The sequence below is a fragment of the Haliotis rubra genome, unplaced genomic scaffold, assembly GCF_003918875.1.
Source record: "Haliotis rubra isolate DU_JTF1 unplaced genomic scaffold, ASM391887v1 Scf1090, whole genome shotgun sequence".
Classification (NCBI taxonomy): Eukaryota; Metazoa; Mollusca; class Gastropoda; order Lepetellida; family Haliotidae; genus Haliotis; species Haliotis rubra.
The window spans coordinates 187,626-259,714 of NW_025764993.1; the positions used below are offsets into that span (position 1 = coordinate 187,626).

The following is a 72,089-nucleotide window of genomic DNA, read 5'->3' on the forward strand; positions in this document are numbered from 1 at the left end:
CCTTTAGTTCTTTTACTTCCACAGTCGACATGTTTTACAGTCTAAAAATGTATTATTGATGTATAACCTGTTTTAGTCATGATATGACTGAAATACTGCCGATGTAACTATAAATATAAACTCCCAAATGTTTCAGTGTTTCGAGCAAAAAGCGCTAGTTTTCCCAATACTAATACACTCTTCTTAATTCAGTAAGACTGCATACGGTACAATCTGATATTCAGGTATTAGTTCCACAGTTGCACTTGTCACATACATATGGAATCCGAGAAGGGACATTGTTATGGAATCCGAGAAGGGACATTGTTATGGAATCCGAGAAGGGACATTGTTATGGAATCCGAGAAGGGACATTGTCGCTATGTCGCCCTCTCAAAAACAAGTAAAGTGAGGCAAAATAAACCAAAACGCGACAACCTGACATTTCGCCCATTTCTCGCATTGTCGTGTGTCGATGCGACAACGCGACAATGTCCCTTCCAGGATTCCATACATACACCATTCGTTACAAGTGTAGAACCGACTATGGAAAGGTAAAAGTGACAAAGGAACATGTATCTGGTGCTGAAACTCATTAAGAATGACTTACCTGCTGCGAGGCTGAGACTGGCAATCCAAAATACAACACTGGCCAACGTCGCCATTGTGTTACACTGGTGCAGAGACCAGGAAATAGATCACGTTCCTAGTCCTCTTTACGGTGAATCGCCACTGTTTTTAGTAAATACTACTTGACAAAGAGACTGTCACTGAAGTTCCTGTTTTTTTGTTTAAGTTTCCATGTTTGTATATTTGTGTCCATCAGATGAAGAAACAGATTGTCCTCGGAAATATATATACCATGTGCTGGATCAACGGGACAGTTTGTGATATATTTGAGACTTTTTTCTAAAAATTACTAAAACTTTTTTTTGCTGGGGGCACCCTCCCCAACTAACAAGCAATTGATCAAACAATTATTACTCTTTCATGTTTTTTAAAATTCCAAGTGATTCCTTTGTATAACTTCTCGGTTGCCGTTTTTTCTCAAAATGTAATCACTAGGGCCCATTGTACCTGGTATCCGGTTCTGTGATTTCGGAACAAGTTAAATCCAACATGCCATTGCTAGTGATAAGCCTTAATACAGGTATCGCAGAAAGGTCTCGGACATTCCCCATGGGTTCCGGATAATCCTCGCACGACGCTTCCCCACCGTACAATTTCCCAGACAAAATTTGATATTTTATGATCGATCAAGGAAAAAGTTGTTTTTAGAAACCATCATGTAATATTATGCTGTTTTCACGCTTCACACCGAGGGGTGACAAACGGCTGATGGAACAGTGCCTGACCAGCTGGAGTCATCTCACCTGGCTGTGCTGAGTTGCACCTGAATGAATGCTGGTGCTATTCCACCAGCCGCTGTGAAGCAGTCACCCCTCACTGTGAAGAGTGAAAATAGCACAATATTACATGATGGTTTCTTAAACAATCTCTTTCGATATCGATCATGAAACATCAGATTTCATATCCTGTTGGGTACAGAGGTTTCAGGACCATGTGTCTTATTTGCTTTGTGCATTTATCCCTATTTCGAGATATTCAATCGTTCATCGTTCTCATTTGAACCCGAACGGACTATAAATCCAGAATCATCTTACTGAGCGAGGTACATAAAAGGAGTTAACCCACTCACATTACACGTCAAGCAACAGAAGACCAGCACTGTATGTGATGGTCATACCCTGGGTAATCACTGATAGGTCCGTTGGGTAAAGTTGGATTACTGTTACTGAGAGATGAATGTGATGATCATTCTCTATACTGTTATCATCCCTGCTCTTGTATTATAGTATCAACTTAGTTTATTTTAGAACACAAAAGTTAGATACATTATCATTTCTTTGTTGCTTTTTGGTACCCGTGAAGGTCCCGGGTTAGAATATTGGCCTTCAGTAACCCATGCTTGTCGTAAGAGGCGACTAACGGGATCGGGTGGTCAGGCTTGCTCACTTGGTTGACGCATGTCATCGTATCCCAGTTGCATAGACCGATGCGCATGCTGTTGATCACTGGATTGTCTAGTACAGACTCGATTATTAACAGACCGCCGCCATATAGCTGGAATACTGCTCCGGCGTTAAACAACATTAACATGTTCAACTCAATAAACCCGTGAAGATCCGGGGTAGAATAGGTCTTCAGCAACCCATGCTTGCCACAAAAGGTGACTATGCTTGTCGTAAGAGGCGACTAACGGCATCGGGTGGTCAGTCTCACTGACTTGGTTGACACATGTCATCGGTTCCCAATTGCGCAGATCGATGCTCATGCTGTTGATCACTGGATTGTCTAGTCCAGACTTGATTATTTACAGACCGCAGCCATATAGCTGGAATATTGCTCAGTGTGGCGAAAACTAAACTCACTCACTCGTTGTTTTTGGGATGTCACACGTAGTTTTTGCACGGTATGATTCCCTTTTTCTTTTCTTTTTTTCAGCTATCAATAAATACGTTTCATGATGTATCTCGCTGCCAGTTTAATGAGATTCACTATGTTATTTCCTGCACGCTCTCACAGGTAACGTCATCCGTGAAGATCCGAGTTAGAATTGGTTTGAGCAGACCATGCTTGTCGTAAGAGGCGACTAACCTAAACGGGAGGACCCGTGTTATCGTATACCAGTTGCGTAGATCGATGCTTATGTTGTTGATCATTGGATTGTCTGGTCTAGACTCAGTTATACACTGCAGTCATTATAGCTTGAATATTGCTGAATGCGGCGTTAAGCAACAAACCAACTAACCAGCCTTTGTGATTAATATTTTCAAAATAGACCAACACTGTATGTAGTCTGTAGTCCTAGTATGTACATTGTACTATGTGTACTTTCATTCATGGTCCTTGTATACTTGGCTGCTGGTAAATGAGCTTTAATGCATGTTGATATGTACAGTTTATTGGTTTCTAAACGAGGATTAAATCAATTGGTAATAAAGTTTAGTAAGTATTAAAACAATTTGGTACCTTTCACAAATAAGACCAATAAATATAGTTAAACTTTTACATTTTAAACCTGACTGGATAGATCCGTCATTGTCATAGAAGCTGAAAGAGTTAACTGGTTCAAATATGTCTGAAAATGTCACAATCCACTACCATCCACGTTCATTTTGCACAAGATACAAGTCACCGGTTTCCTTCGTCCGGACATGAATATATACAGACTTCCGTGATATAACCATGCTGGCTGTAGCGTAAACAACTCGCTCATCAGCTACGGCATAATATTACTTTGTGTATGAAACTGTATATGGTGTACATCATTGCCTCTTTAGAGGGTTCTTAACACCATCAATGACATGAAATGAAAGTTCAAAGTGAAATTATTATTTATTTAGAAATATTTAATTACTCAGTATATTTCTTTTTTCGTTAACACTAAATGGATCATTCTGCTGAACGGCTGAGCTGGTGATGCAATATAAGCTGACAACACATTCCATGTGTTACAGACCTAACCGAACATGATAAAACATTTGACAAGTTATATCTAAAGTACCCTCCCCTTAGCATTTGGCGTGTTGAAACAAGAAATTAGCGATGAAGTGAACATTCTTGGTGGGTCAGGATGACTTAAATTACCCCAATCCACGACATGCGTGCGCGCATGCACACACATACACGCACGCACGCACAGTTTCACTACTGCCATATTTGACGAGAAGTCGACCAGGAGGAGTGAGTTTAGTTTTATGCCGCACTCAGCAATATTCCAGCGGCGGCCGTCTGTAAATAATCGAATCTGGACCAGACAATCCAGTGATCAACACACTGAGCATCTATCTACGCAAACGTGTCAACCATGTCAGCAAGCCTGACCACACGATCCCGTTAGTCGCCTCTTACGACAAGTATGGGTTACTGAAGATCAATTCTAACCCGGATCTTCGACCAGGAACAAGTGCAACATGGCTTTTGATACACAAGCTTGTGGTAGACAATGAAACTAAGCACACAATCAGCATCTGTCCGCCGTGGGTTTGCTGCAGGAAGGAACCCAGCTTGGCATACATCATTGTTCGTCAAAACTCAATACAATCTCGTTTCCAACAGCAGGATCAACCCTTGATCACTTGATCAAAGCAACCACAGCTGGTATCGTATACTTCACGATCGAACAGAGGTTTTAAGTGTGTTTCATCGTTGGGGCAGTGGGTTAAAGCTTTCGCTCGGTACGCCGAAGACTCGGATTCGATACCCCACTTGGGTACAATGCATGAAGCCCATTTCTGGTGACCCCGTCGTGATATTACTGCAATATTGCTAAACGTGGCCTAAAACTAAATTCAATTAATCAAAATCCCAGTGTTTCATTGTAAGCCTCCAACATGAGCGTTAACATTTCCTTGTTTACTTTCATCACTGTTGTGATCGAACGTTGGTATATATAAGAAACATCAAAATGTTACTCTAACGCAGTTTAATGAGTGTACGCTGGGTTGGTTATATATTTGTCGTACTTTATATCACCCCCGCGACGTCGTTGAATGAAGAAAACTATGACGCCACCGAGGATGCCGCCCAGAACCAACATTGCGATTGCTACTCCAACAAGTGTACCTTGGAAAGTGGAAAAAAACACGATAATTATTTTCTATTGTGGGGTGCAATAACAGAGTGGACAAGTATACACTACTGGAATAAAGTAACTGTGAATTGTTTTATGTTATGGCATTTTGTTAATGTAAAAAGATAATATCATGATTTCAAGTGTTTTCCTGCTTAACCGTTGACAGGATAATATCATATGCTGTATGATTAGACTCCAGGCACCGTGACACGCCTTTGAAGAGATGTGGTGTCAAATCTCATTTTCAAATTCAGCATCGTGTGTGCCCACCATTGACGTGTGTGTCCACCATTGACGTACGTGTCTACCATTGACGTGCGTGTCCACCAATGACGTGCGTGTCTACCATTGACGTGTGTGTCTACCATTGACGTGTGTCCACCAATGACGTGCGTGTCCACCAATGTCGTGTGTGTCTACCATTGACGTGCGTGTCCACCATTGACGTGCGTGTCTACCATTGACGTGTGTGTCCACCATTGACATGCGTTTCCACCATTGACGTGCGTGTCTACCATTGACGTGCGTGTCCACCAATGACGTGCGTGTCTACCATTGTCGTGTGTCCACCATTGACGTGCGTGTCCACCATTGTCGTTTGTCCACCATTGACGTGCGTGTCTACCATTGACGTGTGTGTCCACCATTGACGTGCGTGTCCACCATTTACGTACGTGTCCACCATTGACTTGCGTGTCCACCAATGACGTGCGTGTCTACCATTGACGTGCGTGTCCACCAATGACGTCCGTGTCCACCATTGACGTGTGTGTCCACCATTGACGTGCGTGTCTACCATTGACGTGTGTGTCCACCATTGACGTGCGTGTCCACCATTGACGTGCGTGTCCACCATTGACGTGCGTGTCCACCAATGACGTGTGTGTCTACCATTGTCGTGTGTCCACCATTGACGTGCGTGTCCACCATTGACGTGCGTGTCTACCATTGACGTGTGTGTCCACCATTGACGTGCGTGTCTACCATTGTCGTGTGTCCACAAATGACGTGCGTGTCCACCAATGTCGTGTATGTCCACAATTGACGTGCGTGTCCACCATTGACGTGTGTCCACCATTGACGTGCGAGTCCACCAATGACGTGCGTGTCCACCATTGACGTGCGCGTCTACCATTGACGTGCGTGTCCACCATTGACGTGCGTGTCTACCATTGTCGTGTGTGTCCACCATTGACGTGCGTGTCTACCATTGACGTGCGTGTCCACCATTGACGTGCGTGTCTACCATTGACGTGTGTGTCCACCATTGACGTGCGTGTCTACCATTGACGTGTGTGTCCACCAATGACGTGCGTGTCCACCAATGTCGTGTGTGTCCACCATTGACGTGCGTGTCCACCATTGATGTGTGTGTCTACCATTGTCGTGTGTCTCCACCATTGACGTGCGTGTCCACCATTGCAGGTTTGACAGATACGATGCATAGACGACACTAAGCGATTGAAGTAAGCTTTGGGAATGTTGTTCTGTTTCTGAACCAAGTTGAACGCTTGTCCCAATTCAGCTAATGTCCACGGCTGATTCTGGGCTGACGTAATCGGAGAAATAGCTGGCCAGGGGAGTACCGGAATGTCCTGCTGTTTCAGGAAATCTGTCACAAGACGAGCGACATGTGGACGGGCATTATCTTGCTAAAGCGAGAAGATACGTCTCTGTCCTTGAATGAACGGCTGCACATGAGGCTCGGTGATCTCATCCCTGTATCGCAGACCTGTCAGATTACATTGGCACATGGCAAGATCTGTCTGACCATGAGATGTGATTGTGTCCCATACCATGACGTAACTGCCACCAAACTATCGACGCTGAACAACGCAAAGGGCTCTGTCAATGGAACCCTGTGAGCAGATCTCCAAAACTACAAGTGCTTGCTCATCCATCACCCAGGGTGCAGATCTCCATAACGGTGGCTACTTTCCCTGGACCCTATCACTGCTTCATCTACCATAACGATGTTACCTTCCCTGAGATCTATCACTGCTTCATCTACCCTAACAACGTTACCTTCCCTGAAATCTATCACTGCTTCATCTTGCCTAACTACGTTTTACCTTCCCTGTTCTCTATCACTGCTTCATTTCACTGAACGACGTAACCTTCCCTGAACTATGTCGCTGCTTCATCTCGCCTAACAACGTTACCTTCCCTGAGATCTATCAATGCTTCATCTTGCCCAACGACACCCCTCTCTTTCAGCTCTATCGTTATTCCATGTCATCGAAAATTGCTTCATACTGTTCAAATGCACCCCACTGTCAGAAATCTATCACTTATTGCCCGAGAAAGAGCCCAAATAATTGGCTAGGTACTTATTCATTTCAGATATTGCGATTACAAGATACCTGTTGCTGGGGAAGATTTTGACGGTGACGTTTCCCCACACTGCGTCGCCGACGACGACGGTGATGTTTTGTGTCCTCCTAAAATAGATGCATTTTGATGAGATATATTACACTGTTTATTATATAGGTACTATTTTTCCTGTACCACGATTGGTTAAAATACCGTCACATGATTGACTACATAACACGATATTGACTTAAGTTTTCTGATAAATTACGATATTGACTTGGGTTACAAAAAATAGACAAGGAATCTCGTAAGAAGGGGATTCCTCCGCTTTTCAGCCAATCAGATCACTCAGATAGATGGCACAGTGTGTGCATTAAACGTTTATGTTAAAACCCGTTTCTCTTTCATTATATAATAAAACAATTATAGACTCTTGTAGAGGTCGATGTCGGTTTTTATTGACCTGAGAAAAACAATATCGACCTCGCAAGCTCAGTCGATATTGTTTTACTCAGGTCAATAAAAACCGATATCGACCTCTACAAGAGTCTATAATTGTATAATATTAACTGTCATAAGGTAAACATATAATCCTGCAATATGATACTTCAGTGCAATGAATCATGATCATCATACTCATCAGCGATATTTGAACGTTCAAAGCAATGTAATATTATTTATCACACCTTTCTATAATGTTGTGTTAATTTCGTGCAAATATGTAATGATGTTATCTTATCATCATGCCAGCTGATCAATACCGAATTATTCAACGAATGTGTCATGGAAAACATCTATGGAGAAACGTGCATTTCAAATTGTGTCTACCGTTGTCTGTGACAATTCGTCCTGGTGTATGTGTCTTACAAATAACCATTATGTACTAGTTATTCAATTATAGATCTTGCAAAGTTTTGTAATTACATTTAGAAATTATAAGGAGACCCTGAATATTGTTGCACGGTGCTCCAACAGTGTACAGGAACTCTGTAGGGGAGATAACTGAGCTCGTTTTCCGTTGCGATATTGTGGTACAATTTAGTGGGGAAAGGGAGTATAGCAGTCCAAAGCAACGCGTTGATGAAGAAACAAGCAACGAATGGAAACCGATATTATACATATTTATAATTATTATGCAAGCATATTTTTCTGGCTACCTGATTGGTCTAGTGGCGGTCACGTGACCGTCGACAGAAAAGCATATTGACTCCAACCAAGGTCCGACCAAAAGTCATATTGACCTGAGTTACTATGACGTCAAGCTATGACGACAATCACGTCAAGCTATGACGTCATTCTTTTGTTTACATGTCACAGTATTGTTGACATAACGTTATTGATTTGTAGTGAAAATAAAATTACTTTTCTAGACTAAGTGGACACGTTTTGGATTTTAGAAGCTTTTTTCGGTAATTAAAAAATAAAACAATTATAGACTGGTTGAATTCGGTCAATACCAGTTTTTATGGACCCGCCAAAAGCTTCGTCCTCGGTCAATACTGCTTTTCGCGGGTCCATAACACCAGGTATTGACCTCATCACCAGTCTATAATTATATAATATTGTTTTAATATTGTCGGTGTTGATTACACTAATATAGGCAATAAGATTTATTGTACATTAAATTTGCTTGCTTTTTTTAATGAAGACATGAGAGTAAGCTGTAGTGTCAGCAGTAGTGATGTTTCGCATTAGGGTATTTTTTATTATATTGTAACATAATCAACATTCAGGTGTTCCAGAGAAGAACTGACTCACCTGTAAACGTTTTTGTGGAGGAGGGTGATGCAGCCAACAACGTAGAGCGCTTGCCTTCACAAGCACATGGAGTAGTTTCCTCCGCCTTGACAGTAGCTGATGTGGATGCAGCTGACGTCGTGGGACTGTTGCAGACACAAGCACAAGGAGTAGGTTTCTGCACCTTGATAGTAGTTGATGTGGATGTAGCTGTTGTCGATCCAGTCGTGGTTGTCGGTGTCGCTGATGATGAGTGAGATTCTGTGTGTGCAGTTACTTTCGCTGGCCCTTCTGTTATTGCTTGAGTTGTACTGGGGCTGGTAGCTTTTTGAGACAATGATGTTGTTAGTGAGAATTGCAAATACTCTTCGGTGATGTTGCTTTTCATAGTGATATAATGAACTACTGAGCTATTGATACAGCAAACTGACATGATAAAGCAATGACAGAAATAACTAATATGATCATAATAATCTATGTATATAGCGCCGAGTTCCAGCTAGGCTGCTCACGGGCGCTTTGTTTTTCCCTCGATCATTGGATGTCTCAACGGCACTTCGTATTATCAATCTCAACTCCCTGGGGGATCATACAACTCTTGCAGCCACTAGTCGCACCGAGTTAGTGTGGCTTTCCCATCCTTACGAGAAATGATCCCGAAGTTACCTACACAAAGTGTTTATATTTTAAAGCCATTTATCTGAGTAGGTTAATTACTGTATCTTTTAGAGTTTCATTAAGTTACCTCCACAAGATTCAGTTAAATAGCTAATCCATAATTAGCTGGGGTTAATCCATTCTATAAGATAGGGGAGTAAGGTGTATTTTCTTTGCTAATTTCTTACTCCACTGTCTCACAACTGGGAGTCTCACAACTGGGAGTTCTCATAAATGGGAGTAGACCTTACGAGATACCCGTTCACAGCTGGATCGACTGGGACACCTAGTTGCAATACATTGTACAAGTTCACTGCACGTTGCTGTACCCGCAACTAGGTGTGGCCACCATCTGGTCATATACAAACGGATTCGTGGGTTCTTTCAAGTGCACATGGTAGTGTACTGCACATGGGATTGTGACAACACTGAAAGAGTCTGCACACAAGGTTGACTTCAAGGTCACCCGGTCACAGATGGGCTCGATCCCGGCACCTCCAACCTCACTGGATTACTAGCCTGGCGCCTTAGCCTGCTCGCCCACAACGCCCCAGAGATGTAATTAATTACTAGCAATACGAACAAATGTCACCTGACACTGTGATATAACGAACTACTCACTGTACCCATGTGGGGAATCGAAGGTCCGGGTTCGATTCCCCGCATTAGTACAATGAGTAAAGCCCATTTCTGCTGTCCCCCGTCGTGATATTCCTGGAATATTACTAAAAGCAGCGTAAAACTTAACTCACCAACTCACTTATTACTTTCATAACGTAAATATGTGTACTATGTGTTTGCTATCAAACCTACTATATGTACTAGGCGTCATAATGAAGGGTCATATGATATATAGCACATGTAAAGGAACATTTCTCAGAAATAATACAACTAAGAGTGTCATCATAATGTTTAATGTTTTGACAATCGTGACACATCGTGACATACAGACAAAATGTTCAAACAGCACCAGCAAACATCAGTTGTATAGACTGGTCGACGTGCATATTCCACGGACCAATTGGCCTGAAATCTCTACCACAATTATAGCACTCTGAGTCACATTAAAGCGGACATCAACCTGCCGCTGAGTTTGACCTGATTTCAAAAGGCTTATAGCCTTACCCCTTTCAGCAAGTGTAAAAAATGTATCATGTTAAGCTGCGATTTCAAACCGGTACCTGAACAGTAAACGACGGTGAAAAAGCATCAACGCATGTGTATTGTCCTCCACCTTCCATGTATAGAGCGACTTGTACGTACAAATCATTGACATTAAGTGACAGGTGGATTTCCATACTGACAATCTGAATGAAAAATGTGCCATTTGCAACAGAATGTGTCGGACTTTAAAGAACGTAATAATGACACTTCAACGACCTGATGTGTTTTTCCATATTGTTAATAAAGTTTGGAAAACATTCTCTAGTATATTTTTCAAACAAAAACGAAGATTTTACACCTTTAAGAAATAGAGGATATTATATGAGTGCCCATGTCATGCTATGTTTACGATACGAGTGCCCAAATGTTGGTAGTTACCGAGTGAGAGCGGCGGATATATCGATATTTAGGCACGAGTGTTGTAAACATGGTATGATATGGGCACGAATATTAGATTCTGTTTATTACTGAAGTCGTCAAATAGAGGTAAATAAACCCAAATCTACTTTCAAACATAGGCTGGCTACCCGCCGTCACCGCATGTAGAACGCAACGTCCCAGAAGAAACGTGACGTCATAGCATTGTCCATGACGTCACGTCACCCTGACAAAGTGATATTTTGCCCTAGGGCATTGTATGAAAAATATGAACCCCGATATTTTCGCCCTCGTAGGTAATAAATAGTGTTACCAATACCTTGACCCTTCATTAATGACGCCGAGTATATATAACCCTTAAAATAACATTCACCCTAGAACACATCGTTTTATTGGATAATAACATTCATTCTAAAACACATTGAAGTTTTATTTTATAATTCAGGAGCCAGTCACCTTTGTTCGATGACCCTAAGGTTGGATTTCTAAGAACTTCAGTCGTTATTGTAGAAGCGGTAAAAGTTTTTTTTCTGGAACACAAACATCGTGATTAGTATTTTGTATAAAAAAACGTGTATGTACAAGCACAGTGGACGTTTTGTAACCATCAGAGGCGAGACTAGTGGAGGGGTCAGTCTTTCGAAACCAGTGGGGGTTAAAGTGTTGTAAGGTGAACATGAATGTTAGTACGGAAGTTCAAATCCATCAGCATGGCTTGGTGAGTTGAGATTAGGTGAAATTGGGTTTAACGTCGTACTTGAGAATATTTCGCTCATATGACGACGTGCATGCGTGTGTATGTGTATGTGCGGCTGCGTGTACTAGCCCAGACTTAAGCTGCTTTTATAGTGCTAGCTCACTGAGATGCCATGCCGCAGTGAAGCATGAATGCCCCACTCAGACACATTATACTGACTCCAAGCCGACCAGTCCTTGTTGTACCCAGTAATGCCGAGCGTCAGGCAGTGACCAACAAGTTCCATATTTTAACGTCTTTTTGGTATGACTCGGTCGGGGATCGAACCCGCGACCTTCCGTTCTCCGGACGGACGCTCTCACCACTACACCACGGAGGCGGTCTGCATGGCTTGGTTAGGACAGGTCATGAAAACATAGGTAAGATACACATATATATTCCAGTGGACAAAATCATCAGTATATATATATCTCAAAACGAACAGAAATTACAAAGATGTTTAATCCATAAAAATATCTTGGACACCAGTATTCTTATTCCAATGTTGTACAATTCGATTCGAGCTCCGGCCTTATGAAGAGGCAATAATATTTCTGCTTGACTTTCACAGTTTCAACATTAACGTTTGCAACGGCAAACGAGTTGTTGCGTTGAAGTTATTCAAGAAAGAAGTATTTAAGGAAAGAAAAGTGTCTTCAAATATGTATATACATACCGATTGTGAAAGTGTTACTTTAAATCCGTTCGTTAAGACATAGTTTTTCAATGAAATGTAGGCATCTTTAAGTCCAATTTCGTGGTCTACTGGTCCGGACAGCACACCTTGAATAAAAAAAAGGGAGTGAGTGGAGGTTAAACTGCAACAGAATCATTGCGGTATGTACAGAGGCGACTTCTGGACCAGGCTTACCACTTGCTGCACATGCGCAGCGTCATTTTACACACTTCATCGTCTGATCTAGTGCTATTGGAATCTATTTCACCAGACTCCACGCATTGCCAGTTTCTTTCGGCTTTATATGTGAATGCTAATTTTAGACGTAGTGGTGTCATGCGTTTTTTTAACAATAAAATGAAGCCGTTTGTGACGAATTCAAGTCAAGAGAGTCTTATTCCTTCACTGACTTGAGGAGAGCCCTGACATTGGCTGCCATTGACGCATTTTATTTAGAACAGACATGTCTGTGACACACACTGCAAATGATCATTCTTCACCATTCGCCTCGATGCTCATGCTGTTTGTCACTGGATTGTCTGGTCCAGATTCGATTATTAACAGACCGCCTGTAATGTTCGGCGTTAAACGGCGTTACGGCATATGGCGTTAAACAAGAATCAAAAACACCACTTGCCCGTTTATGGAACCTATAAAAGACTCGTCCCTACCATCGTTGAAATATACTTACATATTTCTTGTATCTAAAAATATACTTACGATACTGTGAATTGTATTCAATGATATTGTTATCAAAATAAGTCCGTTTTTAAATATCATTTGCAATATTTCTGATAGATTGTGGAAATATACGTGAATCTTATGCCTGGCAGCTGAAAGCCAGTTTGGGCTAAGACGGTATCCAGTCGGGACAAAATGTCCTTGGGAAAGGCACGAGTCACTAATCGGCTTTTCCCGGAAATTCACGAATCGCTCATCAATAACTCGTGATAATTCCACTTATACGGTGTGAGCTGAAGGCTCACTGGTCCCACATTCTGGCTAGAACAGGAACCTAGGCCTGATGGTTGTGGTTTGATTTGAGGAAAATAGAGAGCAGGTTACAGCCAGACATTTCACGAAACGACATAAGGGTTGTTGCAATCGTTAATGGGTGAGGTAAATGAAACATACTTAGCCTGGCCGTTTTGTTGGAAATATGCCCTGTCTTCCCAGGTGTAAATTGATGCAGAAAAAATGTTCACTTCAATTAGTTTATAATTTCATGCACTAAAGATATTTGTTGTCAAAAGGTTATATTTTTATGTTGTAAAGTACAAAGTTCTAAAACAGTGTAGTAATTTTCATTGTAAAATTTAGTTCAGATTAGGTTCAGAAAGTCTAGCTTGGCTATAACTGTTATTAGTTTTCCAAAAAGTATTATCATGATTGTCATAACAGATTACTTCCCCTTATTGTGAGTGTTGCCCCTCATCAGAGCACATGGCTTGTCACTGCCTCCATGTTGGAGACATTTAGCTGTTGTAGTTGGCATGAACACAAATGCATAATAAGGTAATATTATTTGAAGGTTTTGTTAATTGTACATTTTATTCATTTATCTTGTAACAGTTAATTTGAAGTAATTTACTTAGATTTGTCACGTAGTTTGACTGTTAGGAATAACTGACTGTTAGGAATAATTTACTTAGCAAGTCTGTATTTCTGCTTTGTAGTTTTCTGAACCTCACCAAGCCAAAGAAAGAAGTCAAAGTGAAACTGAACGTATACCAGAATAAATTATTGGTGCGAGTAAAGAATTTTTGTGTCTTGCATCCACATCAGTTCAGAATTTTTTTCTACCATTGCCATATGATGTTGGAGCTGAAGAACGTTGACCATCAGAACTTTAATGCCAAATAATGTCAGTAGATAGACTAGTCAAATTTCTCAGAAATGTGGATTTTAAGGATGCATGAGGCATTTTTGAGTAAAAGCAAGCAAACAACATTTTCTGGGGTAGTTTTTCGTGCTGAATACGAATCTGTTGTTTGCTAAGCTCAAAAATGCCTAATTAGGTCACAAATTAGGTTCAAAGGTCAATGAGTGCAAAATTCAAATTTTTAAAAAAGTGTTTTATTTATCATTCTCCATCCATACAATGAACTCAGTTTACAATATATTGATTAATAATGTTACCACAGGATTTCAAAATGTTGGATTTCATGGAAATGCTGAAGGAAAAATTTCGTATTTTTTGCAAATATCTCCCTTATGGAGCGACTTTTAGTTTTTGCGTGAAGAGCTACTTCTTACAAGCATTTTTGCTCAAAATGCAAAGCAAGGCTGAATCTTTTCCTTTTGTTGACAGAATTATATTCCAGGCAAACTGTTTAGGTCACAAAAATCGCATATTAAGCGCATAATTACTTCAAAGGTTAATGAGTGTGACAGGATGCGATAGGCATTTTTACATGTATGCCACACGAATGCTTTTATACTGCTTCACATGCATGTCAAATGAAACTGCTTTCATTCATGCAGTGAGTTTGATTAATGATTTTAGCAACATAATTACCCACAGAACAGTTCAGGAAATCACAGGAACAGGTGGGAACCCTATCTGATAATGGCATTGATGGCACACCCCTCTATGCTGGTTCAAGTCTTATCTGTCGTCCCGTCACCAGCAAGTACTGATAGAGGATCATTACTCTAATCCAGCTCATCTATTTTGTGGTGTCCCACAAGGATCGGTCTTAGGTCCGGTCTTGTTCAGTCTTTACATCAAAGATCTTGGGAAAATCATGGAAGCCCACCATGTTGATCGCCATCACTTTTCTGATGATTCCTAAAATGTACAAAGTCTTCCTACTCACTATGGATCAAGCAACACCCGCCTTGAATGACCTACAACAGTGCTGTGAGGAAACCAAGAGCTGGATGTTTGACTACATGCTGAAATTGAACAGTTCAAAGACAGAGTGCATTCTACTGGGTCCTGCAAAACGTTGCTCCCAGTGCTCATTGAATGCTCTTGATTTTGATGGAGAAAGTATTCACAGAAAGTAAGAGATCTTGGTGTCATCCTTGACTCCGACCTCTCTTTGGATGATCACATACCACATCTCTCTAGGATCTGTTTTGCAGCTCTACGCAATATCAGTTCCATTAGGCAATACCTGACTATAGATTCGGCAAAAACTCTCACCTTATGCCATGTAATGGCCTGCCTGGACTGTTGTAACTCTCTCCTAGCCGGTGCAAACAAATCACAAATCCAGAGACTTCAACGAATCCAAAATGCTGCGGCAAATGTCGCGACTAGATCGAAGAAGTTTGACCACATCTCTCCCATTCTTCAATCTCTTCATTGGCTTCCAATCGAGAACCGGATCCGCTTTAAACTCCTCTGCCTCTCCTACCGCTTCCTGTCTGGATGCGTTCCTGCTTATCTCTCCAATCTTCTTATGTCAGCTAGATCCAGCTAGATCCCTTCGTTCTCAGGATAAAAACCTTCTGCTTGTTCCTAGAGCAAACAGTGTTCGCTACGGCAGCAGATCATTCGCCTACGCAGCTTCAACAGCCTGGAATGATCTTCCCCTCTCTCTCCAGAACACCAGTGACTTCTCTAGCTTCCGATCAAAACTGAAAACTCAACTTTTCCTGATGTCTTTCCAACTTTGCTGAACTCTGAGCATACTTCAGTATGGATATATGCACATTAGAAATGCCCTATTATTACTATTATTATTATAATGTGTCAAATACTGAGTATGAAGATGAAGGCGAAAGTGGAACATAAATGCATACAAGCCATGTGCTATGACTGAAGGATCGAGGGTGTACTAAAAGACTTTGCTATCACATATTTGGTTTTAGGAATCTTTGTGCCGGAGGATTTTGTTAGTTGATGCACTGCTGGACACAAATGCAAAATATGTACACAAGGCCTTTGTACGTATTGTAGACGTGAATGATTTAATAGCAGCCGAAGCATGCTATCATATTGACTGTCTAAGTAAATTTCTGTAAATATCATGTCACATGTTGTACGTGAGTCAAGAAGCAGAGTAGGCCAGCGTACATGCTTCTGAACATCTTACTTGGTGGCCAAAGTCATGTTTATAATGAGTTTGAAGAAGGTGAAATAGGCGCATCTGATGTTGAACGGGTTAAGAACACAAGGGTTAGAAGTACAGGGCACTTCGCACCAAGGTACCAAGTCCATCTTGTTTGATGTTTTCACAAAAAGTGTGTCCTGCCCCCAAGAAAAAAGAAAAAAAAAGCTCCCAAAGACCAAGTTCCTTGAAAACACTCCCCCAGTTTGTGGATCTAGTGCTTGGAGAACCCGGGTATAACTGATGATGTGCCAAGCATTCTCTATGGTACAGCTCAACTTCTTGACTGTGCATGTTGATTGGTGAAGGGTCATAACAATACCAACATGTTTAGGTGGTGCTTCCTTGTCCCCGCAAACGCTGTAGACCATGTCTTGCCCCATACTACGAACACCTGTATTCTTAATCCGTTCAACATCAGATACACGCCTATTTCACGTTCTTCAGAAGGAGGTACACTGGCCAACTCTACTTCTTCACTCACGTCACAACATTTGAATCCCGGATCTGACATATCACTGCAGAGTCTCAGAGCAACGTGCTCCAGTGACATGAACAACAAATTCATAAGTGACCCCAATGCACTTTTATAAAGGTCCCTTGAAGTCCCCTGTCTACTGAAATATGATGATGGGATGATAGAGTCTGACTCATTGGCTAATTCTTTGTACCTCATGAACACAGCAGACAATTCAAATATGTGTTCATTCTCTGCACGGTGACATAACTCCTGACACAACCAAGCCATGGCCATATCAGCTCATTTGCTGTCAGTTTCTGCCCTTTTGGCATCCCACAGAAATTAACTTAGATGTGATAGCATGATTCGGCTGCTATTAAATCATTCACGTCTATAATACGTTCAAAGACCTTGTGTGCATATTTTGCATTTGTGCACACTTTAGAATGTATTATTATGGTAGAAACATGGCTCGTCTTCTGCTTGCTTTCAGAGCTGTGACAGAAAATACACAACGTCAAGTTCACTGTTGAAGTACCCCTGCGTAAAAAGCGGTATCCTTCATCTGAAACACCAGTCTGTTCATTTCCTTGTGAAGCACTGGACTGATCCTTGGCAAGCCTTACATTTATTTTTCCTTAATGTGTGTATGCTGAATAACAGAGTTTGTGCGATTTTAGATTAGGGTTGCCGTCAAGAGACTCTTCAAAGAGGAACGAAAGCCTGTCTACAGATGACCGAACTTTGCAATGTTTCAATTTGTGCCTGAACTGGGTGGCCTCAAAAATGGATTAGATGCCCAGTTCTGTCTGGTTGTAGAGGGTATTTTTAGACTGACTGGTTTCCTGACATATGATACAAAGTTCAAATGATAAACCTTGGCCTGTGAATAGAAACAAACTTACACCAGTGCTACGTATATACCGCCACTGATGACCTCTCCTGGTACACACACACTGCACCTTTTGAATAAAAAAAGTACCAGTGCAGTGCGTCAACTAACAAAATCCTCCGGCACAAAGATTCCTAAAACCAAACATGTGATAGCAAAGTCTTTTAGTACAGCCTCGATCCTTCAGTCATAGCACATAACATGGATTGTATGCATTTATGTTCCACTTTCGCCTTCATCTTCATACTATGTATTTGACACATTATCGGATAGGGTTCCCACCTGTTCCTGTGATTTCCTGAACTGTTCTGTGGGTAATTATGTTGCTAAAATCATTAATCAAACTCACTGCATGAATGAAAGCAGTTTCATTTGACATGCATGTGAAGCAGTATAAACGCATTCGTGTAGCATACATGTAAAAATGCCTATCGCATCCTGTCACACTCATTAACCTTTGAAGTAATTATGCGCTTAATATGCGATTTTTGTGACCTAAACAGTTTGCCTGGAATATAATTCTGTCAACAAAAGGAAAAGATTCAGCCTTGCTTTGCATTTTGAGCAAAAATGCTTGTAAAAAGTAGCTCTTCACGCAAATACTAAAAGTCGCTCCATAAGGGAGATATTTGCAAAAATACGAAATTTTTCCTTCAGTATTTCCATGAAATCCAACATTTTGAAATCCTGTGGTAACATTATTAATCAATATATTGTAAACTGAGTTCATTGTATGGATGGAGAATGATAAATAAAACACTTTTTAAAAAAATTGAATTTTGCACTCATTGACCTTTGAACCTAATTTGTGACCTAATTAGGCATTTTTGAGCTTAGCAAACAACAGATTCGTATTCAGCACGAAAAACTACCCCAGAAAATGTTGTTTGCTTGCTTTTACTCAAAAATGCCTCATGCATTCACATTTCTGAGAAATTTGACTAGTCTAGGTAGTTGAAGGTTGGATTTCAAATGAGAGACTATTGTTAGATAAGTGTGATAATCTGTCAAATAGGGGGTCCAAAGCTTCGGGAAAAACTACAAGTTCCACGAGATCGGCTCTAGCTAAGGAAAATGCAAAATTGGCTGAACTTCTTGCAGAAAAAGACATGTTGGAGGAAACACGTAAAATGAAGGAGCTTCAGTTGAACATACAAATAGCTAAGACTAGGGCAAGAGATGCTGTTATAGACTTGGAGCTACAGGGTGATTCTAACCTCAATGTCCCCAGTCAGGGTGTAGGTGCTGTTACACACGAAGTTAAACATGAAGAACCTCAGACAGAATACAAGCCTCAAGGTCTGAACCCAAATGCAAGTTATTTCACTCCTTCAACAAAAGTTCACCCACCTTTGACTATGAATACTATGGATTCATCTGTTCAGCAAACACTGCAGCCTACCCAGAATGATGTGTTACTGCAAACCCACAGACAGATGACAACTGCCATGTTTCTTCCACAAACTGAAGTACACAAGTTTAGGGGTGACCCAACAGCATACAGCTCATTCATGATGTCATTTGATGCTAGGATAGTTCCTCACACCACAAGCAGTATAGACAGGCTGTACTACCTGGACCAGCAGCTGGAGGGGGAACCAAAGGAGTTGATAGCTGGATGTTTGTACATGGCACCAGTGGAGGGATACATGAAGGCTCGGGAGTTGCTGGCTAGAGAATACGGGGATCCATACAAGGTTTCTGCAAGATAGTCTGAAGTTGAAACAGTTCTCATTCTTTCTCACCAAATATTCACATGCTATGAACAATATATCTCATATGACCGTCCTGAACCATGCACCCAACTTGCAGGCTGTAGTACAGAAGTTGCCTCAATACCTCCAGAACAAGTGGCGAGATCACATTACCAAGTGTAGGATCCAGAACAACAGGATGATTGGATTTAAAGATCTCGTGGAGTTCATAGACTTTGCAACCAAATCAGCGAATGAGCCCATTTTCAGTAAAGAAGCGATGAGTAAAAGTGAAAGTAATCGTGGACAAACTCCTAGCAGAGGATTTAGGAAGGACAAGCTGATTGCTAGCAAACCAAGGTCTAGCACTTTTGCAACAAATGTCGGACAGAACTACACTGATCACAAGAAGAAAGTATCTGTTGGAAATCACATGACATCGATGACTGTGAAGCCTTCAAGCAAAAGACACTGAACGAGAAACGTACTTACTTGAGAGAGAAGCACATGTCTTATGGATGCTACGGATACAACCACGCTGTCAAAGGATGTCTAAGAAAGAGAATATGTAGGAAGTGTGGAAAACGTCATCCAACAGCACTACATGACGATAACAGTCAACATTTAACAGACACCAAGTATCAAACAGAAGGCAACGGCATCCAAAAGGATTTAACAGAAACAGTGTCATCTTCTTGTAACAGTACCAAGTCTGACTCGGTGGAAACTGTGCTACAGTCGATTCTACCTGTCGTCATACGCCAGCAAGGTAACAGTAAAGCGGTGAAGACTTATGCACTCTTAGACAATGGGAGTACTGGCTGCGTCATCACAGATACCCTCAAAGATCAACTTGGCGCATCAACAACTATGACAACTCTGAAACTACAGACTATGCATGGTGTAGATATGGTAGAAACCTCAGCTGTAACTAGCCTCACTGTAACTGACAATCAGGACAATCATCCAGTCTATCTTCCTCGGACATTTGTAAAGGAAATACCAGTTAATCATAACCAGATTCCTGATCCAAAGTTTCTCGAGCGATTCTCTGATCTTGAAGATATGGCAAGTAAATTACCTGAATTTTACCCGGACCTTGAAGTTGGTCTCCTAATTGGAAGTAACTGTCCTTCAGCCTTACAGCCTAAAAATATGATTCCATCAGATGGGGATGGTCCATTCGCAGTGTCGTATAAGCATGGCTGGACGATTAACGGGCCTCTGCATGTGAAGTTTAATAGTGAGAGAAACACTCTTGTCTGCAACAGAGTCATTTTTTGCGAAAAGAGTTCTGTGAAGGAATGTCTAGCTCCGAGTACTAACGTAAGGATCTTCGAACGAGACTTCAGTGAGCAGGATCTCGGCAAAGTACCAGGGGAGAAGGGCTATTCAAGAGAAGATAAGAGATTTATGGAGACAGCAGAGGAACAGGTGACATATGTCAATCGTCACTATGAGCTTCCATTACCATTCAGAGACGATACATTATGTGCAAACAACAGGACTCAAGCAGAGAGCAGAGCGAAATGGCAAAGAAAAGAAAATGCTCCAGAATGAACAGTACTACACAAGGATTATGTAGGTTTTGTTGATAATCTCCTTGAAAAGGGCGCTACGTACAAGCTACCTGAAAATCAACTGTCAGCTGAATCACAGAGAATTTGGTATCTTCGCACCATGGAATCTATCACCCAAAAAGCCAACAAAGATCCGTGTGGTTTTGACTGCAGCGCCAAGTATGAAGGAACATCATTGAGCGACAGGCTTCTGCAAGGTCCAGACCTCACAAACTCTTTGATAGGTGTTTTGACAAGATTCAGAGCTGAACGGATAGCATTCATGGCAGAACATAGAGTCCATGTTTTACCAGGTGAAGGTGCCAGTGACTCACCATGACAGCCTAAGATTTTTGTGGTGGCCCAACGGTGATCTCAACGCTGACTTACAGGAATATAGAATGGGTGTACATATCTTCGGAGCAGTCTCCTCTCCCAGCATATCCAAATTTGCATTGAAAGCCACAGCCAACAGAGCAGAAGAAAGGTTTGGCAGTCTCGTAGCTGATGCAATCAGAAAGAACTTTTACGTTGATGACTGTTTAAAATCTGTAGAAGATGCCAAGACAGCTATAAAGCTAATCTATGACGTGAGAGCCGCATGCGCAGATGGGGGTTTCAAATTAACCAAGTTCACTTCAACAGTGAGAAGAAGAGATACCCAGTATTTGTTGCTAATCGTATGAGAATGATAAGGGACTACTCTGAGCAAAAAGATTGGAAGTATGTAGAATCTGATGAGAACCCAGCGGATGTAGCATCCAGAGGAGCTAGCACAGCACAACTACTGGCACAATCAGACTGGTTTGAAGGAACCACAATTCCTCTGGAGATCTGAATCAGAATGGAATCTGAAGCAACCCGGACTTGCAGAATCTGTTGTAGAGGAAACAGTTGCAACTACGTGTGTATCACCAACCAAGATGCAATGTGAAGGGCTTGACACTTTGATTAAACATTATTCAAGTTGGTATCGTCTTAAGCAGGGCGTAGTCATATATCTCCAACTCATCAACAACATCCAAGCTCGTATCAGGAAATGGAAAGGTAAAGTTGAATCGGGGGTATATAACAACAAACCGCTTTTCACAGTTGAGAACCTTGAATGTGCAGAGAATATCATCATGAAGTTTGTGCAGTCCAAGAGTTTCGAAGAGGAAATCCATGTACTTACAGCAGTTGAACAAGGCCATGTATCAAAGCACAGCTCGGTCTACAAGCTGGATCCATTCATCAACAATGGAATTCTAAAAGTAGGTGGCAGACTCAGCCAGTCTCAGATCCCAGATGAAATGAAGCACCAGATTCTTCTACCCAGCAAACATCATGTCACAAGCCTGATCATACAAGACATACACAAGAAGCTTGGCCATGTGGGACGAAATCATGTACTTTCGAAGCTACGAGAAAAGTATTGGGTCATCAGAGAGAAGGCAACCGTGAGAAACATACTGTCCCATTGTGTGACCTGTCGAAGACTGAGATGCCTCCATGTGAACAGAAGATGTCTGACTTACCATTCAGCAGAGTGAATCCAGCACCACCATTTACATACTCAGGTGTAGGTTTCTTTGGCCCGGCATACCATCAAAGAAGGAAGGAAACAGATGAAACGCTATGGAGCACTGTTAACATGTTTAGCGGGTAGAGCCATACACATTGAAACTGCCAACTCTTTGGACACAGACTCATTCATACATGCCTTGCGTCGCTTTATAGCACGACATGGACCTGTCAAAGAAATATGGTGTGACAATGGCACCATTGGAGCTGCCCGAGAATCGAAAAAAGCACTAGCAGAACTTGAGCAAAACAGCATCCACTCTCACCTACTGCAAGCCAACATCGACTGGAAGTTTAACCCACCATCAGCCAGTCACATGGGTGGGGTATGGGAACTCATGAAAGGTTCTGTACGAAAGATTCTATCTCCCATGCTGTATGAGTTTGGAGACCGTTTGGATGACGAAGCATACCGTACCCTGCTATGCGAAGTAGAAGCCATCGTCAACTCCCGTCAACTCACCACAGTTTCCAGTGATGCCACTGACCTGAACCCCCTAACGCCAAACCATTTGCTCATGATAAAATCCAATGTTTTCATCGCTCAACAAGGTAATTTTCAACGTGACGATGTCTACATGCGTCGGAGATGGAGAAGGATTCAGTATCTCGCAAATGTATTTTGGACAAGGTGGAGGAAAGAATACCTGTATTCCCTACAAGAGAGACAAAAATGGAGTACATCAAAATGCAACATTGAAATAGATGACATTGTACTCATCAAGGATGAAAATGCACACAGATCATGCTGGCCCATGGGACGAGTGATCAAAGTTGAGCCTAACAAACAGGGCTATGTGAGAAGTGTGATACTGAAAACTCAAAGTACAGCACTGCGCAGACCTGTACACAAACTAGTTCTATTACTTCCAATGACGAGTGTAAGATGTGCTGATGTATGAAATTTTGTGAAAATTGACATTGTGTATGAATTTATGGCCAAAGTTATGGGCTGTATGTTATTCCAGATTGTTTCTGCATTGTGAGAAGTTTGTTAAACAATGTTGTTTAAAGGCCGAGTGTGTTGATGCAGAAAAAATGTTCACTTCAATTAGTTTATAATTTCATGCACTAAAGATATTTGTTGTCAAAAGGTTATATTTTTATGTTGCAAAGTACAAAGTTCTAAAATAGTGTAGTAATTTTCAGTGTAAAATTTAGTTCAGATTAGGTTCAGAAAGTCTAGCTTGGCTATAACTGTTATTAGTTTTCCAAAAAGTATTATCATGATTGTCATAACAGATTACTTCCCCTTATTGTGAGTGTTGCTCCTCATCAGAGCACATGGCTTGTCACTGCCACCATGTTAAAGACATTCAGCTGTTGTAGTTGGCATGAACACAAATGTGAGTAGCATTGTTTGCTATTGTAATATATTTCAAGGCATAATAAGGTAATATTATTTGAAGGTTTTGTTAATTGTACATTTTATTCATTTATCTTGTAACTGTTAATTTGAAGTAATTTACTTAGACTTGTCATGTAGTTTGACTGTTAGGAATAATTGACTGTTAGGAATAATTTACTTAGCAAGTCTGTATTTCTGCTTTGTAGTTTTCTGAACCTCACCAAGCCAAAGAAAGAAGTCAAAGTGAAACTGAACGTATACCAGAATAACTTATTGGTGCGAGTAAAGAATTTTTGTGTCTTGCATCCACAATGATCATCATCGTCGTCTTGCGCCGGAGAATTTCTTTTTAATCATTTTATTATCATGAAAGTAAATATTCACTGAAACATTTTTTGCAACCATGTATGTATCGTTTTTATGACATCAATGACAAATTAAAAGTATCGAAGGTTGATACAGTTCCTGCCACGCTAGACCAGGGATCCGGATATCACATGTTACTATGTCTAATCAATTTAATTGTAATAGCCCATTTGCTCGACCGTAAACAGTTATAACGAACCAACGGGCTAGTTTTAGTTCATTTTATCCGTTCGATATATGCATTTCGAATTTTGACCATGACGAAATATTCCGTTCGTTATATCCGTCAGTTCGGTAAAATCATGTGGGTTATAACAATAGTTTACCGTATGCGGCGTCTTAACATTATATTCATATATGATCTAGGGCAGGTAACTCTCGTTCGCCTTATCACCTGTAACTCACGTGTAGGAACGGTGGTGTTCAATATGTCTGCCGTCAAATGTTCATGGCCAGTGGTCAGTCACATGCTTTCAGCAAGACAGCAATTTTGCAACACTTACAAATTCATTATACATAACAGTCACTACTGTTTATCTAATTTGTGAAACTTATCCCTACAAAAAGACGATCTAACATACGTGAATAGTGGTCGCAGGTGCCGCTTGTTGACAAATGGGTTCCATCAGGGGTATACTGCTGACTCTGCGCACACGTCTGCGCACTCGGGCAAATGTCGAAGCTGTTGCAGGTTCCTGTCGCCTGGTCGCACGCACTTGCACACGTGAAAGCATTAGTCACGCCTGAGATCGTCATATCATCTTTATACTGGGCAACGAGGTTGGGCCAACGTCGGAATTTAGCTTAAAAAGAAATAACAGCAGACTGATTTATTGACGTAAAATTCAACTTGACCTTTCTTTCCAGGTAAAGCTGGTTAAAATAAATAAATTTTATTTTGTAAACACACACACACACACGAACGCACGCGCACGCACGCACCATTCCCCACCCGTTATTGATTCCTGTTCCTAAGTTCCAATCGAAACGTAATGCAAGTTACATCATTTCAAGAGAAAATACGAGCATATAAATGCATGCAAAATAAAAAAATTATGTTCTCATATCTCCAAGTTCGATATATCGTTTCAGACCTATCAAACTTGTACTTGTAAGAAAGCGCGACGGCCCAAATGATTGCTAGGCAATGCAGTGTCACTGCATATCATTTTCAGTCTGTAAATATCATTTACCTTCTCGTCTTAGATGCTTGATTGGCATTTTAGAAGATGCTATTTGATGAACATGGAGAATTTTCTGGGTTTCATTTTCTTTTTTATTGTTCGGTACAACGTTTCAGGGCTTGTTCTGGCCCCATCATCAGGTAGAACTAAAGTACAGAACTGAATCTCTTTAGTTCTACCTGATGATGGGGCCAGAACAAGCCCTGAAACGTTGTACCGAACAATAAAAAAGAAAATGAAACCGAGAAAATTCTCTATGTTTACCTTCTTGTCGTTTCATATGACTGACTGACTGAATGAGTTTAGTTTTTCACCGCTTTTAACAGTATTCCAGCAATATCACGGCGGGGGACACCAGAAATGGGCTTCACACATTGTGCCCATGCAGGTCAACGAACCCGGGTCTTCGGCGTGACGAGCCAACGCTTTAACCATTAGGCTACCCCACCGCCCCCCGTTTCATATGAAGCAAGGTAAAAGGATTTAAAGTCGCGTTCAAAAGTATCACATTTAAATAGCTACAAGCATACGTGTGTGTTGGGTGCGTGTACCAGATCCATATTTCATCGGGTTCATACAGTGTTTGTTTTACACCGCTTTTAGCAATATTCCAGCAACATCACGGCGGGGGACACCACAAATGGGCTTCACACATTTTGCCCATGTCGGGATTCGAGCCCGTGTCTTCGGCCTGACGAGCCAACACTTCAACCACTAGACTACCCCACCGCCCCTCCATTAATTGAAGTAACTCCAATTTAATGTTGTTAGTTGGTAACGCCGCACATGGCAATATTTCAGCTATGTGGCGGCGATCTGTAAATAGTCGTGTAAATAGACAATACAGTGATCAACAGCATGAACATCCATCTCTGCAATTGGGATACGATGACATGTGTCAACCAAGACAGAGAGCATGACCACCCGTTCCCGTTAGTCGCCTCAGACAAGCAGGAGTTTGTTGAACACTAATTCTATCCCGGATCTTCACGGGTTAACAATTTGAATTCAGCCAGGCGAACAATCAATACGAGATGATTTAGAAATCGCCTATATGTCCACCGTTTACATATTATAGAGTATGGGTCAATAAACCAACCAATAGACGGCGCCTTGTCCAAGAGAGTTCCCAGGAAGTACGTGTTTTCTTCATCCCAATAAATTGAGGTTCTTTGTATCCGAATAGGACTCAAAGTTGTCAGTTTCGAAATTTGCATAACAATCTGCTCTTGCAACTCAAGTCTGTGATCTGTAAGGAAGTCACTTGCGTCTCCTGCGAAGACATCATAATTCTATATCAATATCCTGTTTAGAAACGTCATATTTGTCGTAAAATGAATATTCAAACGATACTTTTCTTCAAGCCCAAAAAACCCGACAAAGACGCTTTTCGTAGAGGTCTAACATGTCTTTCTGTGTACAGAGGTTGACCTGATTTCAGGGGATCTTGTAAACCGAATCCTGACTAAATGAGCTGTTAAGTTACAAAACACTCTTACGTGTATATCATTCTGAATATCAATATATATACAAACGAAATGGAATATATCTGTATTTTTAGTTAAAACAATTCGTTCTTTATGACATTATTTATTTGCTTGTGATGTACCTCTTTCCCTCTAGACATAACTGCAGAAACAGTACCTGGGAAAGTTATCTGGAAATTAGTCCTTTGATCATCTGTAAAGCAGGGTGTGATTATGAAGGCGTTGAGCACATTGGGGTGGTCCTGATTGAAATCGTAGAAGTCGTATATGTAATTTAACCCACTCTGAAAAGAAAACGTGTTATCCATCTGTAGGGTTATTGTAGTACGTTCCTGCAACGTCAGGCTCGCTGACTTGGTTGACACTTTTCATAGTATCCCAATTGGGTAGATCGATGTTCATGCTATTGGTCACTGGATTGTCTGTTCCAGACTCGATTATTTATGGACCGCCGCCATAAAGCTGGAATATTGCTGAGTGCGGCGTTAAACAACAAACAAACGAGAAACTACAGTATGTCAAACAGACACTGAAACAAATATATAAAAAAAATCCCATGCAAGGAAATGTGTGCCAAGTCTAGATCACTAAAGTTTCTGAACATTTAGTCTCCTGATTATAATCTAGAACCACTTTTTTCGGCAAAATATGTTTATTTCAGAGACTAGCTGTTATTCTACTCCTAAAACAACAACTACAACTACAACTGTTACTACTACTACTACAACTACTTCTACTACAACTACTGCTACTACTACTACTACTACTACTACTACTACTACTTCTACTACTACTACTAGTTCTACTACTATTGTTGGGAAAACCTCACCAAAAGATACCTCTTTCCAGCCCTACTCTTGACCCTGACAAAAATAAAATCCTTCTCACCAAAGGGTCGTTTATTTCCAGCCTAACCGGTGTATCTGGACTGTCATTTCCTATGTCATTTGCACTTGTCCAGTAATCCTAGAAACAAACAGCAAATACAATTATAACCATTATAATATTCGAAGGCAACGTATAAAATCAGAGTGAGTGAGTGAGTCTAGTTTTACGCCGCACTCAACAATATTCAAGCTATGTGGCGGCGGTCTGTAAATAATCGAGTCTGGACCAGACAATCCAGTTATCAACAGCATGAGCATCGATCTGCGCAATTGGGAACCGATGACATGTGTCAACCAAGTCAGCGAGCCTGACCACCCGATCCCGTTAGTCGCCTTTTACGACAAGCATAGTCGCCTTTTATGACAAGAATGGGTTGCTGAAGACCTGTTCTACCCCGGATCTTCACGGGTCGTATAAAATGAGAGACATATGGTGAGTGGCATACGCAGTCACCTTGAATGAATGAGTAAGAAAGGTTTTAGGCAGGTTTTAGTACTATTCACGCAATACCAAGGAGGGGACTCCAGAAATGGGCTTTACACTTTGTACCCCATGCTGGGAATCGAACCGGGGCCTTACGAGCAACCGATTTAAACACTAGGCTACCCCAACCGCCTCAAAGGTTACTAATACTACACGTTTTTATTGTTTTGTAATGAAAACTGAAAAGTCGTGTAATAAATGCATTATCAAATAGTAGTCACTTTCACAATTTAATTTTATCTACCAGTTGAAAAAAATTGGAAGAAAGGTTAAAATAGATATCTACCAATAAGTAACTATGCTAGACATCTATATAGTTAGGGACGGTAGGGGAGCCTAGTGGTTAAAGCGTTCGCTCGTCACGCAGAAAACCCGGGTTCGGTTCCCCAAATAGATACAATGTGTGAAGCCCATTTCACCTTGATATTCCTTCAATATAGCTCACTCTTATCAGTGAAATGCAGTAAATGAGATTTCTTGGTCACAACTTTTCAAACATAATAATGTTACATATGAATTTCGTGACCCAGTTTGGAAGCAAGTTAGTTTATATTAGATTACGCAGCTAGATATTACAAACTATTGCAGAATAAGGTCATATAGAAATAATTAAATATAACCACAGTTAATCAAAATCAGTAAGGTGTTGTTTGCTATTTGAGTAAATGTATGTAAATGTAGTCCACCTACGCTCATAAAGTACACTTCAAAGGAGACATTAGATCCCACTCTCTCTCTGGAAAGTCTGTCCTGATGGCGGTGTAGACGTCACAGTTGATGCCCCGGACGGTCCTCTATGAACGAAGATTAGTAGTGAATTGCTCACTGATAATAGTTTGCGCGTTTCCGAATAGCATACCGAGCTTTGTTATCTCCATGCAGAGGATGCTGGTTTACCATTTCAGTGGAGTGAGCACGTTTAGTTTTATGCCGCTTTCAGCAATATTCCAACAATATCACGGCGGGGGACCCCATCATGTCAGTGGGACGGCAGCTGGGTAATAGTGCTGATACACGTCAGATGGCATTGTTCAGAATTCCATCCATCACAGGGTTCTTGGGGAAGTATGAGATTCCTCGCTACCTGTGTCTCTAAACTATACTATAACAGATTCATATGTTGGTACAATGTATCACAAACACATATGTTGTTGATTAAAGGTTTTGTATTAGGCATTATTTCTTGTGATGTCATCGCTCGCTCTCTTTTCATTATTTCTTGTGATATCAGCCCTCTCTCTTGTCATTATTTCTAGTGATATCAGCCCTCTCTCTCTTGTCATTATTTCCTGTGATATCATCGCTCGCTCTCTTGTCATTATTTCTAGTGATATCATCGCTCGTTCTCTTGTCATTATTTCTAGTGATATCATCGCTCGTTCTCTTGTCATTTCTAGTGATATCATCGCTCTCTCTTGTCATTATTTCTAGTGATATCATCGCTCTCTCTCTTTTCATTATTTCTAGTGATATCGCTCGTTCTCTTGTCATTATTTCTATTGATACCAGTCCTCCCTCTCTTTTCATTATTTCTTATGATATCATCGCTCGTTCTTATAGCATTATGCTTTGTTATATCGGTCACATGTTAAAAACTCGGAAATGGCGTTACCACCGATGGAGTGCTTGAATCAGAAAATTCATATATATATATATAGGACAATGACTACACATCGCATAAATCAGCTCTTGAAATAGGATTTGGAAATCATCAATGAAATAAAAATCATTCGTGACATGACATGTATACCTGTACATATATCCACCCAGAGGGATCCACATTGTACAACAAACCAGGCCTAGATTTTCGAACTCTCTTAGAGCTAAGATAGTCGTAAGTTAATGTTAATGTATGGCACTTACGACAATCTTAGCGCTAAGAAAGCTTCGAAATTCTGGACCCTGGTCTATATTGCCAAAATGGTATAAGTCATTTCCAGGATAGTTTATTAGATATTTTATCAAGTATGTCAGAGGTACATATTTTGAGCGGAGATATTGATGCACGTACAGGTACAGAGCCCGATTTCACCGAGGATGATATCCTCAAACATACAGAAGGGTTTTCATCTGACAAAATTGTAAATGCGCATGGCAAGGGCTTGTTAGACCTGTGCTCAGTTATCAAAATTCATATAATGAATGGACGATGTGGATCCGACTCCGAAATAGGCGACACTACGTTTATTGACCATAACGGAACAACTGTAGCAGATTATATATTAAGCTCAATATCAATTTTTGATAGTGTGCTTTACTTTGCAATCCCTTCCCGCACAGAATCCGACCATCTTCCTTTTTCCATGAAGTCACGTGCGCTTCACACGTATCATACAACAACCTAGAAACAGTCGTATAGATTTGTTTGGCATAATGATAAACTTGAGCTCTTTAGACAAAATATGTTCTCAGAAAGTATTCAAGAGTTACTATTTTCAGTCAGCAGATTTCGTGTTTACAAACATTGAGAGGAGCACAGATCTTATTGTACAAGCACTGTGCACAGCTGCCTCAGATATAAAAAAAACAAACTGGTAAGAGAGGAAACAGAGCTCAAACTTGGCATGATGCAGAGTGTGATAAACTGAACAAAGAAAGATGCAAATATTTATATAGGTTTCGTAAATCTAAGGATGTTCGAGCTTTAGATGATTACCATTGCATTAGAAATACGTATAATGCAGTTTGTAAACAAAAACGAAGTGACTATTTGAAACTGAAACAACAACAATTAGAACATAGTGTTAACAATTCTAAACAGTTTTGTGTTTCGCTGAAAAAATTGAATGTGAAAGCAAGACAAACAAATGACATTGAGATCAATGAATGGTATTCTTATTTTAAAGAATTGCTTTCTACATCTGAAATTAATGATGCCATGAATAACTATACAGCCAGCCAGGACGATAAAAGTAATTGTCAAAGATGTGATATTAATAATTCAATGACAAATTATATATACTGAGTCAAAAAAGAAACTTCACATTCTTTCTTCTGGGAACTATAAAAGAACAAGAGATGGTAAGATGGTTACATTGTTATTATTTCATTGCTGAGATCTGTGTGATGTACTCGATACTCTGACAGTGCCATAATCAGTTCCATTAGGCTACACCGCCTTTCCAAAACTTGGGTATACAGAATGTCAAGTCACAAGAATAAAAATGCGAAATTTCTCAGTTAAATATCGTGTATGGCCGCCTCACGTATTCACCACTGCCAAACACTGCCTCCTCATCGACTGCCTGATGCTTGTGAACACGTGGTTGGGGATTCTGCGCCATTGCTCTTGCAAGGCAGCGCCAAGTTCCTGCAAATTCTGAGGTTGGTTCCTAAGACCGTGAAGCCTTCTCCCAAGTGCATCCCAAACGTGCTCTATTGGATTAAGGTCAGGGGACATCGATGGCCAGTCCATGACGTTGTTTCCAGCGTTTTGAAGGAAATTTCTTGTCAACATCGCGGTATGCAGCCGAGCACTATCATGGAACTGTAGACCTGGGCCATGAGCCGCCATGAAAGGAACGAGTTCAGGGGTGAGCACCTGGTCGAGGAGGTTTCCACGGATGACCAGAAGTCGGGAACGGATGTTCCCCACAGAAAGCACCCCACACCATGCAACTTCCGCCCCCGAATCTGTCGACTTCCTGTACACAACATTTGGCATACCATTCACGACGTCGTCTCCAGACTCTATGCCTGCCGTCCTGCGAATCTGTGGATAAACCTGGATTCATCACTAAAGACGACTCGATTTCAGTCTCTCTGGGTCCATCAGAGGTGACGTTGGGCCCACAGCAGACGTTGACGTTGTTGAAAAGGCGTCAATATTGGCCCACGGTATGGACGTCGAGAAAGGAGATTGGCAGCCCACAACCGATTTCGAATGGTCTGTGAGGACAGTCGACCTCTAAACATCTCAGCCCTGGTTCGTGTAGCCGGCAGAAATCTGTCACGTAGGCGACGTAGGACGATTTGACGGTCTTCTGCTCGTGACGTCACACGTGGACGACCCGACCTTGGGCGATCAGAAGTGGTGCCAGTTTGTTGTAGACGACCTCGCAAGTCATACACAGTACGACGGCTGCATCCCGTTGCTCTTGCGACGTCAATAACTGATCTTCCCGCTTGCAACATGCCAACGGCACCTTCACGTTGCACATTCGACAATCGTGGCATTTCAAGTACCGTTAGAACTGTAGTTTAAAAGTGTTTTTTCAATTTTTGAGGCCAATGCAAACACGTGCATATGAAGAAAACTTCGATGCGAAGATCACGTGATCGACTGCACGTGCAAAACCTGATTTGGCACTAATTTGCACGACGAATGGATGGGTTTGAGTGGGTTTTGATAACGTTTTTCTAGAGTCGAAAGATAGATATCCCATTTCGGATACATAGATGTATCATCAGAGAAAAATTATTCATTATTTTTCAAATTACATTTTGTGAAGTTTCTTTTTTGACTCAGTATACTTGACGCTCCAATAAATCGAGAAGAAATCTTAAATAGTATTAGACAATTGAAACTGAACAAATCATCAGGAATATATGATACTATCTCCGAATTTTTCTTACACTCATCAGATATTCTACTCCCATATCTCTAATTACTGTTTAATGTTGATCTTGAAGATGTTTTTCCACATTAATGGTCGATTGGTATCATTGTACCTATTCATAAACATGGTGATAAAAATCAAACTGAAAACTATAGAGGGATTACTCTAGTGTCTTTATAAAAATATTCACTGCCACTATAAATAAACGTCTTGTATTCTGGGCAGAATCCTTTGATAAGATAAGCGAATCCCAAGCTGGTTTTTAGAAAAGGATATACTACTACTGACAACATATTTGTTTTACATTCACTTATACAGAAATACTTAAATAAGAAAGGTACCAAGTCCTATGCTCTCTTTGTAGACTTTGCAAAGGTTTTCAAATAGGTTCAAAGAGAAAAGTTATGGAATCTTCTAGATAATAATTCCTTAAGCAGTAAATTGAGTAATCGTTTAAGAAGTATTATGATAACGTAAAGATGTGTGTCAGAAACAATACGAAAATACCTGAAACCTTTGAGAGCCAAATAGGAGTAAGACAAGGTTGTATCTTGAGTCCATTTTTATTTTCTTTCTTTATCAATGAACAAGCAATACAGATTCATGAAAACTGTTTATATGGTATTCAGCTACATCCAGATATTCTTCTATTATTTGTTGATGATATCATACTTTTCTCTGGCACTATTCGCGGATTACAAGCAGAAATAAATGAATTAGAAACATACTGTCATAAATGGAAACTAACCGTAAATAGAGATACAACTAAAATATTTGTGTTCAAGGATGGAGGTAAACTTGCTGCAAAAGAGAAATGGTATTATCATGCTGAAATGATAGAAACAACTACGTCTTACAAACACTTTTACAAACCAACTATCGTTGTGCTTACATGTCAGAAATGCATCGATGCAAGCAAAGAAAATACTAATTGGTATTATTAGATATATTTATATTTTAGGTGACTTGTCACACAAATCATTTTTTAGAATATTTGATGCTAAGATTAGTCCCATACTTCTATATGGTCCTGAGGTTTGGGGGCTACAAACATTTGATACACTAGAAAAAGTACATTTATATGCAATAAAAAGATTCCTTGGTGTGAAAGTTACTACCTCAAACATAACGGTCTATGGTGAATGTTGAAGGTTTCCATTATTTGTTCATAATAAACACGCTATAATATGTGAAATGTGTGACTTGAATCTAATTGAAGATGAATATCATATCATCATAGCCTACCACTATTTAAGAAATAAATATATTAAGAAATATTACTTTGTACATCATAATATATATAAATCTATATTTCTATTAACTTACTCTAGCAAGGAACACCTGGAAAAGTTTTCAATGTTCCTATAACATGCCTTTCAGGAGAAATGTACTCTCTACTGCCTAATAACAATATAGTCAGTATACATGTGCTATTGGCCTGTGACCTCTTAAGTGCAAAACGAAGACTTCAAATGACATGACGTTATTCGTTTACATTTCAATTCAACTCAATCTTAAATAACGTAATTTTCTTACACGTCATTTCTACTCTGATGTACAGGGACCTGTGTGCACCTACCTGTCCTGAATAGGCATAGGATGAATCAAGATAAAAAAGCTGTTCTGGATTCCTGAGATGGATCGGGACCGACGAAGTGTTGCGCGAGGTGCTGTTCTCTATGGGCACAATGCTGCAGTTGAAGAGCGACCAGTCCACGACGTAGGCCACACCTAGTGAAGATGAGACACTTTACATTCGTGAATCCAGAGTAGGGACAGTATCTGGAGAGGAAAGGTGTGTGTGTGTGTGTGTGTGTGTGTGTGTGTGTGTGTGTGTCTATGTCTGTGTCTGTTATCTAGAAAGGAGAGGCCTATACAGAGAGGAAGCGGGACTTATCCAGAGAGGAGAAAGGAGGCAGAACGTATCCAGAGAGGATAGAGGAGGAGGGACGTATCCAGAGAGGAGAGACCTACCCAGAGTGCATCCAAAAAGAAGGAGAGACGTATCCAGAGAGGAGGAGAGACGTATCCATGGAGGGACGTATCCAGAGAGGAGAGACCTACCCAGAGTGCATCCAAAAAGGAAGAGAGACGTATCCAGAGAGGAGGAGAGACGTATCAAAAGAGGAGGAGAGACGTATCCATGAAGGGACGTATCCAGAGAGGAGATACGTATCCAGAAAGGAGGAGAGACGTATCCATGGAGGGACGTATCCAGAGAGGAGGAGAGACGTTTTCAGAGAAGAGCAGAGAGCGGGAGAGACGTATCTAAAGAGGAGTAGGGGCGTACCCAGACAGGAGGAAAGAGGATAAATGCTTTACATCACCCATCGTTATTTAGCCTTCTCTGTGTTGCAATCCCATATGAATACATGTATATGGGTGTACCCAGCTATTAAAGTTATCCCCCGCAGAAAACCCAATGACTTCGTCATAAGGGTTGGCTACCGATATAGATCACAGAGATGGATAATGGTTAACTACATATCGATTGATTATCGATAAGTATCGGAGACATAACTTTGAGCAAAAATGCCAAAACTGTCTAAAAGAAATGAATATAATATTTCACATCGCAGGTGAGTGGTGACTTTATTGCATGGATTATTGACAAAACAACGCCCTAAGCCGAACTAAGATGCAGACTATGAATAGAGTCCTTAATGTGTATACTGTAAGAAAGTTACAACGTCTTTCTATCACAAACGTTTATGTACGATATTATTGATACAAACATTTTCAAATCGATAATCATTGATAATCTTTCCTATCGACAGTAATTTCCGATCATTGATATTTTTTAGTCAGCCCTAATCGTCATTCATGCATATGGTCCAGAATATTGCTTTCTCGTCTCCTGCTATCGCCATATCTTCTCGCTTTATCACTTTCTCGTCTCGCGTTATCGCTTTCTCGTCTCGCGTTACCGCTTTCTCGTCTCGTGATATCCCTTTCTCGTCTCGCGTTATCGCTTTCTCTCCGTCTAATTTGAAGGCGTAGAAAGCGATGGACCTTATCAGCCACCATACATTACCTACCTACCCACCCACATGTATTTCAAAGCCCCCTAAAGCTTGTCTTACCAGTATTGTAGTCATGGATTTCCATGTTGGCATCGGGGCTGTAGTAAGGGAACACTATACCGGGACGGGAGTCGAACCTGACCAGCTGGTAGTTGTAGTCGTAATACACCTAAGGCAAACTACGGAATGAAGTACGGAATGAAGCATTTCTTTACCTACTTGTTGTTACAACATATTAACACAAACATTACATGGGTCCCTAGTTTTAGCATTAACTTTTGTCATCCTTAGATTGAAAATTTGGAGAAACTGAGAAGAGAAACTGTATTTTTTATGGCCTAACTTGCGTTCCAAGCAGTGACAGAACAGTATAATTTCCTATGAACAATGTAAGAACATTTTCACAACTACCAATATGCCCACTATGTTAACATACGCTTATAATATGTACTGCCTTTTGAAATGAAGAACATTCGCCATCAGAGTGAACCAGGAAATCACGTGTTGAGAATATATGTGGCTTACACGTATTGTTCAAAACTGCCTTTGATCACCCGGCAGAAAATGGGTAGCCGGTGGGTACCCATAAGTCATATGACTATTAACCTTCTAGCGCCTCACAGGCAGCTAGGGTTTTCCCAGGTAATAATGTCCATCATGGTGTGGAATTCAGGGCCCCGTTCCTCAAAGCGATCGTAGCGCTAAGGTGATCGTAACTCCCATACTTTAACATAGACTTACGACTGTCGTAGCGCTTCGATCGCTTTGAGGAACGGGGCCCAGCGCTATAAACGTTACCATATTATAATTGCATAAATGGTGTTAAAATACTTGCGTCTACTTGCTTGACCGTACTATCCATGACGTTTGTTATCTCCTCCCTATATTGATACTGAGCCTGTAATTGGGGCATCTGGCGGGTCCCTTTACGTCCTCTGCACGCAACTCCATTGGGTGTCTACAACACAGAAGTACAGTAGTCTCACACCCATCGCTATATCTCACCCATCATGGATTGTCAAGGCAGTTCCATTCCTCCATATCACGTTCCATGCGATAGTCAGAGGATATTTCGGTGCTGAGTTCTAACCAAGAGTAATTCGTTGTAGTTCCGTATTTGATGACAACATCTCTGAACCCTTTCAGCAAAATATATTTGGAATATCGAATTGGATTTAGAAGGAAGCTATGGTAGCGAATTGAATTTGGCGGGGTATCTAAGGTAACAGAATAGATAATCGGAGATGCATCTCAGACTAGATCATATCCATTTAATAGCATTTTAATATCAGAAGTCAGTGTGTCGAAGGAACACAAAATCACGGAGGTGTGTGTGTGGGATATTACATGGGGATATGTGGACATGACACTCATCGGTTGTTCAGTCGAGGTCGGAGGGAGCAAATACACGACTTTAAAATGGTCATCGGTATTGAAAATGTTTATGAAACTCGGATGTGACGAACTATATATCTTTAATATTGACGGATGGCAGATAAAACATTTGGGCCTCTCGGACCTTTGTCGTGACTGGCCAAATCTTCCATCGAAAGCTGTGCCCATTTTAATTTTCAAATTGTAAGCTTTCAAGCGAAATACTTACTTCTAACTTAGTCTGGTCTTGAATCTCGCTCCTGTAACCAGTATAGTCATAGATGTGATGGAAGCTCGAATCTGGCCCGGGGCCCAGCTGGTTCTGGTAGCCGATGATTTCAGCCCTGACTGGGATCTGGGGAGAATTATCCGCTGTTGTCCAGTTCTGAACTGGAATCAATCATCATAAAAAGGTTAATGACATCATGTCAAAGAGATGTTTGGTTGGTACCTCGAGTAATTTGATTGAAGGAATCCAAAGTCTTTGTCTCCAAGTTCGATGTGATGATCAGATGCATATTAGTGAGGCAGTAAGTAAATATAGATGTTGAATGTCTTCTTTGCACGGAACACCAGCAACGTTGCTGACCGAGCTGGGATGAGGTGAAATCGGGTTCACCGTCTAGCAAGTTTATTGTACTTCTTTGGCGACGTGTATGGATATTATAATAACTCCGAATTGACGAGTCCATGCTCCATTCCTCTAATTACAGGGTTCGATCAAGCATCCTCCTTTGGTAAAACGCGGTTGGGAATATAACCCCGACCTTCTCATGAAAATACAGGGCATTGATTGGGTTTATTGTTAGCGGCCATGCATGCCATACCTATCTAAACTTTAGATGACATGCCTGATTTGCACTTGTTCATACATTACCCCTCAACGATACCCGTATTTGTTAAAAATCTGAAATGAAAAAAAATGAAACACATGTACTTACCAGTGAAGTAGTAGTCGAGGGTGAAGCTGACATCGAGGAAGCCCCAGGACATGCAAGACTGCCAGTGGTCACACAGAATACCCCGGACAGTAGACCGATTCATATATCTCTGAAAGAGTGAGTTAGTAAATTGAACTGACTTTACCAATTTGGTATAGTGCCAATAGAAGGATGATAGGAAGTTATACATTTTCATTATCCTGACACAACAAAGGGAGTAAACTCTGCGCAACAACTTTTGTCGACCTCCTGGAGAACCCCCGTTACATTCAATGCTGCTCAGGTTTGTGTGGGGCCTTTTACATCGAGGGAGTATAATTAGTTTGTTTGTTTCAAGCTATGGCGGCAGTCTGTGAATAATCGAGTCTGGACCAGGCAATCCAGTGATCAACATCATGAGCACCGATCAACGCAACTGGGATACGATGACACATGTCAATCAGGTCAACGAGCCTGACAACACGATCCGGTTAGTCGCCTTTTACGACCAGCCTGGGTTGTAGAACACCAGTTCTAAGCCGGATCGTCACAGGTGGATACATGCCCGCTTACTCTTCTAAACAATATTTTAGTACAATCACGTTCATCATGAAATACACTGTAAAGTTATAACGAAATTTAATCATATGAGTCTAAAAAGCAGGAACACATTTATCTAAATGGTTATATTTTTGGTGAATTAAAGTCCACATTCGTGACTGTCTATTAAGGGAAATTAATAATAAAAGAAATCAAAGGACGGCGTTGCAATAGAACAATACTTCGGTACCGAGAAAAATGAATTGATCATATCGTTCATTTTCCGATAGGTCTTGAAAAAACATTAAACAGGACTGACTGCCAAGAACGTCTCTTTTCAAACTTAAAATTACTCAGTACGTGTGATGCGTGTCAAAGTCATGGGATTCTATGCATGTAATGGCTAGACACCAGGGAAAGTTTCAGACATGAGAGCAATAAACGTTCATACCGACCTCTCCGCACCTCTGTGCGAACCGGAGGACAGATCCGGTCGAATAACTATGAGGCATGGCCGACTTTCCAAATCGACCCCCTAAAATGATGTCATCCAGATCCATCGACTGGTTGTACACCGTGCACTCGTCATCTGTCACGGTTAATGTAGCGGAGTGATTTAGGCGTCATTTTGTATATAACTATTAATCTACTCTTCCTCTCCCAAAGGTAATACACGTTTAAAGACAGACAGACAGACAGACAGATTCGAAACGTCATTATGACGTTGACCATGACGGTGCCTGCGATACTGACACCAACAGAGTAAAACGTGACTCACTTATGATATGGTAGCTCTCCTTTGTGTTGGCGTTTAGGATAATGGTCTCTACGTTGTCCCCCTGCCTGATCGTCATTGAAGAAACACCTTCCGAAGTGGAGACGTATTCATCTGCGTCTACTGTCTGGAACTTGTCAATAATGGCTGCTTCAATATGTACTTGGTATTCACGGGGCATCACTTTGGGAAGCCTTGGATCTGGAGTGAGTGAGTGATATCTGTTTGAATCCGCCTAGAAAACCATTCCATTTATATCACTCCGTGGGTGTTAAATTGAGGAGGACAGGTCAAAGTTAATTGTGTCGGATATTTACCAGTTGGTGAAACACACGGGTGTAGTGTTGACAGAAGAAACATACTGGCCGGGACCTTAGCTGCATCTCAGTGTACCTCAGCACCCTCTCACTATTAATAGCCGGAGGTTTTAAATGAAATATTCCCGTGCTTCAAATACTCAATAAGACTCGGAAATTGGCCAGCACATGATGCTTATCGACATTGTAATCACAAAAGGTCCACACACGTTTTTTTGTCTGCACTCATTGACATCGAGTACGGGTACAGCAGTGAGATGTCATCAGCCGGCTGTTTCGGCTGTCTCCCATGGTAGCATCTTGACCTACTCATTTGTGACGTCATTCGGACTCTACGTCACAATATGATTTAATGGCGTCAAAACAGCTGACGACGTAGCAATACAATGGTGTGAGCGATGTTTGTATGTATCAATACGCAGCGAATTTCCGGGAATCGAATACCATTTGATCACGTTTTTCAACCTATGAGATTATAGAACACGGTGACTTTTGGTTTACAATTGTCACTAACTGTTAAGTTTGAAGGTGTTCGGAAGTGTGAGGGGAGTCTGGTCACTTTGAAGGGTAGTTATACCGTGAATGAGTGAATTACGTTTTACACCGCACTCAGCAATATTCCAGCTATAGGGCGGCGGTCTGTAAATGATCGAGTCTTGACCAGACACTCCAGTGATCAACAACATGAGCATCGATCTGCGCCATTGGGATATAATGACATGTCTCAACCAAGCCAGCAAACCTGACCACCCGATCCCGCTAGTGGCCTCATACGACAAGCATGGGTTACTGAAGATCAATTCAAACCCGGACATTCACGGGTAGTTTTACCGTGTTACTTTCACGTGAGGCTCACGTGAACACCTCATATCAACACTATTTGTTCGCCATACAGTCGAAATAATAAAACAGAACTTTAACGTAGATTTCATACGGATATTGAAATGCTTTTTGTCCGTTTTCATGTTAATTCTGAACCTTCTGACCGACTTACCCACTAGCTGACTCACAGACTCACAGACTCACCATTTGGTCCCACGGTGGCTTGTGGGTCTGTTGTGCAGATAGGGTATGGGTACTGCACTCCCAGCGCCTGGGCAAGAAACGGCAGCAGTATTGGGCAGATCACAGCCTGCAACAAAGGAGCAAACCAGTCCACGAAAATGTTCTAAGAAAAGCGCGACCATAGTAGCGGGGTAAACACTAAACATGAATTCTATCAACATCGGTTAGGTATTCACATGTGACATGTAATAAGACACAATAGATACTCATAATGTATAACGTAAACACGGTATGCAATATGCATTATATAAGAAGCAATGTGTATTATATGAACATAGATATGCAATATATATGGAGATGAAGCAATGTTAGTCATTGTTTTGTATTTGGATTACATTATTGTTGTGATTCAGAAGATGCCGTGATGTGCAAATTCTAATTTATATTGGGAGTCAAAACTGGTCTCAAAGTTTGTAGAGTATCCAGAATATTTCAGCGTGGTCTGACCTAGTGGGTTAAAGACTGACTGAGTTTGGTTTTACGCCGCTTTTAGCAATATTTCAGCAATATCACGGCAGGGGACACCAGAAATGGGCTTCATGGATTTGAACCCGGGCCTTCGGCGTGACGAGCCAACGCTTTAACCTCTAAACTACCCCACCGCCCCCTAGTGGGTTAAAGAACGTTCCAGAAACAGAAACCTCAGGCAGCTTACAGAGATGCTCTTGCTTCGGGGAATGTCTGTGGTAGCCAGGGGAATGTTATTCTCACTCTTTATTGATGGAAATACTGTTATATATTACAAGGTCGTTGTATTTGTACTGTCATTGGTGCATGTCGCCTGTAATCGTTGCTCTGCCATTGTAATTCCTTTGGAGTGTTTTGCTTTGGCTCGGAAACTGAGTTTAACTTAAATACAATTGATTGAACAACAGTATGTTCTTTGTGGATTTCACTCCAGCTTCTCTTTTCACTATATTTCAGTGTATCCTATTATTTCAACGTGAAAATAGACACGCAACAATGTTGTATCAAATAAGTAACCAACAAACAGTATCAACAAAGGTTAGGTGTGGTGAAATTGGGTTTAATGTCGTGCTTGAGAATATTTCGCTCATATGAGGGCGTGCATGCGTGTGTATGTGTATGTGCGGTTGCTTGTACTAGCCCACACTGAAGCTGGCCCACTGAGATACCATGCCGCAGTGAAGCATGAATACCCCACTCAGGCACATTATACCGACTCCGAGCCGACCAGTCCTTCTTGTACCATTAATGCCGAGCGCCAGGCAGGGACCAACAAGTATCAAAAAAGGTATGCAATATGTATTTATCACATCGGTAAGGGTAAGCAACGTGTATGACATGAAGAGGTTATCCAATATGAAGGATATCGATATTCAAGTATATATTAACAGAGATATGCAATATATAATGTATTATGCAAATGTTTGCAATTTATGCTGATAACGATAAAATACATCAGATCACACAATATCTCTTTTGCAATATGTCATTGCTATACATAATGAATGCAAAGCTTTGATAGCAAGGGACACATTTGGTTATCCCTTTATGTGTTTTCTATCAACATAGGTATGCCATATGTATTCAATATATGTCATATTGTAACTGGTATGCGACATGTTATTTCAACGAATGTTTACAATCTATTTTGTATCAACATGCTTGTGTCATATGTAATATGTCAACATAGATATTATATATGTATTATATCAACATAGGTAAGCAATGTTTATTACATCAACATAGGTATGCAATATGTATTATATCAATATAGTTATGCAATATGTATTATACCAACCCAGGTATGCAAAATGTATCATATCAACCTAGGTATGCAACATGTATTGTACCAACATAGGTACGCAATATGTGGTGGTGGTGGTGGAATTGGGTTTAACGTCGTGCTTGAGAATATTTCGCTCATCTGACGACGTGCATGCGTGTGTATGTGTATGTGCGGCTGCTTGTACTAGCCCAGACTTAAGCTGGTTTTATAGTGCTAGCCCACTGAGATACCATGCCGCAGTGAAGCATGAATGCCCTACTCAGACACACTATACTGACTCTGAGCCGACCAGTCCTTGACGTACCAATTAATGCTGAGCGCCAGACAGGGACTAACAAGTACCATATCTTAACGTCTTTTGGTATGACGGGGTCGGGGATCGAACCCCGCGACCTTCCGCACTCCGGGCGGACGCTGTAACCACCACACCACGGAGGCGGCCGACGCAATATGTATCATATCAACCTAGGTATGCAATAAATATTATATCAACATAGATATGCAATGTGTATAAGATCAACAATGGCGTCAATTTATGCTGAAAATACCCTGAATGTATATTTGGATTCACTCATAATATCTCTTTTGTAATATTTGATTATTATACTTCATAAACACAAGACCTTAATAGCAAGAAACACAATTCGTTATTTTTTTTATGTACGCCTCACAATCGGGACTTGTAGAAAACGGGCAACATAACTATATTATAAGGAATCGAAATGAACGGAACCTTTCATTCCAATGACAATAAGAGTAAAGTGTCCTACATTAAACTTTCTCCGGAAGTCATGTTATGGTATGGTTAACATATATGAGTCATAATATCGTTACGACAAGCGTCAATACCTGCATGTAGACGTTTTAGTTGTGTTTAATGTTCTGTGCATACCATCCGCACCATATGTGTAGCTTTTTACGTCATGTTAACATTAGCAGGATAAACATACAATATGGCATTTTAATTGTATGTTTGGAGAAACTTACCTTCATAATGAGAGTGGAGGGGAGGTTCTCAGTCCATGGATGATGGGACAATGTCCACCTGATTAGCGATGTCGTGTCCTATTATAACAAGCATTTTTTGGCAGTGAACACTCGCGGTGATAACACCACACACATACCACATTGTCTATCAGCCTTGAGGTTGTCAGATCACGCTATACACTGTTGCCTTCAGGGATTGCATGAGTAGGTGGATAGTGAATGAGCGGGGAATTATTAAGTGAATAGCTGGATTTCTGTTAGAATGTCTGAGGGACTAGGTGGCTGGGTAGAAGATGGTTGATTGAGTGAAAGAGTGGTTGAGGATTGACTGGCTGATTGAATGATTTACGTGGCACTGTGTACTTGCAACTGGTAGTGATTGGGTCGGTGAATGGTTGGATGGTGAACCAACAAACGAGAAAATGAAAAAAACAAAACAATAGTCACGTTTTCACGTCGATGGTTTTCATTATTCCTGATTAAGTATGAAACGCTGATCATAACCAAAACATCATACCCACTCTGTGAGGTTTTTGCAGAATGTTTGTCCTAAAAATAAACAAATTGTTTAACAATCTATCATTAAAATATTGACACAGTTCACTGTTTGTTACGAGGGAGGAGTGCAGAGAAAGGGACAGCCAGGTGTTCGAGAATGGATGGAGACGGCACAGCACAGGTTAATGAATAAATAACTTTGTCTATGAACGTGCTTCTCGAACACCTGGCTGTCCAATCCCGTTAGTCGCCTCTTACGACAAGCATAGTCGCCATTTATGGCAAGCACATGGGTGGCTGAAGACCTATTCTATCCCGGATCTTCACGGGTCTTGGCCATTGGTCTCCTAGGTCTGGACGATACATTTTTTCACCGATGACCACGTGCTTCCTCACTTTTCGACTAATAAAACCGTTTGGTTAATGTTAAAGCTAGCACCGATGTTGCAACAGAAGTTCCGTGCGTCGTACATGCCAGTATATCTTGCTGTTATGTAGTTTCTGAAAGCATACGTCTTGCCATGTTATCACAAGTTACTTTGTCTTTTTGTTTAAACTTTAGAAACCTGTATTGCAAACAGAATGTCGTTTTGCTATTTTGTGTAATCTGTACACATAGAAAGTTAGAAACAAGTTTTTATTAAAAGTAATTTTTCATGATCCGCGACAATGTTTCTATCCGTAGTTTCTATCTTAGTCTAAATCCGTACTAAGTTATACCCTGAAGTGCCGTGCATCCTCGCAGAAAGTGAACATATAGCTCTTGAGATATTGAGTGAGGCGCGTGTATTACATGCAATCCAATATGATAGGGTATGATCGCCTGTTTGGACCAGCTATTTAAGACTTGCCATTGGATTCATGTACTGTTTAACCATGTGTATATATTCAACAGCCAGAGATACTGACGTAGGACTTAGTATCTCCTACGTAGGACTTAATACCTCCTACGTAGGAGTTCATATCTCCTACGTAGGAGTTAGTATCTCCTCAGTGGGTATCTCCTACGTAGGACTTAGTATCTCCTACGTAGGACTTAATATATCCTACGTAGGACTTAATATATCCTACGTAGGACTTAATATCTCCTACGTAGGACTTAGTATCTCCTACGTAGGACTTACTATCTCCTACGTAGGACTTACTATCTCCTACGTAGGACTTAATATATCCTACGTAGGACTTACTATCTCCTACGTAGGACTTACTATCTCCTACGTAGGACTTAATATCTCCTACGTAGGACTTAATATCTCCTACGTAGGACTTAGTATCTCCTACGTAGGACTTAATATATCCTACGTAGGACTTAGTATCTCCTCCGTAGGACATAGTATCTCCTACGTAGGACCTAATATCTCCTGTGTAGGACTTAGTATCTCCTACGTAGGATTTACTATCTCCTACGTAGTAGTTAGTATCTCCTAAGTGGGTATCTCATACGTAGGACTTAGTATCTCCTACGTAGCACTTAATATCTCCTACGTAGGACTTAGTATCTCCTTCGTAGGACATGGTATCTCCTACGTAGGACCTAATACGCAGGACTTACTATCTCCTACGTAGGACTTAGTATCTCCTACGTAGGACTTAATATCTCCTACGTAGGACTTAGTATCTCCTACGTAGGACTTAATATCTCCTACGTAGGACTTAGTATCTCCTACGTAGGACTTACTATCTCCTACGTAGGACTTACTATCTCCTACGTAGGACTTAGTATTTCCTTCGTAGGACTTAGTATCTCCTACGTAGGACTTAATATATCCTACGTAGGACTTACTATCTCCTACGTAGGACTTACTATCTCCTACGTAGGACTTAATATCTCCTACGTAGGACTTAATATCTCCTACGTAGGACTTAGTATCTCCTACGTAGGACTTAGTATTTCCTTCATAGGACATAGTATCTCCTACGTAGGACTTGGTATCTCTTACGTGTTCCTACGTAGGACTTAGTATCTCCTACGTAGGAGTTAATATCTCCTACGTAGGAGTTAGTGGGTATCTCCTACGTAGGACTTAGTATCTCCTACGTAGGACTTAATATATCCTACGTAGGACTTAATATATCCTACGTAGGACTTAATATCTCCTACGTAGGACTTAGTATCTCCTACGTAGGACTTACTATCTCCTACGTAGGACTTACTATCTCCTACGTAGGACTTAAAATAACCTACGTAGGACTTACTATCTCCTACGTAGGACTTACTATCTCCTACGTAGGACTTAATATCTCCTACGTAGGACTTAATATCTCCTACGTGGGACTTAGTATCTCCTACGTAGGACTTAATATCTCCTACGTAGGACTTAGTATCTCCTCCGTAGGACATAGTATCTCCTACGTAGGACCTAATATCTCCTGTGTAGGACTTAGTATCTCCTACGTAGGATTTACTATCTCCTACGTAGTAGTTAGTATCTCCTAAGTGGGTATCTCATACGTAGGACTTAGTATCTCCTACGTAGGACTTAATATCTCCTACGTAGGACTTAGTATCTCCTTCGTAGGACATGGTATCTCCTACGTAGGACCTAATACGCAGGACTTACTATCTCCTACGTAGGACTTAGTATCTCCTACGTAGGACTTAATATCTCCTACGTAGGACTTAGTATCTCCTACGTAGGACTTACTATCTCCTACGTAGGACTTACTATCTCCTACGTAGGACTTAGTATTTCCTTCGTAGGACTTAGTATCTCCTACGTAGGACTTAATATATCCTACGTAGGACTTACTATCTCCTACGTAGGACTTACTATCTCCTACGTAGGACTTAATATCTCCTACGTAGGACTTAATATCTCCTACGTAGGACTTAGTATCTCCTACGTAGGACTTAGTATTTCCTTCATAGGACATAGTATCTCCTACGTAGGACTTGGTATCTCTTACGTGTTCCTACGTAGGACTTAGTATCTCCTACGGAGGACTTAATATCTCCTACGTAGGAGTTAATATCTCCTACGTAGGAGTTAGTATCTCCTAAGTGGGTATCTCCTACGTAGGAGAGTCCTACGTAGGTGATAGTGACCCCCCAAAATGTTTTCACCGTGGCCCTACTACGCTTCCGTATAAAACACTAATGCATAAAGCTTTTTGGCGACACGTGCTGTGGACGACATCTTTCGGAACGGTGTAAATATCAAGTTATCTATTAGTCGGACAGCGATATCAAACCATGCTGCGGATAACGATTACAAGCCATGGAAGTGCTGAGATTTTACCCAAATAGTAACACATTTCAACATAAGATAAAGATCCAGATCCCACTCATGTTAATATCGGGAAAAAACAACAACAAAAACAAAACTCACAAAAACGTCAACAAATGAAAAAACATACGCACAAACACACACAAAAAACAAGACATAAACAATTCCGATTTCTATAAAACATTCTTATTTTTTGGAAGATCTACTAGTCGAGGTTGGCCTTTTTCCTAACCTTATTCTATCTCTACTATATTTCCATACACGTAACCTGCAGGCCCACATCGTACTGTCGCTATTAAGAACGGCACGAGGTCGTGTCATATAACAGATTTTAATAATCTTAACACAAGTGTCAGTGAAAGCTGGAGATCTCGACTCGACAGTGTATGTCTAATTACTGCATCTGTAACACCTATCAGTTCATTCGGCACGACCGTGTGCTGTATCTCAATGGTTGTTATCTTGTATGTATGTCTCGTCCGCCATCACGTAGACAACGACAGTCAGCATGCAGCTACTTCAGGTACACTTGTGTTCATACCATTTTCTTTTAAACTTGAATCGCTGTTATCACACGTAGACGCTTTGGTTAGTGTTGTGTATGCCTTTATTTAAATCCAATCTCGTTATTCATGAATCCACGTGATAGAAGGTATGCATGGCTTTTGTCTTGAATGTATCGCTTATGGTGGTGTTGACGTGAGATATCCATGGCAGAGATCAGATCCGGATCAGTAGTTTTTCCCGTCCGCCTGTCACCCCCTACTTGTCCGTCACCATTCTACCCTCATGTCTGTCATCCTGTCACTTGTTCGTCACCATTCTACCTATGTCTGTCATCATTTCACTTGTCCGTCACCATTCTACCCTAACGTCTGTCATCATTTCACTTGTCCGTCACCATTCTACCTGTCGCAGGCTAATATCTGTCACTAACACTGCACCATACTTTCCAGCACTCTCACTGATGTTGGTGTAAACAGCCCACCTTACTTGTGGTCTGACTGGAACATCCTGGGCTTTGGCACATGCAGTCCCTGCAAATGTTGCAGAGGCAGGTCACATGACTGCTCTCTATAAAAACTACATGTGTCAGAGGCCCAGCACACACCATGTCAGGCAGCAACTTAATGTTGTTGTGACCCACAGGTATGTTGTGAATTTGGAATGTTATGAATTTGGAATGATTGTTTAAATTAATTATGCAAAAGGTATTTATTTCTCAGGTATGAAGTATATTCAACATGATATTAAACAATGTTATGGGGAAATTGCCAGTGATAAAACTAATTGTTTAAAATACAATTAATTCCATAGAATATATTTTGAGTATTTAATAATTGATAAACATTTATATTACCTGTGCAATGAGACACACCATGTCAGGCAGCAACTTAACATGTTGTTGTGACCCACAGGTTTTGTGCCTACAATAAATCTCATCAGCCAGAATGGACTTTACAGTTCCTGCGACAAAATGGCGCCCAACGTGGGGCTGATGTGTTATGAAGACGACCTGTGGATGATGTCATGAGACTCCATGTGGCCACGATACAGCAGCTGCAGCAGGTGTAACGTCGCTGGAATATCCCAGGCACCGTGTATCCTCTTGTGTTCACAAGACCTTCAATAAGGTGATGGGGCCCGTATCACATGTGAGGTTATGACATTGCCGGCATCGTGTGCACACTCGCGTTATCGCGTTCGCGTTTGCGTTGTTTTGTGTCAAGAAAATGACTCTTTATGTTGACTTTTTGCTGATGTGAATGTCAGCATGTGACTTTTGATTATCGTTTTTGAAGTCAGCATGGGACCTTTGATTATTGCTTCTTTGATGTCCGCATGTGATTCTTGAGTGATTTGTGGACATTGTAGATGTCCGCACAAGACTTTTTGATTATCGTTTGTCACCATGTGATTCTTGAATATCACATTATTGGACATTGTTGATGTCCGTACAAGACTTTTTGATTGTCGTTAATTGATGTTCGCATGTGTGTGACTTTGTTGCACAACGCAAGGCTTGAAGATTTCTTTTGTGTATTTTGACTTGTAAGTTTGACATGGCCATTTCAAATGGTGGTTTGATGTTATTTTGGAATTCTGTGAATTGTTGTTTTATGAAATTCTGCATGATTATTTGGTTAGAATGTTAGAATACTTTAAAAACTGGCTATAATAAATTTAGGCAGGGGCTTACTTGGAAAGAATGAATTGTGTGTCAATGGTCTGAATGAAATGGTTATCTACACCCTTCATTTCACACAATGTTATTTCACTAACATTGAATTCTACGCACTGACAAATGTTTACAGTGGCTAATTGATAACACTAATGGTCGATTGCTTTTCAGATAGCAGCTTGTTCCAGCAGTGTGAACTTCCTCTACGGTTTTGCACTTATGTTGCCTGAGAAGGTTTTTGCATATCTATATTTGTTGATCGACTTTTCAGTCATGGCTACTGGTGGTAAAGAGGACTGGGAAGGTTGTAAGGAAGAAGAGGGGCGTATTGGCCATGAGGATTTACAGAAAATGATCAGGTTTATGGAAACATCTGGATATCGTGTTCTTCCACCAAGTTCATCACCTCGTCGGATGGCAAGTAGTTCTTTCTGTTCACCCAATACACAGTATATTCAGCCACCTCGCATTTCAACATTTTCTGGTAATGATGCTAAAGGGGAGTCATCCTTTGAGAGTTGGGTTTTTGAAGTCAAGTGTTTGTTGGCAGATGGGGATTATCCCACTTCCATTCTCACTCAGGCGGTTCGTAAATCTCTTAAGGGAGAGGCTGGGAAAGTTGTACTCTTACTTGGTGAATCTGCGTCGGTTGAGGAAATACTGGTCAAACTTGAAAGCATATATGGTGTTGTAAGTTCAGCTGACACACTTTTGCAGAACTTTTTCACTGATTATCAAAAGGATAGTGAGTCAGTGGCAACGTGGGCCTGTAGGCTTGAGGACACATTGGTGAAAATTAAGAGTAAAGGTGACTTCATAAATGAAGGATCGGGAGATTGTATTCTGAAAACAAAGTTTTGGAGTGGGTTGAGAAACGATAGACTTAAGGATGCTACTCGTCACAGATTTGATGACTGTACAGATTTTAATTCTTTGCTTCGTGTTGTTAGGGAAACTGAACAAGAACTCTCTGGATCTAGTAGGGTTAGAGACCCTAAGCAGAGAAAACCTCAGGTCCATTCGCAGGTTGTTGATTCTGATATATCGCAACATTTGAAGGATATTATCAAGAGGTTAGATAACTTGGAAAAAACTCAGAAATCTTCAAGTCAACATAAATCAAAGTTGGAAAAGGATGTTGGCGAGATTGTCACCAGGTTAACACAACTTGAGTCAAAGGTTGGAAAAGTTACTGAATCTGTCAGTTATTCTGGTTCTCGTGGTCGTGGCCAGACTCGTGGTAGAGGTATCGTCAGTAATAAGGCTTTAAACCAGTGTTGACTTCTGTTGAGGAGCAAACAGATGTCAGTGATACTCACAGCTCCAATGATTTGTATTCCCGGATGGTTGGTCCGAGTGTTGAGGCTAATGTGTTCGTTAATGGCAGGGAATGTTTAGTCTTGCTTGATACAGGTTCACAGGTAACAACTATTGCAGAATCGTTTTACCGTGATAGCATGAATGATCTTGAGTTGCACAGTTTAGATGAGTTTCAGTTGGAAGTTAGTGGTGCAACTGGTAACAAATTGCCATATTTGGGGTATATTGAGGTTCCCATTAGCGTTGAATTTGCTACTGGCACGTATGTCATTCCAGTCCTGGTAGTAAAAGACACGGGGTTCAATGCTAGAGTTCCCATAATTCTTGGTACAAATGCACTCAAATTATTCCGCCATTGTCCTTTGGATGATGTCTCGGAATCGTGGCAGACAATCATGAGTTACTTGAATACCTCAAGTGTCGGTATTGTCAGATCAACCAGTAAACATGCTGTTTCAATTAAGTCCATGGCAGTGGCTACATTGAGGGGTATAGTCCATACCCAATCCCGCAAAATGACTGCTGTTACAGAACAGATAGAAAGTAGTGGCACACCTCAAGGGTTAGGTTTATGTCCCCGGGTGGTGGAATTAGGGGCTCAAGGCAAAAGTACTATAGTTCATGTCAAAGTTTGCAATTTGTCGGCAAGGGAAATTACACTCCCAAGTAAAGCCAAGCTATGTAATTTGCAGGAGGTACAAGTTATGAATTGTTTTCCTCTGACTATAGACAAGTCTCCTTGCTCTGATGGTGAGGTTCCTCCAGTTACCATTGACTTAGAAGGCAGCCCATTATCATGTGATCAGAAACACAAGGTTGAAAATATGCTAAGTCATTGGTCAGATATTATGTCTCAACATCCTTTGGATTTAGGTCATACTACAACAACACAACATGAAATCAACCTTACAGATGATAAACCGTTTAAGGAGCCATATCGTAGAATACCCCCAGCATTATTTGAAGAAGTCAGGCAACATTTAAAGAATATGCTTGAGTGTGGAGCCATACGTGAAAGCAGTAGTCCTTATTCTTCAAACATTGTCTTGGTTCGCAAACGTGACCATAGTTTGAGAGTATGTATAGACATGAGAAAGCTGAATTCTAGAACCATTAGGGATTCATACTCTTTACCCAGGATTGATGAAACTCTTGATTGTCTAGTTGGTTCGCCATGGTTCTCAAAGCTGGATTTGAGCTCTGGATACTGGCAGGTAGAACTTAAGGAATCAGACAAAGCGAAAACAGCATTATCAGCAGGTCCTCACGGATGCTATGAATGTAATAGAATGCCGTTTTGCTTGACAAACGCACCAGCGACCTTCCAGAGATTAATGGAAAGATGCATGGGGGATTTACATCTTAAAGAATGCTTGATTTATATTGATGATATCATCATTTTCTCACAAACATTTGAACAACATTTGGAAAGAGTTGAGGCTGTTTTTCAGAGATTGAGAGAACATGGTCTAAAGTTAAAGCCTTCAAAATGTGAGCTTTTCAGAAGTAAGGTCAAGTACCTTGGGTACATTGTTTCTTCTCAGGGTGTAGAAACTGATCCAGAGAAAATAGAAGCATTGATAAATTGGCCAATTCCTAAGAATATCAAGGAACTACAGAAGTTTCTAGGGTTCACCGGTTACTATCGGAAATTTGTAAAAAACTATGCCAGGATAGCAAAACCTTTGACAGATTTACTTCTTGGGAATCTCCAGAAGGGAAAGCCAAAACAGAAGGGGATATGGACGTAGAATAGTGATCAGCAGGATGCTTTTGATACTTTAATTGAGTGCCTTACATCACCTCCTGTGCTAGCCTATGCAGACTACACTAAGCCTTTTATCCTTAACATAGATGCAAGTATGGAAGGCCTGGGGGCAATACTTTATCAAGTTCAGGATGGTAGGGAACGTGTGATAGCATACGCTAGTAGAGCACTGAGGAAAACAGAAATTATCCAATCCATAAACTGGAATTTTTGGCGCTGAAGTGGGCTGTATGTGATAAATTCCATGAATATCTATATGGAAGTTGTTTTGAAATAAGAACCGACAACAATCCTTTCATAAATGTTTTGTCTACAGCCAAACTGGATGCCACTGGTCATAGATGGCTAGCTGCTTTGTCCACTTATGACTTTAAAGTTACCTACCGTGCAAGTAAAAGTAACAAGGATGCAGATGCATTATCTCGTCACCCTCAGTTTTCTCAGCATATTCAGGCAGATGTAGTCAAAGCAGTTTGTTCTTGTCAGACCATGAATGCTGTTGAGTCTTTGGCTGTATGTCCGGCTGTTCTTGAGGAGAGCAAAGTCCCTTTTAATCATATCGATTGGGTAGTTGAACAATCCAAGGATCCTGATATAGCTAGGGTAGCAGATTTTGTGCTGAAGGAGAGAAAACCTACTCCACGTCAACTTCGTAAGGAAACTGATGTTGTATGTAGGCTTTTAGGACAATGGTCAAAATTTGTCTTAAGAGATGGTATCCTCTACAGGAAGAGGTGGCATCAAAACAGTTTAGGATATCAACTTGTCTTACCAACACAGTGGCAAAAACTTGTTCTTCAGGCACTACATGATGATATGGGTCATCAAAGGACGCGATAGAACACTGGATTTAGTTCAGTCACGGTTCTATTGGCCTGGTTTAACCAGTGATGTGGATAGGAAAGTCAGATGTTGTGGCAGATGTATCAGGCGAAAAAATTCTCCAAACCAAGTAGCTGCTCCGTTGGTTAATATCACCACTAGTCAACCAATGGAATTAGTTTGTATTGATTATCTCTCATTGGAGGAAGCTAGAGGTTATGGTAATATTCTAGTGATCACTGATCATTTTACCAGGTTTGCACAGGCTATCCCTACGAAAAACCAGACTGCTACTAAAACAGCTAAGGCCTTGTTTGATTTTTTCCTTCATTATGGATTTCCAGCTCGACTACATAGTGACAAAGGGAGAAATTTTGAATCAAAAGTGATCAGAGCTTTATGTAGACTTGCAGGTACAGTGAAGACTAGCACCTCACCATATCATCCTATGGGGAAATGGTATGGTAGAACGGTTTAACCAGACTCTTCTCAAAATGTTAGGTACTTTGGAGGATGATCAGAAGGAAAATTGGAAAATATATGTTCCAGCTCTTGTCCATGCATACAATGCTACCAAACATGATAGTACAGGTTATTCACCTTTTTTTCTCATGTTCGGACGCCATCCACGTTTAGCTTTGGATGCTTTTCTTGGTCTATGCTTTGAAAACTTACATGAAAGGTCTGGGACAGATTATGTGTCACAATTGAAGGAAAGGTTGAAGTTTGCTTATAAGGTTGCTTCTGAGCAATCCGAAAAAGCTGCTAGTCGTCATAAGATGAGATATGACAGTCGAGTGAGGGAAGCTGTTCTTTCTGAAGGTGATAGGGTTCTGGTGAAGAATGTGGGTTTGAAGGGAAAACATAAATTAGCAGATTTTTGGTCTCGTGAGTCTTATGTTTTACTTCGTCAGCCCAACAGAGAAATACCAGTTTACATCGTCAAACGAGAAGACGGACAAGGCTCCACAAAGACGTTGCACAGAAACATGCTCCTTCCTTTCATGTCTCTTCCATCTACAGGTGAACAAGTATTCCGACAGGATGAATCAAATCAGGGTATGGTCTCGGAGGAATCTGATCATCTTTCGTCGGATAACAGTGATTGTGAACATTGGGTAGTTGTCTCTCAGGGTGGCCTTGGAAACGGTGATGTTTCTCTCATTTCATCTTCTCGTGAGGTTTATACTCCCGCTATTTCAAATGATGTCAATGTTGTAGATACCAATCAGGAGCAGGCTATGGATGTTCAGACTCCTACCAATCTTGATCCACAAGTCAGTCCATTTGTACCGCGGCGATCTCTTCGTGAAAGAAGACAACCGACTTGGTTCAGTGATGGTAACTGGGTCATGCAGCATCAGGACAATACTGAAGTCTTCGTCTGCGAAAATTCATTCTTTGCAGATAACGTGTATATGTATGCTAATATGAACTGTTGATTTTAAATTTCAGATGGTGATCGTCTTTGAAATGTCGAGGACGACATTTTCACAAAGAGGGGGAGGGTGTCGCAGGCTAATATCTGTCACTAACACTGCACCATACTTTCCAGCACTCTCACTGATGTTGGTGTAAACAGCCCACCTTACTTGTGGTCTGACTGGAACATCCTGGGCTTTGGCACATGCAGTCCCTGCAAATGTTGCAGAGGCAGGTCACATGACTGCTCTCTATAAAAACTACATGTGTCAGAGGCCCAGCACACACCATGTCAGGCAGCAACTTAATGTTGTTGTGACCCACAGGTATGTTGTGAATTTGGAATGTTATGAATTTGGAATGATTGTTTAAATTAATTATTCAAAAGGTATTTATTTCTCAGGTATGAAGTATATTCAACATGATATTAAACAATGTTATGGGGAAATTGCCAGTGATAAAATTAATTGTTTAAAATACAATTAATTCCATAGAATATATTTTGAGTATTCAATAATTGATAAACATTTATATTACCTGTGCAATGAGACACACCATGTCAGACAGCAACTTAACATGTTGTTGTGACCCACAGGTTTTGTGCCTACAATAAATCTCATCAGCCAGAATGGACTTTACAGTTCCTGCGACATACCATAATGTCTGTCATCCTGTCACTTGTCGGTCACCATTCTACCCTAATGTCTGTCATCCTGTCACTTGTCCGTCACCATTCTACCCTAATGTGTCATCCTTTCACTTGTCTGTTATCATTCTACCCGAATGCCTGTCCCCTTACAACTTCCCCCCTCCTCTTACAGATACACGTTTGCCGACACGTGACACTAGAAAACCCATTCATACACGCATATAACAAACGAACTCATGTTACGAACTGTATGATTTCTTCAACATGCGTATGACGAACTACTGTTATACCGAACTATAATCAGTCGTCCCTTTGAGTTCTGTATAACCGCGTATATTACTCTACAAACATGTAACATCAACTATTTCAGATACTGACCTATGCATGTGTAATGACAGACTTCTGGGTGGTACTACGGGGTGGTACATGTACTAGAGGGCCTAGATTTTCGATGCTCTCCCAGCGCTAAGATAGTCGTAAGTTAATATTAATGTATGACACTTACGACTATCTTAGCGCTAGGAGAGCTTCGAACCTCTAGACCCTGACCTATGCATGTGTAATGACATACTTCTGGGTGCTACTACGGGGTACTACGGGGTACTACAGACACAACTCTACATACATGTACCATTATGAACTATTTCAGATTCTGACCTTTGCATGTGTAGTGTTGTATGGTGCTCAGGTCCAAGGGCTAGAATTCCCGACTCCCATGTGTTCAACAGATCCCCAATCAACTGTCAGCCCAGGAGGTGAGTGTCTGTCTCAGGTGAATACTCAGTACATACCACACTGTATACAAGCACTGGAGTATTATCATTCTAGCTTGGCTCGAAAGGCAGACGCAGTTTCAAATGATGACTGAAAAGAAACCCTACAGAGTGTGTAACTTGTAACACTGCATCCGTTGGGCTGTGGGGTAGCCTTGCAGTTAAAGCGGCCATGCCTTGGACCCACGTTTGATTCCCCTCACGGGTACAATGTGTGAAGACCCCAGCAATGATGTTCCTGGAATATTGCGCAAAAGCTGCCTAGACCCCAACTGACCCATCAAGGCTGCCTAGACCCCAACTGACCCATCAAGGCTGCCTAGACCCAAACTCACCCATCAAGGCTGCCTAGACCCCAACTGACCCATCAAAGCTGCCTAGACCCCAACTGACCCATCAAACCTGCCTAGACCCCAACTGACCCATCAAGGCTGCCTAGACCCCAACTCGCCCATCAAGGCTGCCTAGACCCCAACTCACCCATCAAGGCTGCCTAGACCCCAACTCGCCCATCAAGGCTGCCTAGACCCCAACTCGCCCATCAAGGCTGCCTAGACCCCAACTCACCCATCAAGGCTGCCTAGACCCCAACTCACCCATCAAGGCTGCCTAGACCCCAACTCACCCATCAAGGCTGCCTAGACCCCAACTCACCCATCAAACCTGCCTAGACCCCAACTGACCTATCAAAGCTGCCTAGACCCCAACTGACTCATCAAAGCTGCCTAGACCCCAACTCACCCATCAAGGCTGCCTAGACCCAAACTCACCCATTCGCTTTACCTTGGAATGATGCCAGCAATCTGACTTAAACATAAATACATTTCTTGAAATTGTTGCATGTGAAATACTCATTCTACCTGTATGCCAGTCATTCCCCTACTTGTCTGTCTGTAATCATTCTACCCGTCATCATTTATGTCATCATATGCCTTTCAGGGGCGGATACAGCATTTTGAGAAAAGGGGTGGGTGCACAGTTCATTTTCACCCGTTTTCAGCATCATTTAATAAACCTTTAGGACAAAATGGGGTTGGGCCCTCACCCCACATACTCCCCACCCCCTCCGGATTCGCCTATGCCTGCCATCACCCTTTTGTCCGTTGGTCATCGCTTTACACAGTGTCCCTCACACATTTACTCCTGTCTGTCATCATATCCTTGTATGTCTGTCATCTCCACCTTGAGTTTCATCATTCATTTGCCAACAGTATCATCTATTAGAGATTACGTTAAAATAATCAAGTGAAAGTCACATTATATCCAGCCCGGTATGCATTGTCTAACGTTAACCATGTACGTTATTTATTGCTTAGGTTAACTGTTAGCAAATATTACACTGTGGTGAAGTACTAAGGAAATCAGAGTTCTGTCCCTTGCGTAGATTGCCCCACCGTCAGCAACAGAAGCTGTCGAGTCAGGGTAGCAACCTGTTTTAGTGTGGGAAGCCAGTTCGTGGTGTCTCCAGCCGTGATATTGTTGGAAGAATGCTGTATTATCTTGATTCGTACAGAGTAGGGCCCAGATTTTCGAAGCTCTCTTAGCGCTGAAGAGATTCGTAAGTGCCACATATTAACATTAACTTACGACTATCGTAGCGCTAAGAGAGCTTCGAAAATCTTGGTCCAGATCACGTGATGCCACAGATCTGCCGTGTTGTAACACTGTATCACTGTAACACTGTAACACTGTATCACGTCATCTTGGTACAGATCCCAGACTGCCTATTCTGCCCTCGGAGTTCGAAGTCCACGTGGAAGGTGCAATCATTGACAAGTCGATGACGGTGACGGCCGACGAGTATGTATCGGTGATCATTGGAGCATCGTCCCTGCAGGTGACGCAGGGTGTGAATAGCGAAACTGTTATTCTCAACACCAACACAAACGAAAGTTATCACATTTTCGGTGAGTAGTCTGCCCTTTGAGAATGTTATTCCATGTACACATGGGTAAAGTCTGGCTATTAAACTAAACTAAAAACACAAATTCCGGCTAACTTACCCTGCCAGTTTTCCGAGCACAGGAAGCTGAACACATCAACCCCAGTTCCGCACCAAATGTCACCTACTGGAAAAGATGTACACGCATTACGCATAAGTCATGGTGATGAAAATGACAGCACTAAATACTTACAATTGTGGTCAGTTTTAATACTTTAGTGGATAGATGTGCTTTTGAAAAAAATAACCCATAAGAATCTTACGCTATTTTATCCAATCACAGCTGTTCCATGTCTCTATTTCTTCAGATGTTTACATACGCTACTCGCTCAGGGAGCATGCGATTCTGATTTAGTGTAGTGGAACCTAGAGGAAAACGTCTTAGACTCTCGTTATATGGCAGTGTTATTTATTGTGTAAGAAGGTTCTGGAAAGTACCACGGGGTACTGCAACAGGGCACAGGGGTCTTTCTATCACATTCTGATCCTGGGAGTTGATAAATCTTCTAGAGTCTTTGTCTTTGGTATATAAGGGGAGCTAACTCTTGACTCCCAACTCACACTACATCTCAAGTTAAAAGACGGGCAGCATTGGTATGGAGGTTATTCGTACCAGCTTGGCAGTGTAGTGAATATTACCATCTCTATCTTTGTTGCTATTTCCCTGAGGACTGACTGACTGACTGAGTTTGGCTTTACGCCGCTTTTAGTAATATTCCAGCAATATCACGGCGGGGGAAACCAGAAATGGGCTTCTCACGTTGTACTCATGTGGGGATTCGAACCCGGGTCTTCGGCGTGACGAGCCATCGCTTTAACCACTAGACTACCCCACCGCCCTATTTCCCTGAGGAACATTTCCCTAACCTTTGGACGGTGCATCCTTCTCCCCTTCTCAAAAAACCTTGATCTGCCTAGACTGACTGACTGAGGTTGGTTTTTACGCCGCCTTTAGCAATATTCCAGCAACATGACGGCGGGAATACGCCTAATTACAAGACGTGTTATGTGTGTGTTATTCACTACACAAAAGCTGCGCATTCGCATCACCGTATTGACACTGAGTACCGTTTCGTTAGTCTTGTATCTGAAATAACAGTTGTTTTTCAATACCACAGATTCAGAGTGTACCGTGTATAACAGGTCGACCGACGTTGTGGACGTGTTGAACGGGGGTTCGTCAGGCATGTCGTCAATGCCACATACATATTCCACGGCGTCTGTGCTCAAGTTCGCCCAGAAGTATGGCGAGATTTGTTTCTTATGTTGTTGAAGAACAAGAACCAGGGCCCTTATTCTCGAAACGTTCGTAGCCCTAAGAATTCTTAACTTTGATCGTAGCCAGTGTGTTAAGAATGGGCTTAAGAAGTTCGTAGGGCTACGAACGTTTGGAGAATAGCTAGCCAGGTCCTCTAAACGATTAGCTTCTGACCAAGAGGTAACCTAGGTAACCTTATCACAGAAGCAATACAGCGTGAGTAGCGTCGCATGCTTTTGTCAAATATTTAATATATAAATATTTAATATTGTTCTTGGTATAACCTATTTGGTATTATGATATTATTAATGTCAAGAGAATCTTATAACGAACAAAACAAAAAACAAACCAGGCTTCAGTTTATGATATTAACATACGTTTATGTCACTCCTTATCCTCTGACTCGTGAAGGTCCGGGTTAGAATGAACCTTCAGTAACCCATGCTTGTCGTAAGAGGCGACTAACGGGATCGGGTGGTCAGGCTCGCTCACTTGGTTGACACATGTCATCGGTTCCCAATTGCGCAGATCGATGCGCATGCTGTTGATGACTGGAGTGTCTGGTCCAGACTCGATTATTTACAGACCGCCACCATATAGCTGGAATATTGGTCAGTGCAGCGTAAAACTAAACTAACTCACTCACTCGATCCTTATCCTCTGACATTTCAGAAACTTGACATGATTATCCTTGTTTTATCATTGATCAAAATGATCAGGTAATTTGTTACTGACTACAACCTTCAACTCGTCCGCTGGGACCACCTCCCCACACACAAAGACAACCACTACAACACCCTGGACGCTATCACCGAGATTCACGACTTCAACACAAGTGTACATATGCCCCAGGGCAGGTAAGCTCTGTTCAGGACATGTAAGTCTTGCGTTAAACAGCTCCATCCATCGTTTATGTCGATTCCTTAAGTCTTTTCCTTCAAACTTGCACCCCAGTACACGAATCATCTATTTGTTGTGTAGAGCTATGTCCTTCAGCCATGCCAGAAAGATTTGCGATTACATTTCAAGGTTTAACAGCACCATGCATGTGCCCGAGGGTTTACTTCAAGCTGTTAATGTCTATGAAATATGAGATTTCTACCTAGAACTGTTCTGTCCTAGAGAATTGACACCCTGGAATATTGTTCAAAGGGGAATTAAAGCATACTATTTCAGTCGTTTAAACAAGCACTGGCCCTATAATGCCATGCTTCACCTCACCTCCCAACTTACTCTTTTATTCTTCTTGTGCCCCCTCTTCTTACATTTCTCTCTTTGGCTCTGTTCAAACAGCACCCTCGTACGAGTATGAGCCTGGAGGGTGGAAGGTTAAAAGTTCGATGCTCTGGTCGCGTCGTGGCATGCGACGCGCCACAATAGTTATGCCCTGTTATCTGACTTGGGGCTTGGCATTAGGTGTATTAATGAAAGATAGTGGACTTTATCTTACCTTCATGTAAAATACCTCAATTTCATTGGTCAATGACACTTTAACTCTATAAGTTGTATGCTTCTCTCGAGGGTAATACGGTCAGATGTACTTATCTTTGTAGCAGTGTCACCCGAGCCGGTAGCTGAGAAGCTGTATTGTTAACAATCGTATGACGTCATAATATGACGTATGCAATGCACGGAGTCCGAAACCCGTTCGATTACCTGTTTTTCAGTTCACTATGTACACATTTATTTCACTGACTTTCACTTCTTTATTTATGGTGAGGTGAAATTGGGTTTAACGTCGTGCTTGAGAATATTTCGCTCATATGACGACGTGCATGTGTGTGTATGTGTATGATGTGTGGCTGCTTGTACTAGCCCAGACTGAAGCTGGTTTTTATAGTGCTAGCCCACTGAGATACCATGCCGCAGTGAAGCATTGATACCCCACTCAGACACATTATACTGACTCCGAGCCGACCAGTCCTTGTTGTACCCATTAATGCCGAGCGCTAGGCAGGGACCAACAAGTACCATATTTTAACGTCTTTTGGTATGACGCTCTCGGGGATCGAACCCGCGACCTTCCGCGACCACTTCACCACGGAGGGGGTCACTTCTTTATTTAAACTATTTGTACATTGAATCGTTTGCACACTCAACTTAAACAATATTAACTATTTTTATAGCAGCTTTAAGCTTGTGAGAAATATGTTTCACTGATTGTAATGATCAGACAGGGTAGAACCCACTCGGACTTGAAATTGTCTGTCCTTTAAAAAGTTCGCTATAAATTGAGGCAAACGGCCTCGCAATCCGATGCCATGTAAATCTTTTAAAATGTCATATTTCCACGTAGTGTCATAGGCCTTTTCAAGATCAAAAAAGATAGACACATCGTGTTGTTTATTAATGAGTGCGTTTTTAACAAATGATTCCAAACGCACTAGGTGATCGACAGTACTTCTGTTTTTACGGAAACCACATTGTATATCTGTTATAAGGTTATTAGTTTCCAAGTACCAAACAAGTCGATTATTTATCATGTGTTCCATGGTTTTGCAAACACAGCTTGTTAGTGAAATGCCGAACTGTGGGATTCGTTTGATACTTTGTGTTTAGTAAATCTCTATCTCGAATAATTAAGTCACGCATGATGTAGGGAAATTACTGATGTTTTGCGAATGGAAATCGATGGAAGGGAGATAACTCTAAATGTATTTTTCGTGTCTGTCGTTGTCGGTAATGGCTAATTGCCTAACTCTGGAACTAATTATTATGATCCTACACCCGTGCTTCCAAAACTTCAGAATTAAACATTGAGGTGTTCAGTAAGTTAAATACGTTATTCACTGGTCCCTCGGGGCCCATGGGTTGAGGTGCCCTCTCAGTTTGTTCGGAGGCAGGGAATATAAACAGACATAGAGGGTACATCGACGCATGTCCTCCTCGTGACCAGTAAACAACTCATAGTATATATATATCTCCAGTGAAAAAAAATACTCTATTTCTGTCCGTTGCCGATGATATTGATTGTTTTAACATACTTAAGACTGCTCTGCAGAAACCATAATGACAAACCGGATTGTGTGTGATAGGTGTGGTATGACTACAACCTTCAACTCGTCCGCTGGGACCACCTCCCCACACACAAAGACAACCACTACAACACCCTGGACGCTATCACCGAGATTCACGACTTCAACACAGGTGTACATATGCCCCAGAGACCTGGGGTAGAGGAAGGGATGGTAGGGGTGGATTGGGGGTGTGTGTGTGTGTGAGAGAGAGAGAGAGACAGGGAGAGGAACGGAGGGTTTACGGGAAAAGCGAGCGACAGGGCTAAATGAACAGGGGGGTCCTTTCACGAAGCAACCTTTACTAAGGTTAACCTTAACTCCCATTCTTTAACATTGCACTAAGGTTACCTTAGTGACTTACGATCACCCAAGTGCTTTGTGAAAGGAGGTCCAGGTTAATGGCTCCAAGGATTGATATGTTTGTGAAACATATACGAAGGACTGCATTCATAAAACATCATGCACTTAATATTGCATGTATAAAAAATGCAGTACATTTTTTTTATATAAAACAACAATACAATCACTCTGTTGACCAAGTGAGATGTATAATTTCATAATTTCAGCAGAATTATTTTCTTTCTCTAGTCAGTACGTTTCCATGTTGACGTATTTTATGTCAATGTTATTAAACTTTTTCAGATTGTTTGTCTATAACAACGCTATAACAACTACAACCATGTTGACGCTTATATTTTTCAGGAGTGGCTTATGTTATTTACAAAGACTTCCCTCGCTGCAACATCTTTCCCATACAGAACAATACCTGGGATGCAACTAGAAATGCGTCAACGTCATCACTGAGACTGAAGCAGCCAGAGGAAATTTTCAGCCTGTATTCATCCTATGCTTATTCAGGACAGGTAAGTTCTGTCCAGGACAGCTAAGTTCTGCTCAGCACAGGTACGCTCTGTGCGGGACAGGTAAGTTCTGTCCACGGCAGGTAAGCTCTGTGCAGGACAGGTAAGCTCTGTGCAGGACAGGTAAGCTCTGTGCAGGACAGGTAAGCTCTGTGCAGGACAGGTAAGCTCTGTGCGGGACAGGTAAGCTCTGTGCGGGACAGGTAAGCTCTGTGCGGGACAGGTAAGCTCTGTGCGGGACAGGTAAGCTCTGTGCGGGACAGGTAAGCTCTGTGCGGGACAGGTAAGCTCTGTGCGGGACAGGTAAGCTCTGTGCGGGACAGGTAAGCTCTGTGCGGGACAGGTAAGCTCTGTGCGGGACAGGTAAGCTCTGTGCGGGACAGGTAAGCTCTGTGCAGGACAGGTAAGCTCTGTGCAGGACATGTAAGTCTTGCGTTAAACAGCTCCATCCATCGTTTATGTCGATTCCTTAAGTCTTTTCCTTCAAACTTGCACCCCAGTACACGAATCATCTATTTGTTGTGTAGAGCTATGTCCTTCAGCCATGCCAGAAAGATTTGCGATTACATTTCAAGGTTTAACAGCACCATGCATGTGCCCGAGGGTTTACTTCAAGCTGTTAATGTCTATGAAATATGAGATTTCTACCTAGAACTGTTCTGTCCTAGAGAATTGACACCCTGGAATATTGTTCAAAGGGGAATTAAAGCATACTATTTCAGTCGTTTAAACAAGCACTGGCCCTATAATGCCATGCTTCACCTCACCTCCCAACTTACTCTTTCATTCTTCTTGTGCCCCCTCTTCTTCGCTCTCTCTTTGGCTCTGTTCAAACAGCACCCTCGTACGAGTATGAGCCTGGAGGGTGGAAGGTTAAACGTTCGATGCTCTGGTCGCGTCGTGACATGAGACGTGCCACAATAGTTATGCCCTGTTATCTGACTTGGGGCTTGGCATTAGGTGTATTAATGAAAGATATAGTGGACTTTATCTTACCTTCATGTAAAATACCTCAATTTCATTGGTCAATGACACTTTAACACTATAAGTTGTATGCTTCTCTCGAGGGTAATACGGTCAGATGTACTTATCTTTGTAGCAGTGTCACCCGAGCCGGTAGCTGAGAAGCTGTATTGTTAACAATCGTATGACGTCATAATATGACGTATGCAATGCACGGAGTCCGAAACCCGTTCGATCACCTGTTTTTCAGTTCACTGTGTACACATTTATTTCACTGACTTTCACTTCTTTATTTATGGTGAGGTGAAATTGGGTTTAACGTCGTGCTTGAGAATATTTCGCTCATATGACGACGTGCATGTGTGTGTATGTGTATGATGTGTGGCTGCTTGTACTAGCCCAGACTGAAGCTGGTTTTTATAGTGCTAGCCCACTGAGATACCATGCCGCAGTGAAGCATTGATACCCCACTCACACATTATACTGACTCCGAGCCGACCAGTCCTTGTTGTACCCATTAATGCCGAGCGCTAGGCAGGGACCAACAAGTACCATATTTTAACGTCTTTTGGTATGACGCTCTCGGGGATCGAACCCGCGACCTTCCGCGACCACTACACCACGGAGGGGGTCACTTCTTTATTTAAACTATTTGTACATTGAATCGTTTGCACACTCAACTTTAAACAATATTAACTTTTTTATAGCAGCTTTAAGCTTGTGAGAAATATGTTTCACTGATTGTAATGATCAGACAGGGTAGAACCCACTCGGACTTGAAATTGTCTTTCCTTTAAAAAGTTCGCTATAAATTGAGGCAAACGGCCTCGCAATCCGATGCCATGTAAATCTTTTAAAATGTCATATTTCCACGTAGTGTCATAGGCCTTTTCAAGATCAAAAAAGATAGACACATCGTGTTGTTTATTAATGAGTGCGTTTTTAACAAATGATTCCAAACGCACTAGGTGATCGACAGTACTTCTGTTTTTACGGAAACCACATTGTATATCTGTTATAAGGTTATTAGTTTCCAAGTACCAAACAAGTCGATTATTTATCATGCGTTCCATGGTTTTGCAAACACAGGTTGTTAGTGAAATAGGTCGGTAATTTGACGGATCTGTATGATCACGTCCCGGTTTAGGTATTGGTACAACTATAGCGTCCCGCCATGAGGAAGGAAATTCCCCTGACGTCCAAATATCATCAAAAATATGAAATAGCGTTTCTAAACATGATTCTGGTAAGCGCTTCAGGAGTTGATAATGTATGTTATCAGATCCTGTAGCAGTATCGTGAGCTTGATCAAGAGCAGTATGGAGTTCATGAATAGAAAATGTTTCATTATAATCTTCCCCATTATCTGAATGGAAATTAATAGTTTTCTTTTCTTCTTGTTTTTTATATTGTTGGAATTTAGACACATAATTAGATGAGGAAGAGTGTTTAGCGAGAGTTTCACCCAGTTTATTTGCAATATCTGATTTATCGGTAAGTAATTGATCTCCATGTTTAGGATGATGGACACTAGATTTCGTACCTTTACCTTTAATTTTCTGGACCATGTTCCAAACCTTGGACATGGGCGTTCGAGAATTTTATTTTAGATACATAATTTTGCCAAGATTGGCGTTTATGCTGCTTAAAGGTACAGCGCGCTTTAGCATGTAAATTTTTTAATTTATTTAAATTGTGCACCATAGGATGGCGACGGAAATAATGTTCAGCGTTTTTCCGCGCCTTCCTAGCTTGTTTGCATTCATCGTTGAACCATGGTTTCCGAATATGTGGAACCACAGAGGACTTTGGTATACAATAGTCAGCTATGATATTCAGTTCATAAGAAAAGTCTTTTATAGGATCAGGAACATCTATAAAAAGTTCAGGTTTAAGTTTGGCAGAACAGAGTTTCAAATAAAGGCCAGTTAGCCTTTTAAAATTCCATCTTGATGATGGAGGAACATCAGATGGGTTTACAGGTTTTAGTATTGTGGGAAAATGGTCACTACCACAGAGGTCGTCGTGGACTGACCATTCAAACTCATTCAATAGGTTAGAATCAGTAATTGACAAATCAAGAGCTGAATACGTTCCTGTGCCAGGGTGTAAATATGTGTTTGAACAATCATTATATATGCATAAATCATTGTTTGAAATAAACTCCTCCAGTATTTTACCTTTAGCGTTCAGAGTTGTACCGCCCCAGAGTGGGTTGTGGCCATTAAAGTCACCCATAATAATACAGGGTTTCGGAAGTTGATTGTAAAGTGTTTGAATATCAGCCTGCTGAAGAGCTGAAGATAGCGGAATATACAGCGAGCAGAGAGTAAAAGCAACGTGCAGAGTAATGCGTACTGCAACGGCTTGAAGATTAGTTTTAAGCAAAACTAGGCTTTGGAGTACATTATGCCGTACAAGGATGGAAGATCCTCCCGTAGCCCTATCACCCGGGGGAGAAAAAGAATGGCATGCATTGAACTGACGTAAACTGAAAATATCAAGAAACATATCTAAAGCAGACAGAATGCTGATGGACTAAAGTCCTGGACCAATAGGTGTAAGTCGTTAAAGTTGGTCTTCAGTCCTCGGCAATTCAACTGTATAATATTCTTTAGGGAAGCTATCTTTTGGGTGGAATGATTGGGGATCTACCCCGTACCTTTTTAGAGGGCGATATGCTATGCGCCCGTGGCTCGATGTTTTCAGCCACATCCATTCTTTCCAGAGATCCAAACTTATTATCCAAATAGTTGGATCTGATTATCTGGCCCCTTTGAAATTCTGTCACTTAGATGTCCTTTCGAACATTCAGTTCTTGCTTTGGTTTGCTTCATGTTTCTGTGAGACTTTTGTGGGTTTTGTGCTGGTGATTGATTCTGGGTGAAAGACGATGATTGGTCTTGTGATAGAGTCTGTATGTCAGAAAGTGAATCCGATGTTTGAGTTGATTGTTCATTTGAGTATATTTGAGGTGCTTCAGATTTCAACCAAGTCAAGTCTGTCTGGCAGTGTATAGATGATGTCTTGACTTTGGGGTTTGTTTCAGGGGCTATCTGAACGATAGACGCATACGTTCCTGTGCCTTCCCGAGATTGAACAAGTTTCTTTGCATCAGAGAAACTGATGTTTCTGGAAAATTTAATTTTATTTATTTCCATCTGTTGTTTCCAGATAGGACAGTCTTTGGAGTATGACGGGTGACTCCCTGAACAATTGGTACATTTTTTAACATCATTGTCACAGTCTTCCGTTGTGTGAGTTTGCTCACTGCAGTGAGCACATGTGACAGATCGTGTACACGTATTGACGCCATGGCCATATTTTTGGCATTTGAAACACCTCAGCGGGTTGGGAATATAAGTGTCAACCTTGATATTGCAGTAACCTGCTTTAATTGTTGTTGGGGCAGTCGGTGTTGAAAATGAAAAAAGGTATGTATTAGTAGGTTGTGTTTGTGAGTTCTTTCGTGTGGAGAGCCGTTTAACATACAGAACACCTTGATCTCGCATCTCAAACACTATGTCAGCTTCAGTCATATCAGTAAACAACTGATCCCTGTCACGAACAATGCCTTTACTGGTATTGAGTGTTCTATGAGCTGTAACTGAAACAGGAACACCGACAAACGAAACTATTGACATGAGGTTGTTGGATTGTTGCTTCCTGTTGCATTCTATTAGCAAAGAACATGATCGAAATCGTCTGATGTTTTTAACCTCGCCAGCTATGCCTTGAACACCCTTAGATATTGCAAAAGGGTTCAGCTTGAGAGGTGGTTTTGTCAACTGTCTCAATCACTAGAAACCGTGGCCAATGTTCTACAGGCGTTAAAGGCCGTTGCTCATCTTCATTATCCAGAGGACGTTTGGTTTTTTTGTTAGGGGTTTGGTAGTCCATGTTTGTTGGTAATAAGGTTCATCATCCGAGCTCCCCACCCACCATGGAGTATCATAAAGACAATGCTAATAACAAGTGGATCTCCGACTTGCAGCACCAGGGATACCCGGATGATATACTCCAGCAGAAGAATTAAGGAATTAATTAATCTACCAGATTGGCCACCGCCTTCTGGGTATATGAAGATGCACTTGCAATTCAAGTGATAGATAATTTGGCCAAGACTTTTATCAAAACAAGTTAAAAAGTTGAAGTATTTTGTGAAATACAATAATACTCAGGGCTTGGCATGACCAGCCGATTGGTTTAACCGGGCCAGTTCAACCACCCGTCTAGGCGAAGTAAGGGGCGAAGTAAGGGGCGAAGTGGTGTGTTGGGCAAAGGAACACTGTTCCTGGAACCAGTGCCCTCAACCACCAGCCTCCCGTCCTCCACCGACACAGGGGCGCAACCCACGGCAAACGGGTTGGGGGACCAAATATGCCCCCGGGTCCACAACGGGGGCTTGAAGGGCTCTTAGCGTTACCCAGCACCCACCACGAGGAGGTGGCCCTTCACGGGTGCCATTTAAGTAATGATGCATACTCACACCAATGGGCAAGTATTGATAAATGATAAACGTTTTCGGAAATCGACAGACAGTCAGGACCGTTAAACCCCTAGTAAGTGACAGTAATAATCTATATATAAACAAACGGGAAAGACGACTGAGAAGGCTTGAAGGAGAAAGAGACGCGTTTGGACATGAGGATATCAAGAAAACTATCAGGTATATAGAAACATCATACTTCCACTGCATGCTTCTTCACCTCTTAGTACGCATAGTATACTAACGGAAAAAAGTAACTGTGCATAACATAAGATTGCATAAAACTTATAAAATAACCCTAACTAAACATGGAGCAAAGCACTCCGCATGTAATTGAATTTGATGTTACGTATCGCGAGTGGCATGGGCACTTTGTGCACAATGAATTTACTCTCTTTTTGCATGCTCTAGACACCTGAAGTTCACACACCTGATATTGAAAACTGAAGAACAGTTGATTCTTGTCTAGCTTCTGTATGTTGTGTGTTAATTTCAACCTAAACTGCGCGTACATCATGCCACAGTTTACAGAAAATCAGTGTCTCCGCGCCGTGGGTGTGCATGAGACTGGAATTGCCCAAAATGAAGTGGCCTGACATTTTGGTGTCCATCGAAACACGATCTTATCTCTATGGAGACGTTTTCAACATATTGGGAACACAAGAGATTTGTGAATACACAATGCCATTCAGAAAGTCGTCAAATGTAACATTTTATACTTGGGATTACACTTTCACAGTAAAGTACAGATTCTAGTACTTTTGTGGGGTTGATTCCCATCCGGGATTCGAACCCACACCCTCTGAGTCATTCACCAAATCGCCAGCACACTAAATCTGAGCAGGTTCGGCGCCTGACGATTCAGACGATTGGGTCTTCAGCAACCCATGCTTGCCGTCAGAGGCGACAAACTAAATCGTGTGGTCACGATTGGTTAACACACGTCATCTTATCCCAACTGCGAAGAGTGATGCTCATGCTGTTAAATATTGCTGAGTGTGGCGTTAAACACCAAACAAACAAAGTATGACTGAGTAAAACAGTACAGCGACTGATGTCGACATGTTCGTAAGAAGTTTTTTTCCACGTGAACGTGTGGAACGTGAATGTTAGTCAAAATCACAACTGTCGCTTTCAACGCGTGAACGTGAACGACAGTAAAAGTCACAATTGTGGCCAAGTCCTTCTGGACAAACCCGTGAAGATCCGGGTTAGGACTGGTCTTAAGCAACCCTTGTCGTAAGAGGCGATTAACGGAATCTGGTGGTCAGGCTCGTTTACATGGTTGACACATGTCATCGTATCCCAATTGCGTAGATTGATGTTCATGCTGTTTATGACTTGATTATCTGGTTCAGTCTCGATTATTTACAGACCGCCGCCATATAGCTAGAATATTGCAGAGTTCGGCGTTAAACACCAAACAAGAAAACATTTGAAGCCAGTATTGAGGTGAGAAGTATTAAGATGACATATACACTTAAAAAGGTAGGGGAGCTTGAACTTTCAATTTGGATAGAAAGTATAAGCGTTAACAAACTTTTCAAAGACAGATATATTATGAACGCACCATCATTTCTCATTATCACCACCTCTAATGACAGCGCATGTGATGCACGTGCACAACGCAGTAGCCCCATACACGTGCATGGGGTGTCATTCTTGATTTTGACGGTTTTCAAGGTCAATAAATCACTGTAGACTATTAATTTTGACAATCATCTTGCATCACACAGTTATTAGTGTTTGTTTCCAGACAGTTTGTTTGCTTGAGAATGAAAATCGTACACATGCACATTTCACGTCATACACAAATGATCTTTCAAGAGCGAAAGTGTAAAACTTACTGTAAAAAACAACCATTGTGATAAGGAAGTGCAAGTGGTGATGCACTCTCAAAACATTCATTATTACCATATTAACATTTACTGACTTCGATATATCTCCAAAGTTTTTCAGTCGTAAATTAAAAATGAAGTTTCCCTACATTTTCTTAAGAGTATGTGTCTCCCGTGTACTTACTTCAGACCACATGTTGACGTCAACGTGTATCCAACCTGCGCTGAGGAAGAGGTCCTCGGGTGCTGAGCTGCTGTTGAGGGTGTGTCGATGACACTCCATAGAATGAGGTTCGAACCCGACTGACTGACAGAGAGAGTGGACGGAGCATGTGGCCACACAGTCCATCAGGGATGGGGCATTTCTGATATCATACACGTCATCTCCGAGGTATGCGTCCTGGACATACGGTTTAGGATCACACAACGCCCGAATCAATGTAAAATATGTTACAAATACCAATACAGAGACTATCGGCATTTTTACACCGTTACCTATCTACGGCAGCTCCTCGTTCTCAAATGCAGTGAAACAACTCTCTTACAATTAATGTACCGTAACACGAGCCTAATTGTAAATATTTAAAACGGCACTTCATTAAGGTCAAATATCTTGGAATCGGTGGGGCAGAGATACTAAATATATTTCCAAAACTAAAATATATATAATTTCTCGAATTAGTTGTATGGTGATAGTATATAGAATATATAGAAGAACAAATTTAATCTGTGTTAGGTAGTACATTACACAAATGGATTCCTTCAGACAAGCAATAATGTGGTGATAATTTGTATGGTTGTGTTATCGGAAGCAATTACACAGTTCATTTCACTTTTCATTCGGGTAGTATGGGTTTATTTCAATCATGTTATCTCCATTTCAGTTTGGTATTCTACCAATGCGAACTATACAAGCCCTGACTTGATCTACTCTGAAAGACATTCAACGGGTTCACTTTCTGTCTTGGTCCATTTTGGGCCCATGTTTCGACAGCAGTTGGTAGAAGACTGGTCACGACATGTTGGTCTATATTTGAATTACGAATGTGATTATTGATAACACTAAATACGTCTCCTGTGTATATATGACCATCAAACTGGTGGAAGTAGTGTCCAAATTGCGGTCAGGTGTCCTTGGACCGTGCAATATGACCATCAAACTGGTGGTAGTAGTGTCGACACTGCGTTTGGGCGTACGTAGACCGTACAATAGTTACCTGATTGTATTGCCGTTCTATGTTGTCCTCGAGGGTGTAAATCTGGTGTCCTTGGACCGTGTAATTGTTACCTGATGGTATTGCCGTTCTGTTTGAATAATGAAACAATCACAATTATTGTTTGTAATTATAAGTAAACTTACGACCAGTAATGGGGTGCTGTGGACCCATTCTGCCCCTGGTCCACACGGGGGAAGATCTAGCAGCGTTACCCAGCATCCACCAAGAGGAGGTTCAGTTGCTGGTGATCTATAGCCCGGTTTTATA

General features: G+C 41.3%; 2 protein-coding genes and 1 long non-coding RNA gene across 4 annotated transcripts; all 3 read right to left on the reverse strand.

The window, feature by feature from the left end:
• Window positions 1-4,451: 4,451 nt before the first annotated feature.
• LOC124283221 lies at window positions 4,452-36,023 on the reverse strand. 2 transcript variants are annotated; one of them, XM_046719254.1, is made up of 11 exons: window positions 35,907-36,023; window positions 34,403-34,554; window positions 27,782-27,859; window positions 27,051-27,177; window positions 26,506-26,679; window positions 24,804-25,025; window positions 12,280-12,386; window positions 11,324-11,397; window positions 8,690-8,992; window positions 6,982-7,059; window positions 4,452-4,608 (listed from the first exon to the last, which is right to left on the reverse strand). In XM_046719254.1, exons 1-8 carry the CDS (start codon window positions 35,929-35,931, stop codon window positions 11,362-11,364), a joined length of 921 nt encoding a protein of 306 aa, XP_046575210.1. In that variant the 5' UTR covers window positions 35,932-36,023; the 3' UTR covers window positions 4,452-4,608; window positions 6,982-7,059; window positions 8,690-8,992; window positions 11,324-11,361. The 2 variants fall into 2 exon arrangements, with proteins under 2 accessions (XP_046575210.1, XP_046575216.1); XM_046719260.1 differs by lacking the exons at window positions 34,403-34,554; window positions 35,907-36,023 and adding an exon at window positions 28,955-29,006.
• A 625-nt stretch (window positions 36,024-36,648) lies between these two features.
• On the reverse strand, window positions 36,649-38,264 carry LOC124283257. Its single transcript, XM_046719290.1, has 3 exons — window positions 38,162-38,264; window positions 37,450-37,610; window positions 36,649-36,804 (listed from the first exon to the last, which is right to left on the reverse strand). The coding sequence occupies exons 1-3, from the start codon at window positions 38,262-38,264 to the stop codon at window positions 36,649-36,651; spliced, it is 420 nt and encodes a 139-aa protein (XP_046575246.1).
• A 941-nt stretch (window positions 38,265-39,205) lies between these two features.
• LOC124283288 lies at window positions 39,206-40,899 on the reverse strand. Its single transcript, XR_006900319.1, has 3 exons — window positions 40,799-40,899; window positions 39,459-39,656; window positions 39,206-39,269 (listed from the first exon to the last, which is right to left on the reverse strand). It is a non-coding gene; the product is annotated as an uncharacterized LOC124283288 (long non-coding RNA).
• Between the last annotated feature and the right edge of the window lie 31,190 nt (window positions 40,900-72,089).

What these genes read in the sequence shown, in the direction of transcription:
- LOC124283221 (XM_046719254.1), bottom strand. Translation starts at nt 35,931, where the DNA reads ATGGAAATCCATGACTACAATACTG. An exon ending in CACCTGCGACCACTATTCAC is followed by an intron (nt 12,387 to 24,803) that starts GTATGTTAGATC and finishes TTTTTATTCAAG; the next exon opens with GTGTGCTGTCCGGACCAGTA. An exon ending in AAGTAACACTTTCACAATCG is followed by an intron (nt 11,398 to 12,279) that starts GTATGTATATAC and finishes TTTGTGTTCCAG; the next exon opens with AAAAAAAACTTTTACCGCTT.
- LOC124283257 (XM_046719290.1), bottom strand. Translation starts at nt 38,264, where the DNA reads ATGAATCGGTCTACTGTCCGGGGTATTCTGTGTGACCACTGGCAGTCT. An exon ending in CCTCGACTACTACTTCACTG is followed by an intron (nt 37,611 to 38,161) that starts GTAAGTACATGT and finishes GATTGATTCCAG; the next exon opens with TTCAGAACTGGACAACAGCG. An exon ending in AAGACCAGACTAAGTTAGAA is followed by an intron (nt 36,805 to 37,449) that starts GTAAGTATTTCG and finishes TCTGTGTTGTAG; the next exon opens with ACACCCAATGGAGTTGCGTG.